This window comes from Cibotium barometz, chromosome 6, assembly GCF_041138505.1.
Source record: "Cibotium barometz isolate CiBa-2024 chromosome 6, ASM4113850v1, whole genome shotgun sequence".
NCBI classification, from domain to species: Eukaryota; Viridiplantae; Streptophyta; class Polypodiopsida; order Cyatheales; family Cibotiaceae; genus Cibotium; species Cibotium barometz.
In genome coordinates, this window is record NC_141051.1 from 30,447,217 (window position 1) to 30,519,305 (window position 72,089).

General features: G+C 39.0%; 2 protein-coding genes and 1 pseudogene across 3 annotated transcripts; 1 reads left to right on the forward strand and 2 right to left on the reverse strand.

Annotated features, from left to right (window-relative positions):
* The first annotated feature begins 11,516 nt into the window (after positions 1 to 11,516).
* On the forward strand, positions 11,517 to 13,265 carry LOC147637629 (uncharacterized). Its single transcript, XM_086798999.1, has 2 exons — positions 11,517 to 11,727; positions 12,118 to 13,265. Exons 1-2 carry the CDS (start codon positions 11,517 to 11,519, stop codon positions 13,263 to 13,265), a joined length of 1,359 nt encoding a protein of 452 aa, XP_086655125.1.
* A 1,752-nt stretch (positions 13,266 to 15,017) lies between these two features.
* Positions 15,018 to 16,912, reverse strand: LOC147637630 (uncharacterized). The gene is made up of 2 exons (XM_086799000.1): positions 16,847 to 16,912; positions 15,018 to 16,301 (listed from the first exon to the last, which is right to left on the reverse strand). The coding sequence occupies exons 1-2, from the start codon at positions 16,910 to 16,912 to the stop codon at positions 15,144 to 15,146; spliced, it is 1,224 nt and encodes a 407-aa protein (XP_086655126.1). The 3' UTR covers positions 15,018 to 15,143.
* Positions 16,913 to 16,971: 59 nt separating this feature from the next.
* On the reverse strand, positions 16,972 to 22,281 carry LOC147637631 (disease resistance protein Roq1-like; annotated as a pseudogene). The gene is made up of 4 exons (XR_015266009.1): positions 22,095 to 22,281; positions 21,709 to 22,001; positions 17,248 to 18,416; positions 16,972 to 17,134 (listed from the first exon to the last, which is right to left on the reverse strand). The product of XR_015266009.1 is annotated as a disease resistance protein Roq1-like (transcript).
* Positions 22,282 to 72,089: the final 49,808 nt, after the last annotated feature.

The following is a 72,089-nucleotide window of genomic DNA, read 5'->3' on the forward strand; positions in this document are numbered from 1 at the left end:
TTTTTCATAATGTATTTTCATTCCGCAAGTCTCATTAATAAAGAATTTTTAATCAAAGAAATTATTATTTTTAGATGAAAGTTCCATACTTATCTGGTGTTCCCGACCTCACCCAGTCAGATATGACTACGTTCGCCTTCGAGCATCTCATCATTCTGCAACTCGAACAAGCCGAGTCCGACTCGCTCGCCATTTCGAGAATTTATATTTTCCTGACGACCCAGCGGAGAGATGACAACATAAGTGGTTTGCAGGGCAGTATGTCGAGGCCTCTTGCGACCAGCGTGCAATGCTGAGTGCAATGCTAAGGCAGAACCTCTCATTGGCGCCTAAGGATCAAGATTTTCTGAAAATTTTGGATTAAGGTTCATATGGACCAATCAGATTAATCCAATTGTTGGGATAAGATAAATCCAAAGAATAAAAGAAAATACCCAAAAATGAGTAAATGCCCACATAAGGTGAAGAGTTGACTGAGTACTAGATTTATTAGTTAAAAATTATGAATTATTAATTAAAAAATGAGATATTCTGGAGTAGTCATTCATTTTTGACACATTGGTAAAGGAGAAGGGGGGCCCTTCAAGGAGACACCTATTTCACATGTGTGGATGATTTTTAAACTAAAAAGAATAGGATATTTTTATCTCTCTTCTCTCTTGGATCAAACCAAATCAAAAAGGGAGCCAGACTGGTCCAAATCTTGTCCAAATTCAACCAAACTGAAGCTAGAAAATTCAGTTGGACTCAGTTAGTGGCCTCCCTCACCTATAAATAGACCTTCATTATTTTGTATTCTCATATGTGAACTAAACTATTCTGGTATTACTCTAAGATAAGCTTATTTTCTATTATCCTCTAAAAATCCTCTACAAATTGAAGAGATTGGAGCTTCTCTCTCTCTTCAATCTTCCTTGGAGTCTTCATCAACATACCAAACCAATTGATTGGTTGGGGGCCTCTACTTTGATTAAAGAATCAAGCAATCTAGGAGGTAAAATGTGGTTTATGGTCTTTTTTTTAAATCTCCAAATGTTTCTCTCTTCTCAACCCCTCTCAAGCTTGAGAAGCATTCAATTGAATGGCTTTTTAATACAATTGAAGTTCTTTAATGAATTGTAGTGATAAAACACATAAATTTTCATTTATACTTATCTGGTGTACTCGACCTCACCCAGTCATCACAAGACATGATTGCGTTCGCCTTCAAGCATCTCATCTCTTCCGCTCCTACAACTCGAACAAGCCGAGTCACGCTCGCTCGCCATTTCAAGGATTTATATTTACCTGACCCAGCGGAGAGACGACAACATAAGTGGTTTGCAGGGTAGTATGTCCACACCTCTTAGGACCAGCATGTAATGCTGAGGCAGGACCTCGCATTGGCCATGATTCTGATGAAGCTGAAAGTGGTACATCGTGTTATTCTATATCATTTAACGCTCGTAATTTAAGACTTTCATGCAAATCTACAGACTCCTTAGTCGCTTTATTCCTAAGGAGAAGATAATAGCTGCCTTGGCAGTAAAAGAGAACGGTTGTATCAGGGCATGGCTATGGCCCAGTACTGCCATCTTATGCATCTCCCGAGGAGATTTTGATTTCTGGAGCCGAGCTGCTCTATGTACATATTGCAACTTTTATATAAATAAAGAAATGTATTCTGGAGAAAAATTCCCTATTGTATAAGTTATTGTTTATGGACGATTTGATAAAGAAAAATCTGTTACCGGACATATGTCATAGATCTCCAATAAGATCATTTATCTTGTTTAAGAAATTATTTTTCGAGTGAGGATCTTGTTGATGATATCAAAATAAAAATTTAATAATATATCATTTTTGGCAGAATTATGAGACGAGGAAACTGTGGCCGTCAGAGCCAGACCTTCTCTCTGAAGATAATGAGCTTGACCCCGACGTTTGCAAGGCTCTTCATAGAACTCAGCCAAGACCCTTCAAAGGAGAAGGGGAGAACCTGGGCGAGGCTCTGGAGAAATGGGTGGAAGCTATGGAAGAATATTTTGACGTCACATGCTACAATGAGCAAAGCAAAATGGCTCTTGCTAGGCTAAAAATATGGAAACAGCCAGGGTAGCATGGAGGAACCATTGTGACACCAACCATCTGGACAGGAATACTCAGTCCTTGAACGACCTTAAAACCTATTTCAGAAAGAGATTTTGTCCCCCTAGGTTTTTGGAAACCAAAATGAACGAATTCTTAGAGCTAAAGCAGGGGAGCAAAAACATCAAGGAATATCACCAGGCCTTCGCTCTTCTACTAAAATATTCACCACCTCTAGATGAAGAGCAACTCATGGCAAGGTTCATTCAAGGAATGAACAAACCCTTGGACACACTGGTCAAGAATGCCAAGCCAGTGTCCATGGCTGAAGTTGTTAGAATGGTGAAGGACTTTGCCAAAGCCTTCATCGTGAAAGTCCTGCCAAAGCTAGCTCCCTCATCCTTTAAAAGATTTCAGACATCAAGAAGTTCTTCCAACTTTTCGCCTCCAAAGAGACACCAAGGTTCTAACCAGAATGTGGAGACGGGAAGCTTCAGAAATGAAGGACGACCTTTCCCTCTCTTAGGAACTCTGGCTCTCTCCAGAATGCAAAGGGAAGAGCTTCAAAGCGAGAACAATTGCTTCGGATGTCAGGGATTTGGGCACCAGCTCAAGGATTGCCCATCTCCTTCGGTGGGCCAAAGGAAGCCAAGGTCCCAGAGTTCAGAGACCAACACCTTCATTTCAGTCCAATCAGGGTCCCCCACGCCAGAATCAGGGTAACCCAAGAAGAGTGCCAGCTCAACCTGTAGCCTCCATGCAAAATTCCTACCCCTGGGAATATATGATGGAATCCTTGGAATGGATTGGCTCCAAAAGAATCAGGATGACATTCATTGTCACAAAGGAGCCATCTCTTTCCTTGACCTTCATGGGAATAAAGTTCAAGGAATTAGAATTTCCGCATCCCCAGTGCTACAATTAGTCAAGGCTTCCAAATTATTAAAAGGGCTCAGAAAGAAGCAAGCTGTGTATGTCGTTAAAATGAATCCAGTAGACATAAAATGCAAGGCTAAAGAACCAGAGTGGTTAAGTGAGTATGTAGATGTGTTTCCTGATGAAGAGCTGACTGAGATGCCTCCATCTCGTGAAGTAGATCATGAGATTGAATTAACCCCCGAAGCTCAGCCCTAGTAGCCCAGCGTGCATACAAAATGCCAGTCCCTGAAGCCATAGAACTTAAGGAACATTTAAGACAACTGTTAGAACTGGGATTTGTCAGACCCAGTGTCTCACCTTGGGGTGCGCCCGTTCTCTTTCAAAAGAAGAAAGATGGAACGTTAAGACTCTGTATATTGACTATAGAGGACTGAATCAATTAACAATTAAGAATAAGTATCCTATTCTTAGGATTGATGAACTTTTGGATTGGTTAAGTGGAACCCAAATGTTCATAAAGATAGATCTCAAATCCGAGTACTACCAGATAAGAATCAAGGAGCAGGACATCCCAAAGACAGCATTCAATACTCGCTATGGGCATTATGGTTTCACAGTCATGCCGTTTGGATTGACTAATGCCCAGGCGACATTCAATTGTCTTATGCAAGATATTCTCAGAGAATACTTGGATGATTTTGTTCTTTTCTTCTTTGATGATATCTTGGTATACTCAAAGAATGCTGCAGACCATGAAGATCATGTTCGCAAGGTCCTGGAAATCCTAAGGAAACACTAACTCTTTGCAAATAAGAGCAAATGTTCTTTCTCTATTGACCAGGTGAAATACTTGGGATTCATAGTGTGTCAAAGGATAATTTTTCTCCTGACCTTGTAAAGATCGAGACAGTTGTAGAATGGCCAGAACCCAAGTCAGTAAGAGAAGTCAGAGGATTCCTAGGGTTAACTGGATGGTATAGGATCTTTATACCTAGGTATGCTCAGATAGCATCCCCCTTACCTAACCTTCTCAAGAAGAGTACACTTTTTCAATGGACTGCAATGTGTCAGAGTGCCTTTGACAAGCTAAAGACAGCCTTAGTAACCAACCCTATCCTTAAATTGCCAAATTTTACCAAACCCTTTGAGGTAGTTACTGATGCTAGTGGGTTTGTTGCCTTAAGCGGTGCTCTAATGCAGGAAGGTCATGCAGTGGCCTATGAATCCAAAAAACTCAGAACACATGAGAGGAATTATGCCGTCCATGACTTGGAGTTACTCTCAGTGTAGTGTATGCTCTGAAGTTGTGGAGATAATATCTTTTGGGACAAAGGTTCACCTTGATGACAGATCATCAAAGTCTGAAGTGGATCTTCACCCAAAGGGATCTCAACATGCGTCAAAGGAGATGGATGCAAACCCTGCATGAATTTGATTTTGAAATAAAGTATCGGCCTAGGAAAGAAAATGTGGTTGTAGATGCGCTCAACAGAAATACCTCGTTGCTTGCAATAACAGTGGTGTCAAATCCATTGATCAATGAAGCAAAGGAGAAAATCTTGCAGGACAAATTCTTTGCCTCGTTGCTTGCAATAACAGTGGTGTCAAATCCATTGATCAATGAAGCAAAGGAGAAAATCTTGCTACCCTTCTGATGCAGGAAAGCAAGACTCCTCAGAAAATGAGTCGAGTTCTTGCCATACAAACTGGATGAAGGATGCATGTATTATAATAATTGGCTATGTATCCCCACCAACCAATGATGAGGGAATAAAGGAAAGAATTCTGAGAGAAGCCCATGATATCCTGATAGCTGGACATCCAGGGTTTATAAAAACCTATATGTCTGTGAAGGAAAGCTTCTTTTGGCCAGGACTCAAAAAGGATGTTCTTAATCATGTGTGGAAATGCTTGATGTGCCAAAGAGTCAAGGGAGAGAGAGTCAAGATGCCAGGGAAACTGCAGACTCTAGACATTCCACAGATGAAGGGGGAATGCATCAGTATGGACTTTGTACTGGGTTACCTTTAGTGCAATCCTTTAGTGCAATCAGGTTGTTACAACTCCATTTTTGTGGTAGTTGACAGGCTAACCAAAGTTGCCCATCTGATTCCAGTGAAAGAACAATACTCTACAGTGGATGTTGCCAGAGTTTTTCTTAAGGAGATCTTAAGATTGCATGGTTTACCCAGGAGGATAGTAAGTGACAGAGATCCCAAATTCACATCGAAATTCTAGACTCCGTTCTTTGAAGCAGTAGGAACTTTCTTGGATCTCAGCACAGCCTATCACCCCGAAACAGATGGCTAGACGGAAAGAGTGAATCAAGTAATAGAAGATATCCTTCAGTCATACTATGGCAGAGAACCCAAGAAGTGGTTAAGTCATCTACATGTGGTCAAATTTACTTACAATGCTTCTTATCATCGGAGCATTGGGATGAGTTCTTTCAAAGCTTTGTATAGACAAGATTGCCTTACACCGTTGACTTGGTCTAACCCATTGATCAGAGTCGAAATGTCTAGACTAATGCTTGATGACATGGACCACCAGTAGATGCAATCAATCCGTAAAGATATAAAGGTAGCCCAAGACAGACAAAAGCATTATGCAAATAAAAAGAGGTCAGAGAGAGAGTTTGAAGAGACAGATATGGTCTTCATTCGAGTACGACCAAAAAGAAGTTCCTTATCCTTAGGGAAGTACAAGAAGCTCTCTCCTAGATACTGTGGGACGTATGCTGTCATAAAGAAAGTGGACGATTTAGCCTACAAACTTCTTCTGCCTCCCCATCTCAAGGTACATGATTTATTCCATGTCAGTTTGCTTAAGAAGTATGTACCTAGCCCGAGTCACATGCTTGATGATGAACAATTGATCTCTCTGACTCAAGGCCAGATGGTACTCCAACCTGAGAAAATCCTTGATGTCCGAGAGAAGATTCTTAGGAGCAGAGTCCTGAGAGAATTCTTAGTAAAGTGGAAGTTCTTCCCTCTAGAAGACGCCACCTGGGAGAAAGAAGAAGAGTTGGCGAAGGATTACCCCCACTTTGCGAGATGAGGACATCTTGCATTTTTCAAGTGGGAGAGGATGTAAGATTCCTCCTGAGCCTGAATAACAAATAAGCCTCTACTTCAATCCCTTGTAATCATTCTATGTTTCTGAATACAAGAAAATATTATTTTTCCTTGTTTGGCCTAGTGAGATAAAAATTTCTAGAGAGTGGTAAATCAATATTGGGATATTTTGGGATAAATAAATTCTACAAATATAAAAAAAATGTTTTCCTAAAATAAAAAATCAAAATAGATTTTCCAAGATGCAATTGAAATTAATTAAAAATGATTTAGAAGACCTTAGCCTAAGGGTCAAGATTTTCTGAAAATTTTGGATTAAGGTTCCTATGGACCAATAAGATTAATCCAAGTGTTGGGATAAGATAAATCCAAAGAATTAAAGAAAATATCCAAAAATGAGTAAATACCGACATAAGATGAAGAGTTGTCTGAGTACTAGATTTATTAGTTAAAAATTATGAAGTATTAATAAAAAAATGAGATATTTTAGAGTAATCATTCATTTTTGATACATTTGTAAGGAGAAGGGGGGCCCTTCAAGGAGGCACCTATTTCACATGTGTGGATGAGTTTTAAACTAAAAAATAATAGGATATCTCTCCTCTCTCCTGGATCAAACCAAATCAAAAAGGGAGCCAAACTGGTCCAAATCTTATCCAAATTCAGCCAAACTGAAGCTGTAAAATTCTAGAACTTAGTTGGACTCAGTTAGTGACCTCCCTCACCTATAAATAGACCCTCATTATTTTGTATTCTCATCTGTGAACTAAACTATGCCGGTATTACTCTAAGATAAGCTTATCAATCTTTCTTGGAGTCTTCATCACCATACCAAACCAATTGATTTGTTGGGGGCCTCTACTTTGATTAAAGAATCAAGCAATCTAGGAGGTAAAGTGTGGTTTATGGTCTTTTTTTCAAATCTCCAAATGTTTCTCTCTTCTCAATCCCTCTCAAGCTTGAGAAGCATTCAATTGAATGGTTTTTTAATACAATTGAAGTTCTTTAATGAATTGTAGTGATAAAACACATAAATTTCTATTTATGCTTAAATTCTAATGCTTTTTAAGCATTTCTCTCTCTCCCCCAGAGAATGGTCATTCTTATGACCTATTCTATATTCAAATGAAGCTTCTCATCATGAAGCAATTCTTTAATCTAAAAGTAATTTCTACGCTTGTCAAATTGAGGCCAAATAAGTGGCTTTTTAATGCTTTTATGCTATTTAATTCATGGAAAGATTAAGAAACAAGTCCATAATTGGATATTGATCCAATTAATGGTTATTCTATCATATGATATTACTAAACTTTATGTTTTCAAAATTATTGAGAATTATCAGTAATACAGCGGAGCTATGGTAAAAATTTTTAAAAATTAACACATAAATCATTTTCATTCATAATATGAAAAGAAGACTTCCTACCATATTCTAGGATTAATAATCCTAGATTAATTGAATGATTCTCATTATAATCATGAAAATTTTGATTTTTATGTTTATACATAAATAGTTAATTAAGAAAAAGAGGAATTTCTAGTAATCCATTTTCATGTTAAAAGAGTAATCCCCACGACAATGGAAATCCATGTATTCCAATGAAATAAGAGAAAAATTGTGATGCTAAAATAATGTATATTTATTTAAATTTTAAGAGAAAATTTAGTTAAATTTATCTTTTTGCATAGATAAATTCAAATGATAAAAGACGAATTTGCACCATATTGGAATTTAAATATTTATATGAGGAAAGTATAATTCCTAGTGTAAAGCATCTAATGGAGATTTTTATTTAAATTTTAAGAGAAATTTAGTTAAATTTATCTTTTTGCATAGATAAGTTTAAATGATGAAAGAGGAATTCCCATCATGTTGGAATTCAAATATTTAAATGAGAAAAGTGTAATTCCTAATGTAAAGGAGTTAATGGAGATTTTTATTTAAATTTTAAGAGAAAATTTAGTTAAATTTATCTTTTTGCATAGATAAGTTTAAATTATGAGAGAGGAATTCCCACCATATTGGAATTTAAATATTTATATGAGGAAAGTATAATTCCTAGTGTAAAGCATCTAATGGAGATTTTTATTTAAATTTTAAGAGAAATTTAGTTAAATTTATCTTTTTGCATAGATAAGTTTAAATGATGAAAGAGGAATTTCCATCATGTTGGAATTCAAATATTTAAATGAGAAAAGTGTAATTCCTAATGTAAAGGAATTAATGGAGATTTTTATTTAAATTTTAAGAGAAAATTTAGTTAAATTTATCTTTTTGCATAGATAAGTTTAAATTATGAGAGAGGAATTCCCACCATATTGGAATTCAAATATTTAAATGAGGAAAGTGTAATTCCTAGTGTAAAGCATCTAATGGAGATTTTTATTTAAATTTTAAGAGAAAATTTAGTTAAATTTATCTTTTTGCATAGATAAGTTTAAATGATAAAAGAGGAATTCCCACCATATTGGAATTCAAATCTCTAGATGAGAAAAGTGGAATTCTTAGCTTAATGGAATTAATGGATATTTTTATGTAATTTTTAAGAAGAATTTTAAATAGATTTAATTTATGGTAAAAGAGGAATTTCCATGATAATTGGATTGCACTCATTAAAATGAGAAAAAGAGAGATTTCAAGTTTATTAAAAAAAAGGTATGATATTTAGTTAAAAAGAAGAATTTTTATGATAATTAAGAAAAGATGGATTTGAATTAAATTTTAGTGTCAAAAGATGAATTTCCACCATAATTCTACCTAATGAATTAAGGTTAAGAAATTATGTAATAGAAGGAATATCTTTGGATATTTTAATTGGTAAAATCACTAAATGGATATTTACCCAAAACTAGATGTTTATCTGAAGAAGGGAATCCTTGTAGATCTAAACTGGATGAATTTGGTTAGACTACGCGAGGGACAGACAGTAAACCTACTTGTTCATCTCTCGATCTGAATCAAGTAAAAGTAAAAAAACTTCGCGATCAATTTTAGTTCTAATCACAAAGAATAGACTACCGGAACTAAACTAGCTTTTTCTAACCGAACTTACCAAGAATCTAGTTGGACAATCAGACTGAATGATGGGTAGATTACTCAATGAGAGATCAAGGATCCTCATCATAAAATTGGGAATTATGGAAAAAGGGTTTTTGGAACCAATCTCAAACTGAAATTTTACTCGCATTGGAACCCTTTTTTTTAATTCAAAGGACTGTTTACGCCAGAATGCGGGAGGGAGCATTTGGCTTATGTTTTTCTAAGAGGAGGTTCGTTGTCGTCAAGGGACGTCGCTCGTGGCAAAGCCTGCCGAGGTCTTGACCAACCTCGATACGGTTAAAATGGTGCGCTTCCGGTACGATGGGCGAGGACTGATGAAATGATCCCTGAGTGAAGTGCTAGGACACCTAGAGGATTCTAACCAAGCGATGCACGGGCTCGCGGTTGCTAGGACACACATGCGTACGTCGAGGAAGATATCAGATGGACTAAAAAGAAAAGATTTTTGGGAATCAAATTTTGATACTGGATCTCGTTAGTTGGCCAGCTGGTCTTCAACGGAGAGTCCAGAGGTTATTATTGTAAGGTAATGGACTCGGAATTTTGGAAAATGATGATTAGAAATATTATGATTTCTATTGAAGGATTGTTTTAAAGTCAGTCGAATCTGTTATAAATGGTAATTTCATATTGGGTGTGTACGTGGTATGTCTACCTTAATTTTTACATGAATCGCCGCGGCTAGGGGGCCTGGGAACTCTTTTCCTCAGTACTCGGGCAAAAACACAACCAAATCTTTATAAAGGAATCCCACCAATACAGTGGTCGGGTGGTTGGTTAGATGGGGTTAGGCTGTATCGAAGGATTCCTGAGAAACAACTAGAAACGATTAGTTACGTTAATTAGTTTAAATCCTGAGAAGACCTTGTTCTGTGGGAGGGGATCAACGGCTGTGCCTTGTAAATGAGGACAAAAGTGGTGATTTCATGGACCAAGTGCAAGTCTCTTCTTGATCTGACTATGTGACTTCAGGTTCGGTCAGATCAGTTTAACTAGTTAAGACTGACTCGTAGAGTAATTCTCCCATTAGAAGATTTTTCCCATGGTGGAATCGCCCGTGCCTTTCGAGCGAGGGGAGTCTTCCATGCCCGATCTCGAAGTGACCGCCCGGGCTAGCCTCTCAACCCGGACATCCGTGGTGGCGAGGCCCCAAGTGTGGATCCCCGGTCCACTTCCGCTGCCGGGGCAGGGCACCACAGAGGGGGCAAGAACTTCACAATATTATTGTCTTATATAGATTTTTTAGATAGATGGCGACAAGAACCATAGGTTTGCAAGGTGAGATAATCCAGTCGCTCGAAGATTGTTTTAATGGTTTGTGCACGTATGTTTGGTTGTCACCACCCTAGGTTGGAATGCTAGATACATATGGATACCAATTTTGGTGCTTATTCAAAGAAAACTTAAGTGTTTTGGGAGCTTTGATATTGTGGGAACTCTTTTCCTCGGTACTCGGGCAAAAACACAATCAAATCTTTATAAAGGAATCCCACCAATACAGTGGTCGGGTGATTGGTTAGATGGGGTTAGGTTGTATCGGGTGGTTGGTTAGATGGGGTTAGGCTGTATCGGGGAGGATTCCTGAGAAACAACTAGATACGATTAGTTACGTTAATTAGTTTAAATCCTGAGAAGACCTTGTTATGTGGGAGGGGATCAACGGCGGCTGTGCCTTGTAAATGAGAAAAAAAACGGTGATTCCATGGACCAAGTGCAAGTCTCTTCTTGATCTGACTATGTGACTTCAGGTTCGGTCATATGAGTAGACTTTGACACATTAGAGTAATTCCCTCGTTAGAAGATGTTTTCCATGGTGGAATCGCCCGTGCCTTCCAAGCGAGGGGAGTCTTCCAGGCCCGGTCTCGGAGTGACCGTCTGGGCTAGCCTCTCATCCCAGACATTCGCGGGCGAGGCCCCGAGTGTGGATCCCCGGCCTACGCGGGAGGCCGACGCCGCTTCCGCTGCCGGGCAGGGCACCGCAGAGGGGGCAGGGACTTCACAATATTATTGTCTTGTATAGATTTTTTAGACAGATGGCGATGAGAACCATAGGTTTCCAAGCTGAGATAATCCAGTCGCTCGAAGATTGTTTTAATAGTTTGTGCACGTATGTTTGGTTGTCACCACTACCCCAGGTTGGAATGCTAGATATATATGTATGCCAATTTTAGTGCTTATTCAAAAAAAACTAAGTGTTTTGGGAGCTTTGATATTGTGGTAAGCATGGAATGGATATATATATATATGTAGGTTGTTAAGTCGGCGACCATGAGGCCCAAAGTAAGATTTAAATAAGAGGCTCTTTCTACAAGGCTAGAATACAAGGCCCAAAGTAAGATTTAAATACAAGGCTCTTTCTACAAGGCTAGAATACTCTTGCCCGTCGGGGACGGGTCATGCCACTAGTAGTATGAACACCTCTATGTCCTAGGATGAGGCTCCTCGATAACCCTCTCAGCAATAGTGCACTGGTGGATGGGTACCACTGGATCCGGAGACGGGTCCCCAAAAAGTTGGCCAGCTGCAGTGGCTTCTTGTCATACGAATCTGTCCTCCGCAGCACGAGAGGACTCAACTCCCTGTGGGGATCCAGGGTGCCGGGATGGAGCTCTGTGCCACTCTACAAACTTTGCCCTGGTGCGGGCAAGCTCCAAGTCAGCAGCGTCCGCTTGGCGTGGTGGCCCATCTCCTAAATACGCATGTTTGGATAGACACGCATGCTGAATCTCTCTCTAGTGTCGGCCTCAGCTGCCTGGAGAGCCTCCTCAAGATGAGGATCATAAAAATTTATATCAAGAGGGATGGGACCATCGTGCTCTGGTGTCTGATGGAATGCTCTCTCGCACCAAGAAAACACGCTGCCCAACGTGTGCTGCAATGTCCAAGTCAATATAACGCTCCTCTACAAGGGCATCGCAAATTATAGCGTGGCGATCTGTATTTTCTGACTGCAAATCATCAATGCCCCATATGTGCAAATTGGTCGAGTGCACATAGTTCTAATAAAGCTATGTAGGAACTTCCTTTGGTCAGGAGACCCTTTCAGGAGAGGAGCTGCCAAAGTCAAATGGGAGTTCTGCTACCTTCCCAGGGACAAAGGGGGATTGGGGGTAGTAGATATTCTCGTTAGGGCTGACTGTCTTGCTGTTAAGACTATTATTAGAGCTGTCTCTCACCCACAGGAATGCTCTTCCCGTTTGCTATTTAGAAACTTTGACCAATTCTCCTTGGAAAACTTCTCAGGCTGGAGGGATCTGCGTTGGATTACTATCTTGATAGGTCATGAAACTGTCAAACCTAAAGGGTCTGAGCTGCTTCGCTCTTTATGGAAAGCTTGGAAAAAATATCGTGACAAGGTAGGGGTTGTGTGGGAAAGCAGACACAGCTACTCTATCAGAGCTTCGGACTCTCTGTGGTTTCCTCTTAGTCCAGTTCCTCCGGTGTCCAGCAGGTCAATACGTACTGCTCTACGTATTCACAAGAAGGGCATCAAAGTTTGGGCTGATGTGTGGCAATTTCCCTCCCATAGGTGGATGACTAATGATGAACTGCTGTTAAAATTCTCACTCCTCCCTTGGGAAGTGTTGCTGGTGCGAGATCGTATCAGCATCTTTCCTGATGATGAGGCATGGCAGATATCAGTTTCCGAGCCCATTTCCCTCGAAGGCTTATGTTGGAGAGGAGGCACAGCGTTCTGTCACCCCCCTCGTGTGCAAGCAATACCGTCTACCCTTGTTCATGTGGCTCTCAACAAGAGATGGTCAGTCCTTTATGATAGGCACCAATGGAACTTCAAATTCCGCTCAATTTGGTCTAAAGAGATTCAGCCTAAGAAATCTGTGTTATTGTGGTTGATTATGCATAAAGCCATTTGGACAGGTGACAAGTGTAGGAAATGTGGACTCTCAGATGGGGTATGTACTAGATGTAAACTTAGCATTGAAGATATTGGGCATCTATTCAGAAATTATCGGAGATCTGTTGACATTTTGTCACCGATTTGGTTTGCTCTGGGCGGCCTGCCCTCTGCTAAACAACTTCTTCTAGGGGATACGGTTAGGGTGCTCTCACGGTGTTGGGCCAGAGTTAGAGCTGAATTCCTTTGGTTGATTTGGAAAGATAGATGTGCGACTGCTTTTGAGGCTGCTTACCAGGTTCCAAATCTGAGAATTTTGTGCTGATTTTCATGTGCAGATGTATGACATTCACTTGGTATAGATGAGATTGCATACCACAAAAGATGCAGCACTTAGAGAACCTCTAATTCAACCAAGCATTCCGGTACAAGCTCAGCAGCTTGCGCTCCAAATGAAGACGGAGGAGGCCTTTCGTTTTGTGTCTCTTCTGCAATCCAGAATTGAAGCTATGCGATAAAGAATTTTGATTTTTGTAATTGTTATGATTGTGGTGCTGTTTCCCGGCCAGACTTTGTAATTTTTGTCTCTCTTAATTAATTCTTACGCTTGTTGGTATAAATAATAAAAAAAGGGCAAGCCAAATAGAAGCGATGCCTGCACTCCATGGACAGACGGATTCCTTCTCATGTCGCTGAGGTAGAACTCCACTCTATAGTATGCTATACGCTGCTCTAGATCTACATCGTGAAGGCGGCTCCTCACTGCTGAAAGTCATCCCCCCAAAACCACACGTTTTTATAGAAAAAAACACTCAAAACCTTAAATTTTAAGACTCCTCTAATTTTACATAAGTACAACATCATAATCAATTCTACAATCCACTCTACTCTTTTTTCACACCATCATAATACCATCATGAAAGCAGTTGAAAAAATTAGTGAGGACACAAATGACTTCAAATATTTGATAAAAAAGTGTCAAGAACATGGCGCATCCTCATAAAAAATATAAACTTTGGTATCTCTTACTAGAGCCTCTTCAAAAAAAATTCAAGTAAACCCCCAAAAACCTAAGAAAAATCTATAAATAGAGACGTAGTGTATATCTCTATTCATAAGACCGATAAGATAAAAATTGCCAACTTCTCAAAAGGCTCTCCAAATAGGCATGGTGAGTGTTGTTTAAGGCACTCTAATGGTTTTTTTAATTTGAATTTTTACATTTTCATGTTTTTTATTGAGAGTGTATACCGAATGTTTCTCTATATAAGGGAGAGTCAATAGATTTTACTAATTTCTAATTACTCATGTAGAAGTTATCTTAAATGTATGTGAATGAGGTGTGAGGTACTTTTGTGACTCAATTACAAGACTAGAGGTAAATTCCTAAGAATATTTTAGGATATACAGTAAAATAAAACTAAAATAAAATCCTTGCAAGAAAACATGCCCAACATGAAATAACACATGGATAAAATACTACATAACTAAAAAGTGCAACAAAAAATACAGTTCTAATTTTTTTGTGATAAGTTTTTGTAAAAAGCTAAAAATACAAAAAACATTCAAATTTGTACTACAAGTGAAATTTTAGACAAATCTTTTTTTGAGCATGTTGCAAATAGAATACAATAACCTTTTGATGTGTATAAGCCATTGTTAAGTACTTTCCAGCGAACCAAAGATATTTTCTTTTTAATACTTCTTTACAAAACTACCATTATAAAATTTTCATATACCACTTGAATGTTTTGAAGCGTAGTAACTTCTATATATGCCTTTATTCCTCGTAAACTTTTAGGATTTGAGAGTTATTTTCATATACCACTTGAATGTTTTGAAGCGTAGTAACTTCTATATATGCCTTTATTCCTCGTAAACTTTTAGGATTTGAGAGTTATTTTTAAAAAAAATACTCAAATGACTCATGGATTTTTTAGCACTATGCATGATTACTAAAAACTTTATATCTTTACATAATGCCAAGCACTATATTAGTAAAAAGTTGAAATGGGGGTTGAAACATTTTATTAATAACTTTACTATATGGTCACACCAAGCTAGGATATAGATGGTTTTGGTGGTACTATCACTAATATTATGGCAACATCATACATGATGAGTACTTAGATGGGTAGTTGTTGCATCAAGCTTTCAATGGTGGGTCATGGTTGTTACATGTGGATATGATATTGAATATAGATTATTTTGACAACCCTATCACTTCCTCTAATGATGAAGGAAGAATAGAGAACAAATTTGACATTGTCTGTAGCTTTTGGCAAGAAGTTATGTCGAGGGTTTTTAAGGACTTCAAGTAATGAATGCTAGTTGGTAACTCTTTCAACTCAACACATGATGAGAGATCAAGGTGTTTGAGGGAGATCAAGCTGCCAATGCTATTGGGTATACTCTCCAAACCTTCACAATGAGATAATTTGAGTGTATGTAGAGATTTCAAATTTCCAAGGTCCTTAGGTAACTTCATTAAACTAGAGCAATGAGACATATCTAAGATTTGCAAAGATGATAGGTTGCAGAATGTGGGTGGTAGTGTGGTCAACTTATCACTGCATGACAAGTCGAGATGTTGAAGGGAGACCAATTTTTCTATAGACTTTGGTAGCTTATCTAGTGAATCACAATTTCTTGCCTTTAGTATCTGCAATCTTTTTAATTCCCCAAGGGTTTCAGGTAGGCCAACCAACTTAATGCAGCTACTCACATCAAGCTCCCTCAGCCTCTCCAACTGACCAAGAGACTTGGGTAACTCTTGCAACTGTTTACATGAAGACACATCTAGAACTTCCAAGCATTTCATGTTGCCTAGATCTGGCAATTTGGTTAGTTCTTCACAAGCGGAGAGGTTGAGAAAGTGGAGAGATGTTAATTTGGAGAAGGTGGTTGATGGAAAATGAGAGAAGCCATGGTTTTGAGACAAGTTAAGAGAATTAAGCTTGCTCAAGCTAGCTATGGATTTGGCAAGGCCGATTGTGTTTACACAATCCTTTAAGGTAAGAAAGGTGAGTTCTTTGTTTAAAAAAGTGGGAGCACAAGCATGAGAAGAAAAGAGATAGAGGAGGAGGAGCAAAGTGAAACCTAGGGGTAGTATGAAGATTAGTGCATATAAAAATTGGGCAAGAGTCATTATGATGGTAGATACTATCAAAAACACTAGTAAGAGTAGCCACCCTCTGTGTGTGGTTTGTGGAAAAAGCTTATCTAAAAAATATGTCTTTTGCATAAAACGCATTTGTATGCGACAATTGTCTAGGACCAGAAATCTTAGATTGCTCATTTTTGCAAGATCTACAACGTCCACCCTCTTGTCTGTGTATGACAACCCTCGCAATTGATTGATCTACATTTAAAAAAGTGGTTTAGTTCCATGAAACATTAGGAAAAAATAATAATAAATGTGACATTTTTCCAACACACAAAGTTTTACATTGCTCATTTTTGCAAGATCTACCTTATCCACATTCATGTTTGTGCTTGATAACCCTTGCTGCATAGAGAAACATGTTTTTCAAGAAAGCTATGGGGGGAGAAAGAAGAAAACTTCTAGACTAACTCTATTTGTTGTAATGAGACACCCCTTGATGGGTATGTTTCACCGCACCATTGGTAATGTGGATGGCTAGTAAGCCCTTCTATCCATTTCCCATGACACATGACGGTGAGAAATTTAAAAGTAGTCCACTCCTCAAGACATTTTTTTGTTTTTCGAGCGGGGGTTAGAGACGAGCATGCTCATCTCTAAGACTCGAGCAGAGAAACGCTTTTGTCATTAGCTTCATCGTCATGTGATAGTGGTTGGGATTAATGGCCTCCATGTGGCCATTCCCTCCACCATGATGGCCTAAAATGATTGTGTGTGAAACTTTTTCCACCAGCAACTCACACCTGGTAACTACTACTGGTCACGAGTTGGTGGTGGAGAAGGCTCTCCAACAACCCTTCTGTGACCATTAAATATGTAAACATTTTTCCGGTTTTCTTAAGGACAAAGCTGTCGAGAAATTCGAATTTCAACCAGTTGAAAACACACACGAGGTCGATTTCTCGTGAGCACTAGCCTGGGGAGGCCATTCCTTCTTTGAAAATGGGTTACCCCTAACGGGGCTTCCCATTTTCAGAGAAAGAATGGCCTCTCTAGGCCCGTTCTCTTTTATCATGAAGGTTATCTTTGAACTGAGCGAATCCATGAATTGAAAAGTATAAATCCCATATTCCAAGAATTGAGAGAGAGAGAGAGAGAGAGAGAACTTGCCTCGCTAGGTGACACAATATCATTCACCACATACATTGACGACTTCTCTAATTTGGCCCGTCTGATTGCAAGGGCCACCATAAGGTCATGCACCTTCACAGTCTTGTCAAGCTCATCTTCAGATGAGTCAAATTGTCTTCTGTGAGGGCGGCTTTGGCATCGGCCCAAGGCTTGCCATTCCAAAACAAGGCCACATCCACAAAGTGTTGTTGAACATCCTGTGTCTGCAAATCCAAGCTCAGCTCCAGACGTTTAAAGATCTTCTCCTCGCCAGTGGAGGGCGAGTCCTCGGCAGTCTTGAGCCTCCTCTTCACAGTCTCCCATTTATCCAGTGTACGATTGTTCTTGTTATTGAAGTAAGAGCCTAAGACTTCAAGTGCAAGTGGCAAGCCTCCACACAGAGGCACAATTTGACGCACAAGCTCATACTCCGCCTCTGTTATAAAGTCTTTGCCATGTGCCCCCGCCCTCCTCCTAAATAGTTGCTCCGCGTGGAATGCATCCAAAGGTGGCGGCTCATAGAGCAAGCAATTCTTGTCTTCTACGCCGGAGAGGTTGCAGAAGGTCTCTGCTTGCTGCTTTGGGCGCGAAGACATGAGCAAAATGCTGGAAGGTGGAAGAGCATCTATGATGTTTCCCGGCAGGAGCTTTCTAAGATGCTCATCTTTCCAAACATTGTCAAGGATTAGACAAAGCCCCTGATCGTGGCTTCCGTCTTTGATCTGTTTGATGCAAGTGAGGAGGCTGTCGCGTCCATGCTCTTCGTCGTGGAACTTGAAGCATTGTTCAGAGGCTTGCAATATGATATCTTGCTGAAGAGCTACGATGGAAGCTGGATTTTCACCCACCTCCACATAGGCCACAATGTGCTTCTTCTTTCTTTCTATTTCCCGCTTCACAGCTCGCAACAGGGTGGTCTTTCCAATGCCTCCGATCCCATAGATGCCCACTACACGAATTCCTGGCTGCTCCAAGAAGTTCATCACTAGTTTAGTGCGGCTCTCAATGCCCACAAAGTCCCCCGTACCTTGTGCCGGCCGGGCATATTTAGGGCTCAAGTGGATTAGCCGAACCTTCAGTAATGTATCGAACTTTGTATGAATGACCTTCAATTGGTTCGCTACATGTACCAGGGTGCCTGCGTTGCATCGTGCAGTCGCAACATCGCCTAAGCACGACCACAATCGAAAGATGCATTCCTCTCTGTTACAAACACACCATTGACGTCTCATTACCACCATAATAGTTGGCTTATGGGTTTCACAAAAAAGGCTTGATTCATGCATGTCATTACAAACAGGTCTTTGTATAAACTCTTTAGAAAAATTATTGAGTCTAAGAAATTCTTTAGGACCATATTTGGATGTAAGTTACGGCATTTTACATGCTCTAGACTCTTTTAGGACTATTGGATGTAAGCAGCAAGTTACTTGGGGCATTGTACATGCTCTAAATTGTTAGTAAAAAATGTTTTAGGCATGGGGTAAGGCTAGTAACACAAGGAGAAGGGGAGAGGGGGGGGTGTGGTTGATACAAATAACTATTACCCCCCTCGTGTGAGCATGCTCTCAGTAATACTAAAACAATTTGCAGATTGAGTTTGCAATGGTGTCCTCCCTTAGAGATATATCTAGACTCTAGTGTAAATAACTACACTATTCAATGAAATATCAAACTATTTGGGATGTGAGATTGTTAAAAGAGGGAAAATTGTAAGACACCTATGAGTCTCACTTGGGGTTCTTGTCACAAATAAACAGCTGGTTGATTGGGCCGTAGACAGATCAAACTATTTGGGATGTGAGATTGTTAAAAGAGAGAAAATTGTAAGACACCTATGAGTCTCACTTGGGGTTCTTGTCACAAATAAACAGCTGGTTGATTGGGCCGTAGACAGATTCTCAGCAAAGATAAAGAAGTGGGAAGGGGTTAAAATTCCTTTCCATGATAGAGTTGTGATTTATAATATAGTGTTGCATGCTTATGTAATGTTTTTATGCCATGTGTTAGAGTTTGGTAAAAGTCATTGGAAGAGGATCTTGGGTCCTATAAGGGATTTTCTGTGGAGAAATAGCAAAGTTACCGGGAAAGCTTTAGCCTAGTTGTCTTGGGATAAATTGTCTATGCCAAGGAGTGAAGGGGGGGTTTGCATCGTGCATTTACCTACTCAAACTCTAGCATGGGTGGCTCAGTTTCCTCCAAAATGTCTGTCTCAAGATGAAACTTGGACTGTTATGATAAGAGAATTGGTAAAGGTCTCTTTGTTCCTATTTCAAGGTAGTTGTCATGGTCTGGGTTGGAAGGAAAAATTGTTTTGTCATGCTCCTTTAAAAGTGAAAGCTTCCCCCCTTTGTAAGAGGCTCAGTAGCAACTAGAAAGATGTTTTGAGTTTAATGGTTTGGGATGGGGGTTATAGGGCCTCATGGAATGCAATGCTTAGCCTGAGCCTATGGTGGTCTCATAAATTTAACCCACCATTGGGCCTTTCGGATATTCATTCTGCAAGGAGGTTGAATAATAGGGGATTAAGAAAGTTAGCTGACTGTTGCGATGTAATTGAGGTGGGTTGGAAAGAACTTGATCAATTACATCAACAGTATGATTTCTCTACAAGGGAAAGGGAATTAATGAGACAGGTGTTGATTCAGATTCAAGGGGGATGATTTTCCATTGCTTTTGATGAGTCTTGTTGGATCAAAGATTGGGCTTGGGTTAACGGGGTTAAACTGATGAAAGGCACAATTAGGGCTCTGTATGCGGAATTAACGAAAGGGGACTTGAAAGGCACAATTAGGGCTCTGTATGCGGAATTAACGAAAGGGGACTTGAATGTGGAGTATTGCAACAGAATTTGGAAGGTGAGCTGGAGTCCTGGCTGTTGGAAAAAGAAGTGGAAAGAATTGTGAGAGGGTCAGATTCCCATCAAATTCTAGGTGTTCTTGTGGAGAGTGTGCATGTGGGCTCTACCTATTGGAGTAAAATTGATACAGAAGAATTTAATTAGTGGCTGTTGCCCCAAATGCATATCTACCTTAGAGGATGGTTAGCATGCCTTCTAGAGTTATCCAGCTAGCATGGGGAGAACTAATGAAATGGGTACATGGGCTGGGATTTCAAACATAGTGGGGGGACTGGATTCTGGGCAAATGGTATGCTAATGCTAAGGGAGCAGAGGTTCTATTCAATATCATCATGGCTTGCTATTTATGGGAAATGTATTGGACTTTTAGGAGCTGTGTTGTGTTTCAGAATGTATTGGATGTGACATGATTGATGCATAAATGTGTAGATATGTGATTTGTGTGAACATGATAGAAATTGATGCTACAGACAATGCAGAATGGCATCAACTGACTGTTGCTTTGGCTGGGAACCCCTCTTGCATACTAGGGAAACCTAATTTGTAGTTGATTGCAGGTTTCTTTGGATAAGTCTAAACAACTGAGGTTGGGACCCAAGACTAAAAGATGGTATTTGAAAGAGAAGTATATAAAATATACTTTTGTGGCCTTCATAGAGAACCAAGTGGGGACAAGACCCACTATCAAGATCTATCTAAGTAAGGGAGAGGTGTTGGAAAAGTAGACTCCTAGAGGGTACACCATAGAAGCATTAATGGATGCTAGTATATTGCTGGACTACAAAGTGTTTTGGGAGGAATCCTCTTTTGTAAATGAAGATGATAGATGGAATGTGTTATGTAATTTGTTAAACAATAGTGAATAGAGATGTGGGATGTAGAGATAAGTAGGTAACACCCACCTGGCTTCATTTTGATGTAATGAACTCTCTGCTGATATATATATATATATATATATATATATTGGTCCCAAAAAAAAAGAATCTGTTATGTAATTTGTTAAACAATAGTGAATAGAGATATGGGATGTAGAGATAAGTAGGTGACACCCACCTAGCTTCATTTTGATGTAACGAACTCTCTGCTAATTTATATATATATATAATTATTGGTCCAAAAAAAAAGAATATCAAACTATTTCATGTGCATTTTGCTTCATAAATACCTTGACTTTTTTGGCCGGTGCCCCACACTAGCATTAATTCCCTAAACAAGAGGAGGTAAGCCTCCACCAATCTAAAACCAACATCAAAAAGATTCCGCTATGACCCACTTCATCTTTCCTATGCGAAAAGACTTCAATAGCTAAAAATAAAAATCAAGAATAACAACTAAAATCTCAAAATTCAACCAATATCAATTTACCTCCACGTCATCCAAAGAAGATCTCTACGAGGATATCCTATGGCAGATAACTCAATCACCGTTCCTAAACCCCTAGCTGAAGATAACCTAAGTGAAGGGTGAGAGTTCGATTCTTGTGAGACCTATCGCGCATGGTATGTATGCTTGAGTCAGAGTGCCTGATAGCACCCGGCCGGCGTCAGAATAGCCCCGACTCCTATAATGTGGAAATGAACGCAAACAGTGATCCCATAGTTGAGTGGAAAAATAAATTTTCTTAAAAAAGGGTACCTTCTCTTGTTCTCGATCTTCAAAATGCAGGCCTGCTGGCAGAGGACGAAGATCTCCGTCTTGAAGACCTCCATTTCCTCTTCTCCGAGCTCGGGAAGGTGCTCTTGGAGAAACTCGGCATGCTGTCTTATCTCCTCCCGCTTCTCCTTGTTGTCCTGTGCTGTGGCGATGATACTGATTATGAGGGCAAGCGATGAAATGCCCACCCCGATCAAAGGCACGCTGCCAGAAACCTTGGCCACCTCTTGCATCATATGATTCACAGTTGCGGGGTCGATGGAATCGAGCGTGGCCTGGAAAAAAAACAGTGTGATCATCATCAATGAAATTACATAAATATATGCGAGATTAATTATATGTGGTGTTGTGTGGAACCATGTTAGTACCTTGCTGAGTGAAAGGATGGCCTTTACGAGTTTAGGAACATTGAAGATTTTGGAGATGAACGATTCAGGATCGCCTGCAGCAACAGTCACCATATCCTCAACACTTCGACGTGCCATATTATTGTGTTGTTAATGGGGACACCCAGAAAGAGAGTAGAGAGAGAGAGAGAGAAAGAGACAGAAACTCGTAGGGCTCTCGCTATCTGGTACCTCCTTTTTATACTGTAAGGCCTTTAGGCAAGCATTTCTTCAATCCCTCGTTCTACTGATGCTTCCTCTCCTCTCAATTTACGCATCTCTCCAGTTTACGTTTTCTACGTTTATGCTGCAAGTACATTTCGTTCTGCTGATGCTTCCTCTGCTCTCGATTTACGCATCTCTCCAGTTTACGTTTTCTACGTTTATGCTGCAAGTACATTAAGCCAGCCACTCCTTGATCAGGCTTCTTTGAGGCTCTCCTTGCTTGAGTAAATTGCACTTCATTAGCGGATAAAGTGTATTGTCCCACCTGTTGCTTGCAGCCGCAGGCAGTATTAAGGGCGAAGTGATCTCTAAGGCCGCCTCTCCTCTTCCGCATCCACACTCTGAGATTAAGGATTGGGAGCCGTACTAGGCTTAGGAAGATAACGTAATGCTTCCTCTCCTCTCGATTTACGCATCTCTCCAGTTTACGTTTTCTACGTTTATGCTGCAAGTACATTAAGCCAGCCACTCCTTGATCGGGCTTCTTTGAGGCTCTCCTTGCTTGAGTAAATTGCACTTCATTAGCGGATAAAGTGTATTGTCCCACCTGTTGCTTGCAGAAGCAGCCGCAAGCAGTATTCATTAGGAATTCAATGGAGTCTTCTTGGGCCCTTTAATTTGGACGTTTAGTGAAATGCTTAAAATGCTAATCCATCTTTGACCAAGCCTAGAGGCCTAGTCCTAAAAACATATATTTGATTTTTTACAAAAACAAAGAAAAATGAAAAAAGGAGATATTCTTAGATCTGGCCACCCAGGTGACTTTAAAGCTTTGTAATGGGCTGTCAGTCAGTTATCATAGCCTTCTCTACCTTTTCGAACTCCAAACATTCTAAAAATTCGTCACTTTCTTTCCCACTTTTTTGTGTGTGCACCAGATCTCTTTCTCTCTCTATATCCTCTCTCTAAAATGCCCTGCACTCCTTCTCCATGGAAAAAAACGTCTTTCTCTACTCCAAAAGCCATAGCTAGCAAATCTGTACTCCTAAATGAGCCTTCTCTCTCCAAATCCACAGTAGTAGCCATGGCTTGCAAGGAAGAAGCTTACCATGAGTATTCTCTCTACAATACTTGGTCCTCTCTCCATAGCTAGCAGATCCGTACTCCTAAATGAGCCTTCTCTCTCCAAACCCACAGTAGTAGCCATGGCTTGCAAGGAAGAAGCTTACCAGGAGCATTCTCTCTACAATACTTGGTCCTCTCTCCAAACCCATAGTAGTAGCCATGACTTGCACAAAAGAACCTTTTCATGATGTATTCTCTCTCTATATTGCTTAGCATCCATAGCTTGTACTAAAGAAGCTTCCCATGATGCATTGTCTTCTTTGCATTTCCTTCTCACCACCATTGCCAACCCTCTCTATGTTTCTTTGGCTCCCTTTGTGGCTTCTTTCTCTATCCACAATGCAGCTCTAGAGAAGCAACCCTCATCTCCATTCTTCCCATTATTTTTTGATACCATATCCTGCTCCTTCCACTCCTATTCAACCCAAGCTTACAAGCCTACTTTCTTGTAGATGGCACTACAAGGCATCACCAATAAGCCTTCTAAGATCCGCCTTCAGGTTGATTTGGAGACAGAATACGCAACCCTACGTAGTAGGCATGTTGCACCCAATATTTCATACGATCAGCTTCCAATGCACATTGATCTTTGGATTGATGGAAATCTTTATCCACCAGATCCAATATCTGGTGCCCCTCCACCATTCAAAAGCATAACAAGTTTTTTTAAGTTTGTTGGTGATGGTTTCAATGGGCTTCTTGGCTATTGTAGGAGATTACACATGTTGTGGCTAGATGAGGCAGCTGGAAAGAGGCAAACACAATTTGCCTTCGACCAGCTTCAAGCGGCATCGACTAAGCAGATCAATAGTTTGATGTAGAGGATTAAAGAGCTCTCAGAGGAGCTTGAGGTGCAGAAGAATAATTTAGCGGATCGTGTGCACACAATAAATCAATTTACCGATAATTATGTTCGTCTTCAACACTCCACTCCTAATCTTCGGCGTCGTGTTCACCATTTCACTCACCTTTCCATTGGATATCACGCAAGGCAAAGAAAACGTAAAGCTGTTGGGTTACTTTCTAAGACAGCAGGCGCATGCAAGAGGCGTAAACAAACAACCAGGTAAAAAATTTTGTAGGAATTATAGCAACTTTGAGAAGCAATTAATGAATAAAGAATCTCTCATGGGTGACTCTTGCGATTGTAGGGCATGTGCAACAGCTATACTAGGATGTAACAATGCTGAGGACAATGTTAATGTCTCCCTTCTTCAGCATGTCCTTCAGGAGAAGGATATCATGGAAATGATAACAGGTTCTGGTAATGATAAGCTGCGGGAGACCCTTCGTCAACATTTCTTGAAGGAAATCAAAGAAATTGTCACACCCAAAGAGATGCTTGATATATGTGACTCAGCAGGTATTAGCCAGAAAGGTTACAGAGCAATGTACAGGTCAATCACTTTAGGGTTGCGAACAAAGGGAATTATGCAATCCTTGCTTCCAACACTTTATAGCTTACAGATGGCAAAGAAGTGTGCCAATGGTGATATTGAATCCATGTTTAATGGGTACAAGTGGGTGGAGGATATTATGCCAATGCCAACAAACAAACCCTTTGAATACAATGCATATAACAATGTCTACATTGACTTGGAAGTGCTACAAAAAGCAATGATTCAGCACTATGGCCTCACACTTAAAGAGACAGGTGGAAATGCCGTGTTTGTCTTGAAGCTGCAAGTGGTTAAAGGTCAAAGACTGGAGCATGTTAGTTTAACCTTGATGAGCCGAGCACTTAGAGAAAAACCTTTAGAGACCCAAGAGTTGGATGCAACTCAAGACAGCAATAATAGGGGTCAAGGGCATAAGCAAGACTACTACGGCATTCAATCAGAGAAGAACATCTGGTGGCAAGCAGTATGGGTCCTCCCCCAAAAGAGAACCATGATACCTTGAGGTGGTATTTTGAACGGTCTTATATTCAACATGTCGTCTCTTGTCAGGTCAATGGTCAAAAGCTTGATGTTCCCGGGATAGGCTGCTTTAATGTTGAATGGCACTTGGGTGGCGATCTAAAAACCTTAAAGTGTATGTTGGGTTGTAAAACAGGTGCGAATACTATATTCTCATGTGTTCACTGTTGTCATTCCAAGACAGTAGTAGACTCAAGAGTAAAAGGGAAACAACCTAGCAAAGGCAAAAGTCAAAAACAGGTGGGTGCAAAAAAAGCAGTCGTTTTTTATACTGAACAGAGGAAAGGATCAAAGGTATGGCATAATGGCATATTAAGTTGTGACCAGAGCAAGCCACCTAGTCGTGACCAGGAGGACAATGCTTGGAACCCAATCTTGGACATTCCACTATGTCAAGTGCATGTGTGCACATTACATGCAAGACTCAAGATTTTGGATAAGCTATTGATGCTCCACATAAACTATGTCTGGAACATGGAGCCCGAAGATCGACGAGAAGAGTCAATACGTGCACTAGAGGGTATACTTTCCTCTATTGGATTACATGCTGAAGCAATGGTCTTGACAAAGGACAGAAAATCAAACCCTACACAAGACAACCCTAATAAAATTTGCATGGGTGGATCAAAGGCAAGACACTTGCTATCAAACCACTTGGGTTCTCATAGCCACACTAACTTTGAAATTTGGAAGAAGATATGTGATGTTACAACATATCGAGGAAATGATGCCAGGCTTGGCCTAAAATGTGCACGTGTATGGGAGGTGTGTGATAAAATGGTCGATCTTCTAGAGCGACCTCACCTGGATGACCATGGTATTGAGGCACTTAAACAAGCCACTTGTAGATTTACAAAAGAAATGGTCGAGGCATGGGGAGAAACACACGTTACTCACTACATGGTAATGTTATATTTCTTGTGTCCTTGTAGTATGTTTTTTATACTGTTTGTTGACTTTTTGTAATTTTCTATGCAGCATATATTGTATGCACATGGGCCATACTTTCTCGATAGATATAGCTCTTTAGCACTTTGGAGCAATCAAGGCATGGAAAAATCACATTACCAAGCAAAGGCTGTGTATTTTAAGGGCACTCGCCATGGTGGTGGCAAAGTCAAGAGTAATGCACTCCATGAAATGTTCAACTAGTTCTATCACATTCTGGTTGGCAAAAAAAGGCAGAAATCTCGCGGTAATTTGTCTCTTAGGCGTCAAATAATGAAAACTGTTAATGCAAGAAGAACTGAAGGATACAACAGATCAAATGCTAGGGAGAGACTACGGCACTGGGTAGCAAGCAAGCGTCGGTGTGGTTCCTCATGGGCTTAAACTCTCTGATTATAATCTTTTTGTGTTTTTATATTTTCTAAAAGTTTTAAAAAAATATATTTATAGACATATTTAAGTCATTTTTCATTTATAACCACCATATTTCAATTTCTTCTTTGTGCTCTACTCTCTCTTGCCCTCCCACTATCTCTCGCACACGTACATACCTAGGCCATGCCAGAAGAACAGGAGCAAGATGAGCGATTTTTCGATCAACTCGGCCCACTACCTGCTACAGCAAAAAGGACAAATCTACCTATAGTAACAGAGCAAGAGGCAAAGGAGATGAGAGAAGAAGAGCGCATGAAGGAGGCCGAAGAAGTGCAACGCAGGAAGGAAGCTGAAGAAGCAGAGCAGAGCCTAGTAGAGAAGCGGAAGCAGAGCCTAGTAGAGAAGCGGAAGAAGAGCGGCGTCGAAAAGAAGCCGAGGAAGGTCAAGGGCAACCACCCGAGATTGTTATTGAGGCCGACACCCTAGAACAGCTAGAGGTTATCTTACAAAACAGGGAGGTCGAGCTCTTGTCCTATGGCATCACAAAAGATACCATTAACAAAGAGTTTGCTCTTGTAAAGGCGGCTTGGGAGAAAGAAATGCAAAAGAGACAGCAGCCCAAAGAGGACGTAAGGAGGGCAAGCCAAGCACAGCCACAAGCAGCCACAACATCCAAACATCCAGTCAAGACGTGTGGCAAAATAATGGAGGGCAAGTTTCGAGACCAGATAGAAGAGGAAGAGCGTGCACAAAAGAAAAAGAAGTTCAGGTCTGAATGACCACCGTGGGAGAATCAAAGACCACCACCGCCTCCACCGGTTCCAAAGAAGAAGAGAAAATGGAGGCCAGGGACAATCGCGCTTCGAGAGATTAGGAAATGTCAGAAAACCACAGATCTTCTCATCCCCAAGGCACCATTCTCTCGACTGGTGAGAGAAACAATGGAAAATTTTACTGAGAGGGTTGACCGCATATAGAGCACAGCTCTTGAAGCTCTTCAAGAAGCTGCTGAAGATATTGTAGTTTCTGTTTTTGAAGGCTCAGTGCTGGCTATGGTACATGCCAAGAGAGTCACTTTGAAGCCTCTAGATATGGCCCTAGCCCTACGCCTACGTTTAGAGCGTAGCCTTCTACCTCAATAGGCTAACCCACTTTGTAATTCTCCCTACAAACTTTTGTAATGTTCCCAAAATCCTTTGTAGCATTTTCAAACATTAATGGAAGCTTTTTGAGTTGTGTTAAATTCTTTGTTGAGTCCAATTTTTTTTGTATGCTCAGTGCCAATGAACATTTCATTAAAAAAAATATAAAAGCACTATACACACAGGAAAAAACACACACAAACACACACCCACACACACACACACACACACACATATATATATATACACACACACACACATATATATACATATATATACACACACACACATATATATATATATATATACACACATACACACACACACACACACACACACACATATATATATATTTATATATACAAAAAATGTAGAGTCTATAAAGTCACCTAGAGACCCTTATTGAGGGCCTTATGAGCCTCACAAGACCAAAAAAATCAAAAAAAAATCAAAAAATGCCATGTGCGCTACGGCACGTTAATAATACAAATTTTCGCGCCATAGCGCACATGGCATTTATTTATTTATTTATTTTTAAATTTTTTTTGGTATTGTGAGGCTCATAAGGCCCTTTAGGTGCCCTAATAGTCCCAAACCTTATATATTTATATAAGATATTATATATATATATCTTATAATAGCCCCAAAATTTTATAATATCTTATGTCTTATATATATATATATATCCTATATATCTTATATATATATATATATATATTCTATATATCTTATATATAGGTAGGGACTTCGTAGCTTTCTTTTCGGGCTCTAGCTCTATATATATAAATATCACAAGAGTTTTCTCTTTTCATTTTTCCATATGGACACAATAATAATTATTTATATATAAGCAAAAAAGGACCAGATTCACTACATGACAAAATACTACTCTTTGTTACTCCTACAGTCTCCTACACTTCACATTTTATTTCATTTAAAGCTTTACACAACAAATTCTATCTCTCCTCCTCTAACAAGAAACTGGAGTGCTCCCAAGAGACCTGGTAACCAAGAATAATGCAGGCTTCCATCATACCTTCTGTAGTGCACCCTCTAGGGGATTGTTTTTCCAACTTTTCCCCTTTCTTTGGCCATATCTTCACTATGGGTCTAGTGCTCTATAAAAGCAACAAAAGTATGGTCCACCTGTTTCTCCTTAAGGTACCACCTTTTAGTTCTTGGTCCAAATTTGGGCAGTCTTCTTTTCAAATCATCATACCTTCTAACCTGCAGCAGTAAACCAGAGGTTAGGAACCTTCTCCCAATATCTTTGAAGCCACAACTAGAGCAGGGCACAAATCAGGTGATGTTCCTCTACAACTTCAATAACAGACAATCCAACTCAGCACATCTCATCTTGTTCACATTACATACAGACGAGCACATGCAAATACATTTATGCATTACATCTGAAGCTTCATTACCAAATGACTGAGACCTTCTGAAAAATAATGGCATTCCTAGTACACCAGATTTCCCACAAAACACAGGCTCTGATAATGTTAAATAATGACCACGCATGTTCATCATTAATAGACTGTTTGCCCAAAATCCAATCACCCCAGTAAGCCTGAATGCCCATTCCCTTCTCCACCCATTTGGTAATCCTAGTCCATTTCCCCCTAATGGCTGCGCATTCCTAGAAAGCATGTCTTCCATCCTCTAAACAGGATTTGCATCTAGGGCAAACTCCACTAGGGATATTTTTACTTTGCAATTTAGAACCAATGGGGAGGGCCTATATACTAACCTTCCACATAAAAACCTCAAATCTCTTAAGAACCTAACTTTCCCAAAGCTTCTTTTCCATGAGGCAGAGCTCCAACTCACTCTCCAAATCTTGTTACAATAATCCACATTGGCATCCCCACATCTCATCATAGAGTAGAGTTCTTTGGTTTTGCCATTGACTATCTTAACACTATTAATCCAAGTCCAATCTTTAATCCAAGTGGATTCATCAGCTCCTTTTGCACCACCTCACATCCCCACCTATGCATGTCAAAGTCATTGTCTTCTATTAGACTCATAATTTTATATTTTTGTATGTTGCACTTAGAGCCAGAAGAATTAGCAAATTTTCTAAATCTAAAGCCACCCTAACATTGTTATTCTCAGCTTTTAGAAAGAGCAAAGAGTCATCAGCAAAACACTGTATAATCAATTGATCACTATATTTCAGTTTTAGACCAGTGATACTCCTAACTCTGCAAGCATTCTCAAGTGACACCTCTAGAGGGTCAGAAGTAATGGCAAATAAAAGAGGGGCCAGAGGACAACCTTGTCTCATAGATCTATTAATCTCAAACCCTCCTACAACTCTTCCATTCAATAGCACATTAGAAACTCCACCCTAGGACGACAGAGTGTAAATACAGGTTGCCATTTTAGTCCCGACTCCCAAACCTAAGCTTTTCCATGATTCTTGCAAAAAAGGACCAATGCACCCTATCATAGGCTTTTCTAATTCAAGTTGTAGCATAATGCATTTTTGCTGAGTGTTAATAGCCACATCTCTTCCTAGCAAGGCAGCAAAGATGTTGCCATAAATTGACCTACCCTTAATAAAGCCATATTGTTTTTTGGATATTACTTCCTGCAAGACAAGGGTAATTCTGAGGGCAATCATGTTGCTTGCAAATGAAGATCAATACCAGGATGCAACAAAAACGATACTTAGGGCTCTTGAAAAGAGTTCCACTTTGTAGATGAATGTGGGAGAGGGTTTGATAATAATCCCACATGGGGACTTATGGGAGTCCTAGAATTTTTGTATAAAAGGTGGCTCATTTGAGAGCTTAGGTACACTTTGGGCTTAGTTCATGCAAGAGCTCCTTTGAGAGACCTACTCTCCCTCTTCTCCATAGAGGTGAAGACTCTTCTCTCACCCCATCTACATCATTGTATGAGGTAAACCTCTTCATCGAATCATTAGCAATGTCATGAGTCTTTCTCATCCTCTTCTCTAATCATTTTACTCTTATGCATGCTTTTAGTATTTCATTTTTGAGTACATGGATTGATTTGAAGCTTTCATGGAAGCTTGATGCTTGAATGTATGCATGCTTGTAGGAAGATAGGAGTGGAGTGAGGTCTTTCTCTTTGCTTGAGTGCATAGTGATTGTATTCCTCTTGCTTGTATTTGTGAATGAATGGGTGTGTAGGAATGAGGACAAGTTGAGCTTGTGTGTATGCTTAGTCTAGTGTCAAGTGATGGTAGCCATGAGCATTCTCTCCACTTGTGGATAAGCTCTTGTGCACCGGTACGGGTCGAATCCCTAGCTCCGAAAGGGATGCAAATCCCATTGGAGTGAGCTTAGTGTGGATCGTACTCCTCTTACTACAAGAGAGAGAGTTTTCCGTCTCTCCATTGGCGCCGCTGCCGGGGAGAAGACTCAAATCCGGTTGAGAGTGTGTGGAAACCACCACTATTTCCTCTTTTGGTTGCAAAACCATTGAGTGATTAGGTTAAGTTCGGGTGTGTGATCCCGGTGAGTGGATAAGGTTAGGATAAGAAAAAAACCATTGAGCGGTTGAGGTTTTTCCCGCATTGTTTTTTATGTTTTATTGCTTTTTCCAAGTACCGTTCATTAAGTTTACCTTCGTTGTTTTTTGTCATTTCATTCTTTCATGCTCTTTGTTAACACGTGATTAGTAAAAAAAGAAAAAGAAAAGAGGTGCGTTGCTAAGCTCTTCCATAGCTTATGCAAGCCCCATAGACTCCCAAGCAAGAAGTCCGCTTAAGGATGAGAGGGGAGAGGGAAAGAGAAGGGAGATAGGAAGTGTTGGAGGCGACCTTTCTTTTGATGTTTTGTCGTGTTGTTATCGTGTGGGGAGGCATCTTCATAATTACAGCAAAGAAAAAATAAATAGATATATATATATATATCTATTTATACACATATATAGACATTGGGGAGGCTTCTGCAGCAAAGAAAATATATATATATATATATATATATATATATTACATTGGAAAGGCCGTGGAGGTTCGAAGGACAGTTAGAAGGCGGCTGAAAAAAGCCTGCAGCAGACGGGTTTTTTAAAAAAAAGAACAAAAACCATTTATATTTATATATATAATCGTTTTTGTTAACGAGTGGTGCCGGCTGTAGTGGGCGGCGTGGAAAAGAAGGTGGCCGTAGCCGCGTTGTATCGGTGAAGGTGGAAAGAGTAGCAGCAAAAGCGAAGGCAAAGGTTGGCCGTCTCGTGGCTGACGTGGCCAAAGGCGGGTAGCAGCAAAAACGAATACGCTGAAGGCCGTCGAACGCTCTGGCCGAGCGTCCTGCTGGCAAGCAAGGACGCTGAGTTGAGTTGACTGTGCAGCAGATGGAGGCGACTGGCTAATGAAGCAAAAGAAGGCCTAGGCCATGTAGGAGTTGAAGCTGACGTGGCCGGCGTTGGTGCAGTGTCAGCAAAGAAAGAAGGCCAGGCAACCTGACCGGGCGCTAGGAGCGGGCGCTAGGAGAAGCCACCAGTGAAGGCTGCGGTGCTGAAGAGCTAGGAGAAGCCACCAGTGAAGGCTGCGGGGCAAGGAGGCGAGGAGGGGCCGGCGAGGAGGCGTTGAAGTTGGCTGACGGGTAGGCGGCCAAGAGGCGGTGAGGCGCAGCAAAAAATTAAAAAAAATAAACAAAAAAAAAAAAGGTAACCGGCTGGCAAGCAGAAGCGTCCGCAGAGCAGGAGCTGCCACCTCGGCCGCACGGACAAGTAGAGGAAGAAGGCGAAGCAAGCAGAGGCCGACGGACGTAGAGGGGCTGGCGTTGCAGCGGGGAGGTAAAGCCGGCGTGGAGACTGGCCGTGTAGGAGGCCATGTAGAAGGCGAGGCAAGACTGGCCGTGTAGGAGCCAACCAGTGGCCAACGCAAGCGAAGATCCAGGAGGAGATAGAGAAGGCGGCCGGCGGGTGCGAAACTATATAGTTTCACTAAAGCTTGGAGAGGCCTGCAGACGGCGGCTGGAAGAAGGAAGCGAAGGTGACGTGAGGAGCTTGAAGCAAGAGCTGGTGCGAAGCGGCGGCCAGCTGTGAGGCGGCGAAAAAGACAAAAAAACACGTGAAGAGGCGTGGGTGTGCGGCGACGAATCCGGAACGGCGTGCGAAAGATAAGGTTAGTGGGATTTTTTGTTTTTTTTGTTTTTTTTTAAATTTTCATGATTTTTGTATTTTTTTTAAAAAAATATATATAATAAAAAAATTAAACAATAAAACAATAAATATATATATATATATATATATATTTATTAAAAAAAATTTAAAAAGAAAAAAAAAGATTTTGAAAAAAAAAATAGTGGAAAATCTTTAAAAAAAGAATAGTGGGAGAAGAAAGAAAGAAAAAATTAAAATAAAAATTAAAATAAAAATTAAAAAAAAATTCTTTTTATTTTTTTTAGGAGTCCATAGTGTGTGCATATTTTTATTTTTTTTCATTTCTGTAATTTTTAGCATATTTAGTGTAATTTGCATTGTTTTAAATTTTTGTAATATATTTTAAAAAAAAACAACAAAACAAAACAAAAGGAAAAGAAAAAAAAAGAAAAAGAAGAAAAAATAATTTTTATTTTTTGAATCCACTGTTCATTATTTAAATTTTTGTACAAAATTTTGCATAATTTAAGGTAGCCTGCATTTTTTATTTTTATTGCATGCATAATTAGTAGATTTATAATTTTTTATTTGGCACGAAATTTATTCATTTTATCAAAAAAAAAAACAAACAAACAAACAAACAACCAATAAAAACCAACAAAAGGAGAAAAAAACAAACAAAAGAAAATTTTGATTTTTTTTAGGAGTCTATTATCTTTTGCAGTTCTTCATTTTTTTAATTTTTTGCATAAATAGTGTAACCTGCATTTTTTCATTTTTGTAACTTTGTGCATAATTAGTATTTTTTTAGTGTGATTCATAATTTTTGTGTTAAAAAGAGTAAAAATCAAAAAAATCATAAAATCATTTTAAAAATAAAAACAATTAAAAAAAATAGGTTAGATAAGTACACCATACATTTTTTTTAATTGCCTTTAGTGGTTAGGTAGGGAGAAATATATATATATATACATATATATATATATTTTTATTAAAAAAACAAAACACAAAAACCAAAACCAAAACAAACGAAACAGAAAAACATAAAAAAACCAAAACAAAATTTGACCTTATGCACTTGCGGTCGGGACGTCGTGTAGATTCTGCCATAGGGCCCAGGGCACCTTCTAGAGTGCCTACTCAGGAAAGTGGGACCCAATCGATAGGAAACTTGGCAGATATTGCTGAAACCCTATCTGAATCCCAATCCGATACTCTTTCCTCCAGAACAAATAGTTCATTGTCCATGGACAATCTAGGGCCGACAAATAGTCATCCCGTAGCCCAAAATAGGACACCCACACGATCCTTTAATCCATTTGAGGCCGACACCATGGGGTTAACATTCAATGTGCGACTCCAATATGTCTACACAAATGCTCAAGGAGCTGAGATCTTTAGGGATCCACAACAACGGTATCTTGTTAAGATAGCCGACATATTCTCAGAACTTGATAGAGCACCTCTAGTCAATGACCAGGGTAACATGTACATGGGTGGAGATGGTGTTCGCTATGAAGTCACCTACCATCCGGAAAAGGTAGACAAATTAGGGGAGCTCTCTAAAACTGAGTTGTTAGACTATTCACAACTTTCCAGAGCAAAAGAGTCTAGAGATGACTGGCTCATCGAGCCGGACATGCCTGGACCATCCAATGCCCAGTCCTCAAAGCCATCCATAGATGATTTACTTCTTGTAGATCTAAATTTGGAAGGGGATAGGAAAGGTAAGAGCAAACTGGATCAGGGGGCTGAAAGTCAATGGGAGTTTGTACGACAAATTCCTGTGACAAAGGTTTTACAGGATGACCAACTTCAAGAGGTCTATAAGGATTCGTTAGAGGGATACTATGCCACAACAAAATCGCCAGAGCTGGATCTTCCTCTAGCTTATGTAGTGGTAGTTGAGAAGTGTGCAGGACACATGAACAGAATAGTTGATAAATGGGCCAATGAATATCGAACGTTAGATTGGAAAGAGATTAGGGAACTCACGTGGAAAGGACAACCATTATTTATGGAAGTGTTCTCAACACATACAGCCAAACCAGGAGAGACAGCCTTTCTTGGAGAAACTGTTGCTCCTCCCCTACGAGAGTTCACTAGAGAGGGACCTTCAACATCTAAGTGGACCACTGCTAGTAGCCCAACTCTAGCACCACGATATCGTCCTACACCAAATGTGCGACCACAGGTCACACCAAAACAACATCTTTCCCACTATGACAATCGGATGAGAGGGGAGCCAACTCGGCCTCCTATAAGTGCACCTCCTGAAATGAGGGTGACAAGATCTTTAGAGGGGTTTGGTGAGGCTGGTAATAGGGTACCCACACCAATTTTGGAAACATGTGGACCATCTCTCCAAAGGGAGGAACAATTCCCACTAAGGGTAAGAGGCCGTAGGCCCTACGATGAGTATTCACGACAAGTAAGGCCATCAACTCTTCAGAAATTGGTAAAGAAATATGAAGGGTCGGGAGATCCATACGACCATGTAGCAGCTTTTAGGCAAGCAGTTCGAGCTGAGCAAGTTGCTGATAAGCATACTCAAATAGAAGGGTTTGGACTCACTCTTGAAGGAAAAGCCCTTGCTTGGTTTCAGGCATTAGAAGCTTCTGACAAAACTTCTTTACGAGTTTTGGAAGAGAGATTCATTGCTGCTTTTTCTTTGATGGGAATTCAACATGACACGGTAGCACACATCTACTCTTTCAAGCAGGGTGAGAATGAGAGTGTTAGAGACTGTGTAAATAGAATGAAGCAGTACATTAACCGATGCCCAGAAGATGAGAAGCCCGCCCAAAGTCGATTAATTTCTCTCTTCTTAAAAGGCCTCAAAAATTCAACACTGCATACACATCTCTATGCGAAGAAACATACAAGTTTCAATGAGTGTTGCCATGATGCTATGGATTTCACCGATAATTTCAAGTTCCAAGATGGTTCTGGCCCTGAGGTGAAACCTAGAAATCAATGGGGTGAAGATCAAAGTTCAGGGTCTAGCGCGCTGGTAAATCCAGATCAGATAGCCAACCTAGTGCTAAGGAGATTAGGACAAACCTATCGTCCACCCATGCAGCCACAACAACAGCAGCAGAGAATGAGGAGTATACTTCCTACAGGCCCTCATCTTTGTGGAGCATGTGGCGGTGACCATAAAACAGAGGACTGTAATACCTTTTCTCCTCTAGTCACAAACCAACCCACAAAAAAGTGGTGCCAAGCCTGTGCGTGGAACTTTACTCATACCACCCAGGATTGTACTCGCATTGCGAGAATGAGACAGGAACGTGAGCAGCCGAGGGGTGGAGTGGCTCCACAAATGTATCAACAATATACAAATTTTGAACGTAAGCCACTGATGACACAAGAACAAGCACGACCTGTTCTTGGTGCTCAACCTCCTGCTCCAGGGACTGCTCCTGTGAGGATTGTCGACTACGACAACTCAAATATGTGTAGAGAATTGGTAAACCCAGGCTATGTGGAGGAAGAATATGTATCATATTCATCCAAAGAAAATATCTTTGAAAGTCCCGCATACCCAAGCCAAACACTGGAGACTCAACCAGGGGAACAAAACTCTTTAATGTTGCTAGGCGGCTACCAACCTAGGACTCCAGGCCCCTCAAGTCAATGGCAGCCAAGGAAAGTAGAGGCCAAACCAATGGGCCCCTGTTATGAGTGCGGAGAACCCCATTGGGCTCGTGATTGTCCACATCGCTCAAGGCAAGCATCTCGGTCAAATACAACAGTACAACAGTTTCCACCAATCAAAAGATATTGTCTAGGGTGTTGTGTAGAACACTTCCCAAAAGACTGTCTGCTGAAACCACATGAGGAAGGCACCTTTCAACCAAAGGTTTCACTCAACCTTGTAGGCACAGTTCCATCCCCACCTTCATCTGAGAATGAGGATGTCGTGCCACTTAGAGTCATGACTCGATCATCACAGACAAGAAACGCTGAAATACAAACTGATGAGACACCTCGAACTCGGGACGCAAAGACAAATCTAGTGGACAAGACCCTACAGTCCAGTAGAAAAAAGACCACTAGGAGAAAGAAGAACCGAAACAAGCAAACTAAAAGTGCATCCACTTCTAGTTCTCAGGAGACCTCTAAACAAAACATAAAGGATAAAACTTTTACATCCCAGGAAGTGCGTGAGGAACATCAACCTCAACCTGAGCCTAGTGTTAAACAAGATAAGGCTAGTACGACTGAGGTTAGTTCTGGGGGTTCTGTTTTTGTGGATAAAGTAAATGAGACTCTAGAGGCCATCATTGATGCTCATAGAAGTCGCATTGCAGCCTTATCGGAGCTACCCAAAAAGCTTCAAGAATACCCAAACCCTCGTGAGGAGAAGATCAATCTAGCTGTACACCAGCAACTCATTAGGGAAGCTCAGTCGATACTTGAGGGACCACCACCACCTATTCCTCGGGGCCCAACCTCTCTTAAGCCAACATTAGAAACTATACCGGAAGTGTCATCAAGTAGGGAAATGAAAAGTGAGCTCATTTCACAAGCTCAGAGCGAAAGGTCTGCACCAATTGACACTCCATTAAAAGATGACATTCTGCCATCACCCAGCCTTGTCTTCCCATGCAATGATGAAATTATTGATGCTAATGAGGACATGGCAAATGAAATGTGGGCCGCAGTAACTGAGAAAATAAATGAAAACATGTCTTCTGTTAGTTCGCCTCCATTCTCTGAGGTGGATTTTACTAGAGACAAGGAAAACAACTTTGGACGCCCAAGCATTCAGGAGGAAGTTCAAACAATTGTTTCTCCTAGAAGTAAGCATACAATGAAAACCTTACCATCCTATCTGGGAGAATATGAGAACTGTTCTCAAACCTTGAGGATACCCTCAATGCATAAAAGGTTGACAAAGGAGAAAGATATGAGTACGGTGCAAGCTATTTTGTCTGCACCAGTGGCTTGTACCTTACCTTTGCTTGAGTTGATAAAGCTTAAACCTGAGTTGTGGAATGATATTGCCACATGTTTGTCAGAGCAGGTATTGCTACAAAAGGGTCACCATGAGTGTACTATACACCCTGAGACAAAGCATGTAATGCCAGTTCCTATCAACAAAGTAGGAAAATTTTGTGAAGACGATCAGGGAAATGCTACCCTCCCATTAGAAGTGCGAAAAGTATCTTCAACTGCAATACTTGATAGTGGCGCAGGAGTGGGCATTGTAACAAGGTCTATTTGGGAAAAATGGGGCAAACCAGCTATTAGGAGTACCAGGATGCGCTTGCAGCTAGCAGATGGAAGCTTAGAACATCCCCTTGGGCTGCTTGAGAACATATTGGTCACCACATGTGGGATTGAATATGAGCACACCTTTGCAGTAGTGGATTTTGGAAAACATCCAAACTACGAAGTGATATTAGGTAGACCATTCATGCGACAATTTAAAATGATACAAGATTGGGGATACAATTACTTGTACCTCCGACATGATTCTGTCATCACAAGGGTCAACCTAAGGAATCACTCATATCGTGATGTAACAAGGTCTCCAATAGATGAGTTTGATTCCGCTTCATCCGAGGGCTCAAACGTTACATTGTCAGATGGGCGAGAAGATCTATGGATGTGTGGAGCCTCATGTAGGGATTTCAACACAGAGAGACTTAAGGGTAATCGAAGTGTATCAGACGAGGCATACATTCCACAACCCTTCCCTGAGCATTTAATTGATCCATTAGAATGGAGTCATGTCCTTGCAACATTATCGACATGTGCTTTACCGAAGCCAATTCAATTTTGTGACTCAGATGGATATGATATTATTCCTATAAGAATGGTACAAACACGTAACCTTCGAGATGATTTGTACTATAGGAATGCATCCACAACAGCACTGTATGTAGAGAAAGTCTCTGCTACTCAACAAGCTTTATCATGTCAAAAGGGCGGTGTTTCTACCTTACCCAACCCACAATCAAAATCTGCTCTTGAAGCTCCAAAACAAATGCTGTGGATAATTGATGAGTACTCAAGTGAGGGCCATGGCTGGCATGTTCCAACTACTCTAGTTGCTGCTCAAAGAAGGCCGGGCAAGAAGGAATTATCAATGTGGCTACCCAAAGATGCGTACAAACTTGTACCATCTAGTCCAGTTGCTAAGCCTCTTAAGAAGCACATCATTTCTAAGCCCAAACCTCGGATTGTTAATCGATGGGTCCCAAAACATGTGCTCAAAGCACAAGGCTATTATGAGGGTGCAACATCAATTTGGCTTCCAAAATGCCATGGATTGCTAAAGGTAAAAGAGTGTTTCAGGAAGATGCCAAGAGCCTCCCTTAATTTTCCATATCAGTGGGTGCAAAAGAAATCAACACAAACTCTTCAAGAAAGGAAAGGTGGCTGTGATAGCACCTACAAAACAACTTGTGTTGATCTTCCTAAAACATGTATTGAAACACCGGTTGTCCCGATTTCTCCTTGTTACATAATTCAACCATCAACTGGTGTACCTAAGACAACTTCACATGGGTCTCATTTGAGCATAGATTCTAGCATTTCAATGCCTAAATCCTCTTATCTTGCTCAAATTCCAAAACAATTGATAAAATTCGCACCCAAGAAGGACATACCTAAAACCAAAGATAAGGCATTAGCACTACAAATGAAGCTCTTTGGTAGATCAATGTTTGAATAGTGTGGTTCCTTATGCCTTTAGAGAATTATGTTCTTTTTAACATAATCTCCACCACCAGCGCAAGAGTAACTCAGTGACTCCACAATAAGATCGACAAGCCAGGGCACTTTTCTCCCATTGGGTTTTTTCCCCTCGGCTATATTTGGTGATTAGCACCACTAATAAATTTTATTCTTTTGTTTTTTTCTTTGTTTGTTAATAAAACTTTGTGCAGAGATCTCAGCTTAAGAAGAGCATCAAATACGCCCCTACAGTCCACCTATCGTGCACACAAATTAGGAAGGGGGGAGATATGCTATGCCTACAGGGATCAAGGAGAAGCAATCTGCACAAAATCAGCAATTATTCAAGGCAAACGAACAACATCAACAGGGCACTACAACAGGTGTATGCAAATCTTAATCTTTATTTCTTTAAGTGCTCTTATCTTTCGAATATATGGTTTGCATGTACACAATATTGGCTGGCTTGAGTTTTTTGATTTGTAGTTAAAATATGGTGAGTGAATTCTAGAGTCTTAGAAGACTTAGTAAAAGATATGTCTATCCAAGGACAGTGTAGGATATATACCAAGGGAGTATGCCAAGTACTTATGTCTTCAAGGTATATTAGTTATCCCTAGTGGTAGTTATCTCTTAGATATGAGCTAGGTGCTAGGAGTCATAAAAATTTACGAAAATGTGCCTTAATAAATATATATCCAAAATAAATTGAGACAGGAAGTGTCTACCGCCATGTGAAATGCTTGGTAGGACCTGAGGTTGTCATAGCACCTTGGGGCCGATGCCTTGGTTTCCATGGGGTGAACACTGGTGTCTAAAAACTTCAGAAGAAGAACTTTGAGGAATCTATCGCCTTGATAGATGTTGGTAGGACTCGGGGGTACACTATGGGCCCTCAAGACCGATGCTTTCATCTTCAAGGGGTACTCCTTAGATCATAACAGAAAGAAAAAGGGTCTGTCGCCCTTGAGATACTTAGCGGTCTTTAGATTCTCTTGGCGGAGGTCTCTTGGCCATTGCTCGGGTCTCATGGGGATAGAACCTTAATCTTTATCACCTTCTACACATATATCAAAAAAAAAAAAAAACAGCAAGAGAGAGCTCCAATCACCTTTGCTCATACTTAGGAGTAGGTTTGCCACTTAGGAATAACTTAAGTACTGGTAGGACATTGAGACTGCGGTCATAACCGGCGGTGTACTAAGCACATTTGCCTTTGCATAGCATTATCTACCACTCCAGTCTCACTTTGACTCATCTCTACTCACCTCTTTTAGTACTCATTAAAACTTTAATCAGCCTTGCACTTGTATGCTCACGTGTGTAATTATTATTGCTGATTTTGCTTTTCTTTTCTTTTTATCAATAAAGGACTTTACTCGTATCAATTGTTTTTTGTTGCAGCTCTTGCTACTACCGCGCTCGAGGACGTGCGCAAAATAGGAAGGGGGGAGTGTTGCTTGCAAATGAAGATCAATACCAGGATGCAACAAAAACGATACTTAGGGCTCTTGAAAAGAGTTCCACTTTGTAGATGAATGTGGGAGAGGGTTTGATAATAATCCCACATGGGGACTTATGGGAGTCCTAGAATTTTTGTATAAAAGGTGGCTCATTTGAGAGCTTAGGTACACTTTGGGCTTAGTTCATGCAAGAGCTCCTTTGAGAGACCTACTCTCCCTCTTCTCCATAGAGGTGAAGACTCTTCTCTCACCCCATCTACATCATTGTATGAGGTAAACCTCTTCATTGAATCATTAGCAATGTCATGAGTCTTTCTCATCCTCTTCTCTAATCATTTTACTCTTATGCATGCTTTTAGTATTTCATTTTTGAGTACATGGATTGATTTGAAGCTTTCATGGAAGCTTGATGCTTGAATGTATGCATGCTTGTAGGAAGATAGGAGTGGAGTGAGGTCTTTCTCTTTGCTTGAGTGCATAGTGATTGTATTCCTCTTGCTTGTATTTGTAAATGAATGGGTGTGTAGGAATGAGGACAAGTTGAGCTTGTGTGTATGCTTAGTCTAGTGTCAAGTGATGGTAGCCATGAGCATTCTCTCCACTTGTGGATAAGCTCTTGTGCACCGGTACGGGTCGAATCCCTAGCTCCGAAAGGGATGCAAATCCCATTGGAGTGAGCTTAGTGTGGATCGTACTCCTCTTACTACAAGAGAGAGAGTTTTCCGTCTCTCCAAATCACTTTACCAAGATTTTGCAGATCATAGTAAGCAAGGTGATAGGCCTCCAGTGACCAAACCTATTGCACGCAGTTTGCATTGGAATCAAATTCACCAACCCTTCTTTAAAATCCTTGTGCATGGCTTTCCTACAGATTTCCCCCACAATGTCTTTTAAGGAAGGCCAAAAAGCAATGAAGAATTCAGTAGATAACCCATCCCATCTTGGAGCTTTGTCTCTCCCAACTTTAGCAACAAGGCAACCCAACACTCCTCAACATCCACATCTCTTTCTAACCAATTAGCTTTGTCAGGGTCCACCTTCTAATTGATTAATCCCGGTAATCTTTTTTTAGCTTGAAACCTCCTCAAAGAACAACCCTCCTTCAAGTTAAGTTAGACCCCAAGAACTTTACCCATTTCTTGGCCAAAGTTTTCATATCCCTCAAAGGAAGTCCATCTTCATCTATGATATTCCATCACCTCTTTATTGTCCCTCCCTTTGTAGAGTTTAAACAGACTGCTCTAAGGTTTTCTTTTGTTGTTAAAAATTTCCATTTGGACCACTTTTCCTCCTCTCTAGGACATCTGTCATCTTCATCTTCAATGCCAGCTTGGCATTTAAAGTATAAGCGAGTTTCCTCAGCATTTAACCCACTTGTTTGTCTTTTAATCTGAAGTTTCTCTAACTATAATGCCCAATTCCTTTTTTTGCAACTCTTTTCCTTTGCCCTCAATTTACCCATAGCCCTAATAATTACTTGCATCTCATTGGCAAATTGCCTCCATGCACCATCTTCACACCCTTTCCTTCTCAACTTACTAATTTCTTCTTCAATGTACTCCACAAAAAGAGCATCCTTAAGAAGGAGATTATTGACTCTTAGTTTCCTTGTGGGGTAGTGAGAGAAGTCAAGCTCATCCCAATCCCTTACATCCCAACACCAGTTCAAAGGCATATGATTAGAAAGAGTAGAGCTACAGTCAATGGAGACTCTCAGTGTGTGTGGAACCCAAGTAGCTTGTTGACAAGAAGAGAATATAAATTGTAGACTAAAATAAGTATGTCCCGATTTGTTCCTTCAGTCCCCTAGCTTGCCAACTATCTATGAGACCCACATCTCTTCTTAGCTTACCCCATTTTCCTTATTAAAATAGTGCTTCCACCACATCTATCCACAACTTTCTTTACCATGATAAAATCCCCCAAAATAATACATGGGACTTGAATATTTAGGCTGACAATCCAATTCCACATATCACTCTTGATTTTGTGGTTGTGGGCCCCATAGATATTAATGATCCAAATTCTTTCCCCTCTCACTAAGATTTCTACTACCAAAATCCTACCATTAGGATGGTTGGCAATAATTCTAGGGGGCAGTGAGAGGTAATATAATTTTGGATACAAAGTTTTTCCTTTATCTTAAGATGAATTCCCCTGAAATAGAAGTTCAAAAAGAGTTTTCCAATGTGTATTCAAAATTAATTGAATATATGTATTGGACACCTTAGCCTAGGGGTGCCAAATTTTTAAAAAAATTGATTAAGGTCCAAAGAGTGATCAAAAGGGCCAAGAGGATTAATCCAAGTGTTTGAATAACAAAAATGCAAAAAATAAAATAAAATCTCCCAAAAATGAGTAAATTCTCACATAAGATGAAGAGTTGACTAGTACTGAGATTTATTAGTAAAAAATATATTGTTTTAGTAAAAATTTAAAATTTTGACACCCCAGGAAGGGGGGAGGGGTCTCATGAAGGAGGCACCTAAAATACATCATTACTTCACATTTTTAATTCAAAAAAATAAGATATTTCATCTCTCCTCCTCTAAACCAGATTAGAAAAGTGAGCCTAACTGGTCCAAACTGGATCAACTGAAGTTGGAAGCCTCTAGATCCCAATTGGACTTGGTTGGTGGCCTCCCTCACCTATAAATAGAACCCCATTCCTTTGTATTTTGATCTTAGTGTATTTACATGCTAGTATAATCTTTAATTTAGTGTAATTTTATTATCCCTCTGCTTTGCCTCTCCATTGTGAAGCAATCCTCTTCTTCTCTTGGAGATTATCCTCTTTTACTTAGTGGCCACGATTCTTCTTATGGGCTTCACATCTTCTTAAAAAATCAAGCCAAAAACCAAGGGCAAGCCTAAAAAAACAATGGTGTTTCTCTCTCTTTTTTTAAATGGTAATCTTCTTCCCAACCTCTCTAATGCTTCGGAAGCATTTTAATCCATGGTTTCTTCTTAGAACCATGCTTTTATTGATTTATGTTGTTTAAATGTATTAATATTAATCTCTTATGCTTAAATGTAATGTTTTTGAATTGTAAATCTCTCTTTTTGTAAGAATACTCACCTTTATATTGAATCCTTCTTGGAAGGATAGATCTTATTTTTAATCTCATTTTTCTTAACCAAAACTCTAGGCTTAACAAGCTAGAGATAGAGATTAAGCATTTTTATGATTTTTAATCTAATTAAAATGAGGATTAATTATTTAAGTTTATTTTATGTTAAGAAAATTCATATTTATTCATTTTAAGTTGAAAGAGAGTTTATGTTAACATTTTTGTAATTATTTTCATATGGAAAATGATAGTTGGATATTTTTAAAAATAAACAAGAAGCTTAAATGTATTTATGCTTAGGTATACATAATGAATTTTTAGATTAAAAGACGAAGTCCCACGATATTTTAGGTAATTAGGAGTAAATATTAAAAATAGAATTTTTGAGTATTCTCAAAAAATGCAGCGAAGCTATGGCAAAATTTTTACTATTAAAAATTGAATTGAATTCTATGCATAAATTTGATAATGTAAAAAGAGGAATTTTCATCATATTCTATGCATAATCATTTTAATGCAAAAAGAAGGATTTTTGTTATAATGTTTTTAGTATGTGCATGCATAAAAATCCAAATGCAAAAAGAAAAATTTTCACGATATTCTATGCACAAACATTTTAAATATTAAAAGAGGAATTTTTGTCATATTTCAAAATAGGTATATTCATGGTATGTATATACATGGGTATTTTTATTTATCAAAAAGAGGAATTTTCATCGTACCTTTAATTAGGAAAATGCATAAACTAATTTTGGTATCAAAAGAGAAAGTTTCATCATAATTCTATGTAGATAATTATGGCAAGCTGATGACTAGGTCCAAATGGGGAAATGGAGAAAGGAATATCAGATCAATAGGGAATAATCTTTAAGAATAAATTCGAGTAACTATGTGCTAGACCATGACCACGTGAGAAAGATGGGTCAGTAAGATGCCTCCCCATTTCTTGAATCAAAAATTAAACCAAGTTTTTTAACCATTCCCATTTCTTCAGTACGAAGAATGGATAACCGGCTGATTAAGAGAAGTTTTCCCGAAGACCAAAATCGTCAAGAAATAAGTTAGAAATTCGTTGTAATTGATGGGTGGATCACCGAGATACGAGATTCGTGATTTTCAATGAGAGTCTAGGTGTTGAGAAAAGGGGTCTTGTGAAATCAAACTCAATGGGAAATTGTTACTTGCATAGAAACTCTATTTTTGAAAAAAAGATATGTCTTATGCCAGAATGTTGGAGGAAGCATTTGGCTTATGGTTTAATCTAAGGAGAGTTATGTTGCAACAGCTAGCGGGGAGTCATTGAAGGACATCTCTTGCGCGGCAAAGCCTGCCAAGGTCTTGACCAGCCTCGGTATGGTTAAAAATGGTGCGCTTCCGGTATGATGGGCGAGGGCGGATGAAGCGGTCCTTGAGTGAAGTGTTAGGACACATAAGGAGGATCCTATAGGGTTCTAACCAGGCGATGCATGGGCTCGCGGCTGCTAGAAAACCATGCGTATGTCAAGGAAGATCTTCATGGATTGGTGAAAAATTATCTAAGTAAACTGGAAACTTGAAATTGGATCTTGTTAATTGGCTAGCTAGTCCTCAACGGAGAGTCCGGATGACATTTTGATTATAAAACAATGGAACTAGAATATTGAGGACTATGATGAAAACACTATGCTTTTATTACAGTTTTGTCTTGAGAATAGTTGAATCTGATAAAAGGCAATTTCATATTGGTGGGTGTGTAAGTGGTGTCTCTATTTGTATTTTGCATGAGTGCCGGCTAGGGGGCCTGCGAACTCTTTTCCCTGGTACCCAGGACAAAACACAACCCGTGACAAAACACAACCAAATCTTTTTATAAAGAGGGATCCCACCAATACAGTGGTTGGGCGGTTGGGGTTAGGCTCGATCGGTGGATTTCTACAATAAAATTCATTTATTGCAATAAAATTCATAAAATTCATTTATGTTCAAGTTATGATAGTTAAAGTAAGTCCTAGGGAGATTCTTGTTCTATGGGAAAGAATTAGCGGATGTGCCTCGCTTCACGGGAAAGAAGCAATGATCTCTATGAACCAAGTGCAAGTCCCTTCGTTGATCTGGCCATGTAACCTACGGGTTCAGTCTTGAAGTAGAAAGGATAGTTAAGGCCTTGACCTATTAGATAAATTTTTCGTTTTAGAAGATTTTCCTGGTGAAATCGCCCATGCTTGCTGAGCAAGAAAAGTTTTTTTCGGTTCTCGATTTCGAAAGAACCGCCGGACTAGTCCCTTGCCCAGACATTCATGGGCGAGGCCTCGAGTGGGAAGCTGTGCCCTGCACTGGATGCCAACACTATACATAGTATTGAGGTCCAAAACAGAAGAGGTGATAAGAAAACATGGATTAAGGACACATATAACAAGTTTGAAAAGGTATTAATATACCACAATAGGCAGGTTTTTTTCAAAGTCAACGGATAAAGTACAGTGATCCTATGGATGCCAACACTATACATAGTATCGAGGTCCAAAACAGAAGAGGTGATAATAAGAAAACATGGATTAAGGACACATACAATAAGTTTGAAAAGGTATTAATATACCACCGTATAGGCGTGTTTTTTTTTAAGTCATTGGATAAAGTACAAAGAGGATTCGACAAAACATTAGAAAGATAGAATAATAGACTTTAGAAGTAGAAATATTGGTGGGAGCACAACAATGGAGGTATTAATCCAGAGCATGTGTATATGCACAAAGAAATCTGCCTACATCCAAACAATCAAATTGCAAACCACAAGACTAATGGTAAGAATATGAGTTTTTGATTAATTAGCACATTGTTTTTATATCTATATTTATGAGGTATGCCTGGTATGTCTTTTAGTATTATATCCATCAATGGTTGAAGAATGGCAATCCCTAATGTACTTGAGTAGAAAGATAAATGTTTTTCATATTGAAATTAGAACTTGTTGTATAAGGGAGAGAATGCTAACTTCTTTGGCTCACAATGTATCTTTTTCTATGATTCCTTGTATGTTGTGCCATTAAGGAATATTAAGTATGGTTCCTTACAGCCCATGTCACTAGTCCCGAATGGCCACAACCTACTATGGACATGATTGCATCTTGTGAGGTAGAACTTGCAAATGATATGTAAGATTTACTGAAACCAGAGAGGCTCAAAAGACATTAACCTAAGTTGATTTATTTCCTTTAGCTGTTGTTATTTATTTACAATTTATAAAGATTAAGATTTACATATAGTTGCAAGAGTCCAACTAAAGACTGGATGGTTGCAAGATTCCAACTAAAGACTGGATAAAACATCTCTTGGGTGAGTAATATGATACAAAGAGAACCTATTAGAAGGACATAGTTAATTGTCTAGTTTCAAGATATTATGTTTCATTCTGATCATAAAGTCTTGGTTAGTGTGATTGTAATGTCTATTTTGAGTAAGTATAATTTTTATTATATGATGCATAGTAACTTTATTACTCAACAAAAATTATGTATGAGATTTGTCTCAGTGAGGTGGAGATTTGTGAAAGGGGAACATGGACTAAGATACATATCTAGTGATTCTATAATGGTGGAACTAAAATTTCTTTGGGGAAAGCATGAAATATTTACAGTAACCTTAAGTTAGATGGTAAGAGGTTGAGGAGTATATTTCAGAACTCCTTCACATCTGCACATAGTGTATTATCTCCACATCTTAGAGATTATGGATTGATGTAATTCATAATTTACTGGTGCTACTTATTTTGGTCTTTCTCAAATTTATGATTTCCTTTACTTTGCAGTAAAAAAAGTCATCAGACCATGTGATCTATAGTAAAATTTCAAAGGCAATGAAGATTTGTAAAATAAAATCGTGATATCTAATCTACCATGACTTTCAAATGCACTAAGAATTGGTAATTTAAATATAATCTGAAGTCATCATGGTAGGCAACATTACTGATGATGATATTAGTAGATATCTCTTGGGTTTAGAAGTCCTTGAATTGACTATTGAAGAGGTGGAGAGATCCACACCCAGACGGTAAGAGTCAAGAGAAAGATTTGAGAAACAATACAAGAGGATGGATTTTATTAGTTTTGACATGCAAACCCTTACCTTGGTCAGTAGTACTGTAACTAATTAATATAATACCATGCTGATTGATTAAAAAAATATGAAAAGCTCACAATTCTTATATAATTTCTAGGAACCAATAGAGTAAATTTTAGACACTACTCATCATGAGACATGAACTATCCAACAAAACTAGCTAATCTAGAGGATACGAGAAGAGAAAATGCTTTATAGAAAACATCACAACTTGGAATAAATGGATGATTGAATACGTACATGGAGTGATCTCTAGTAACATCACTAGAAATAAAAGTATCTCTCTAAAACAACATTAATAGAATAATATATGGTCTTGATTAGGTGTTATTCAAAATCGTTTTATGATAATATTTTTTACATAATGAAAAACTATTGCTTAGAGTTTTATTCAAATATTTATTTTGGTGTGACTTTTTTTGGGGAGGTTTTCAAAGAGATTAACTCGTGCCTTTTTTGAAGACGGAGAACCAAAGGGCATTCCTTTTGATCGATGATGTTTGAGTAGCCACACAAAGTCATTGGAATAAAGATCCAAAGAGAAACTAAATAAATAAAAGAAAATAATATTAAAAATAGCAAGAAGAAAGATTAACCATCATGTGGAGATTGCTAACCTTGACGTCATTTTTTTCATTAAAACAATGATGCTCTATAGATTTAATTGCATTGGGGCAATTTCTCTCCACCCACATGTGTGAGCATCGATCTAGATAGGGACTGAGTAAGTTGAAAGATTTAATATCATAATAATATCAATAAGTTAGTTAAAAAATATTAAAATAAAGGCTTACAAGTTATTAAAGTATTTCATTAATTCTCTATACAAATCTCTTCCATACACTCTATCATTTTGAGTATATGCTTTATAGATTTCTACATTATTATAAATTAAAAGTGAGAAAACATTAAATTCATACATAGAGAAACATTATGCAACATTCCGTAGAGTTTTTCCATGGTGTAATGGGAGGGAGTGCACTTAATTTGGTGTAGGTACCTTGAAACAAATACTTATAGTTTTGCATCTCCATGAAGACTTCATAAAATATGATGCTTTTGTTGGGGACACCATTGAACCAATGTCTTAAGTCATCTTCTATTCTATTTGCATCTCTGTTGTTGGTAAGATCAGAATGTAGGATCCACTATCCAAACTTGTCTTTGGATGTCATCCAGTTTCATTACCATTAAAACAGACTTCAAGAAGCTAGTTTCATAAAGTATACCTTTTGAATACTATTCTGGACTATCAGGAAAGCCCTAGTGTATACCTTAAAGAGAGAAGAATGATTGAATCATTTATCTCCCTTCTTGTGTCTCTTAGAATGCCATATCTTTAGGTCTGGCTAGTCAATGAGACACATTAAAGCCTTGAGACATGCTCAAGAATATTTATTCATTGTTTATATCTAATGTGATCACACTCTATTGTGTTTCTTCTTGAGTCCTTTGTTCTACTATTTTCTGAGACTCTTCCAATTTAAATCAACTTCCCTCGCCATATTAATATTATGGTTTACTTCTTCAATCTTTATCTTGACATCATGAATCATCCTGCTTGGAGGGATATTTAGTATTTAAAAGGTTTTTCAATCTATCCATGGGCCAAGCTCAATTGATTTATTGAGTCTATAATGCACTCTCTTCTTAGAGAGTGCATATATTTATCCATAAGTGTAACTCCATGAGAATGTGCAACCAATATATAACTAACTTGCAGAAAATCGATTAAAAACTCTTCTAAAGCCACTTTTGCAAACAATGAAGAGATTCTCTCTATCCCCAGAATGCTTGTAAGATTTGATGTTTGTCACATATGATCTTGTATAATCTCTGAAAAGATAGATTTGGGATAACTTTTGTAAGTGCCTTTTGTTCTTTTCAAATGTTTCTAAGTACTATTACTTTTTATAAAAGACATCTTATGCTTCCATTCTTCCTTAGAAGACTAATAGCGTTTCCCTTCATAGGTATATGTTCTATCTTTACAACAATTCTTATTGCCTTGTTCTAGGAAGACCTATTCTTGCCCCCACTTTTCTTTATGTCTTCTTTTTTCTTGCGATCTAAGGAAAAAAAAAGAATACAATTAAACTGCGAAGTGGGTACCCGACCATGCGACTACAATTCAGGCCCCTAGCCCCTAATATCACACGATAAGGTACCTAGAGTAGTTTCTGAAAAATAATGCAAGATTTATATCATAGATGTGAAAAAAGGTTTAAAAATTTTACTTTATGGAGCGTTCATATTCAAACATAATGTTATTGCTCTTAGATATTGCTGATGATGCTAGAGATGTTTTTTGTTATTGATGGTATTGCTATGGTTGATCGTGCCATTGTTGGGAATCTAGAGAATGTAACAAAAATATAAAGCCAAACTTTAAGGATTTAAATAAGTTCACTTATTCAAAAATAAGAGATAAGTGTTTCTCCTTGAAAAAGTAGCCTCATTTTCCAAAAAAATAGTTGTTTCTAATTGGAAATTGGGAAAAGTTAATGCTAATGAATGTCCTTGGGAAAAGAGCCTCATTCTTTTAAAAAACATTAAGACATATTTTAGAAAGAGCGCCCTCAAAAAGAGCTTCATTATTTTAAAAAACATCAACTTAAAAAGCACCCTCGCGTTTTCAAAAAGAGCTTCGTTAATATTTAAAGAAAATCTATCTCGAGTGCCTCATTACTATTTATAAATCAAATGCCTTTTTTGCAAAAAATGAGAAAAGAAGCCATTTTATAGCCATGTTATGTTTTTATTTTTTATTTTAATGAGCCAAGGTTTACTAGGCACAAAATGTGTCACATTTTATACTCATGTGAGTTTTTGAAACCTTGTGCCAATGTGTATATTTATACCACAACTGTGAGAATATGGATTTTTTTTATTATACACACTCTTGCCTTTCGGGAGTCTTGGCTCAATTTTACTAAAAAAATGTTCACGAAAGCTCAGACTACAAACATCTAGACTCTATACGAGAGATCAAATCATAGATATTAATTCCACTCGTTATTATATAAGACCTTTTCTTTTTGAATTTTGAAGTCTTTTTTAATCTTTGGGAAACTTTAATCCTTGCGAGAACCTTGGAGGTATTGTGACACAAAGTTGGGGTTTTGACTTCGGTCACTTCTTAGAATCAAAACACACTTGTATGAAACCTCACAGCCTCCTCACCTCGCTTTCTCTCCCTAGGTTAAGATAAAGATAAATACATCAAAGGTGAGATCATAATTCATGGAAGGAAAGATGAAAGGCTCAGGAGAAGCAAGAATTTCTGCCAGTCTTGCAGCTCCAAACAAGAGGGCAATTCTTTGTTGGAATAAAATCTTCCGACTCAGGATTATGTGAACGGAAACATACGGGGAATGTTGGTAAGGTTCATCCATTCGAATTGGGCGACTTGGACGGAACATCTTAAAGTAAAAGAATATAGCAATCACTTACAAGAGGATAAGATATATGGGATTTGCTTTTTGATAAGAGATTAAGAGGAATTAATCATTTTAGGAAGAAATAATGGCCAAAAGTCTATAAAAACAAAGATACACAGAGAATTATAGTTTTAAATCCATATAGACTGTACAAAAGAGGATTACATAGCTACGTAGAGCTTAAGAGAGCTTCGCGCCTATATAAATGTTACGACCCATGTTATTTGAATAATAATCATGGTCATTTAAATTTGTATATATTTTTTTAATGATGCCTATTTCTCATCATGAACACGTTAGGATTGATTGATGTGATGTCAATTAATTGTTACTACTGATGTGGTTTATGTTTATGAGTTTAGGTGATGCAGTGTGCAAGGGTACCGATTTAGGTGTTGCACAGTGCGAGGGTACCGATTTAGGTGTCGCACGGATGGTGGATTGAGTCATGGCGTGTGGACCGATCTCACAATATTTTGTGGCTATATTATGGCATTTGATATTATTTTGACATCAGTGTGATGTGTGTGTGTGTGCATGTGTCAATTTATTGTAAAGTGTGCATACGAGCATTAGTTGATTTATTTTGTAATGTGCATATGTGCACAAATTAGATTATTGAATTAGAAAAATAGTGCAAACCTTAGAAGGTTTGAGGATAAAGGTTAATTGAGGACAAAGGCTAATTAAATGGCAAAGTCCAAATATGGATGTATACTTTATTTTTGGCTGAAAGCCTACTTTTTGGAATATATAAAAATACCCACGCGAGAGAAGAAGCCACTCACATTGGGGGGGAAGATTGCACCCAGTCTTGTGTTGCCTTGTGTTGATGGTGATGTATTTCTTTCTCTTATCTTATGTTTTGTTTTATGCTTTAATTTTTAATTTAATTCAAGTAGTTGTTTTGATGTTTGATTTAATTTATGAGTCTTTTGATTATTCTCTTCAAAAAAATTAAAGGTCTGGTTGCAGTGGTATTAGAGCTTTGGTGTAATTTAATTTTCTCTAAGGTGGTTAAAAGAGGTGAAAGAGACAAAAACACAGGTGATTTTGGTAATTTTCTTGAATTTTAATTGAAAAAGAACACCTTTAGAGATTTTTGTTTATGTATGGATCAAATAAAGCTTGTTTTTGACCATTGGGTAATCAATCTCCATCAATCTATTGTCCAAAGGGTAAAACTAGGTGGAAAACCATTAGTGGGTTTCCCAAAACCATGAAACCACCTTCCTCTTCACTCATCCTCTTCCTAATCTGTCTGTACGGATTGAAAGAGCAAGCAGAGGAGCTTGGAGAGCCATAAGCAGAATTGCTAAATATTCCCTTTGCTCAGTTTCTATAATAGAGGGATGAGATTTGTTCAAAGTTGTTTTCAAAAAAATAAAAAAGATAATTTGCTTTTAATTTTAATTTCCTCCTCTGCGTTGGGCGTAAGTTCGGAGTAATATATATAAAATTTTCCAATTTGCCTCTCTATCTCTCCTTCGTAACCGGGCGGCACAGCAGCAGCGGCTTCTCCCTCCTCCATACCCGGCGGCTTCTCCCTCCTCCATACCCGGCGGCAGTGCGACCTCTTTCCATCCAACTTCTCTCCATCCCGTCGGTGAGACGGCTAGCGCTGCGATTTCGAATTCAGGGGGAGAGAGGAATTTTCAGCTGGTTTACTAATTTAATGCTTAAAAGCTTTGTTATTACAAAGCTTATTTCATCTAAAAGCTTTATAAGTTATAATGTTTTTTTTTTATTTTTATATTAGATGTTGAATTTTCTTTAGTGGGCTGCTTTCTAACGATTAGTGTTGGGCATTGGCAAGCTTTAATAGTAAAGCTTTCATAATCTTTTTAATAAGCTTAATAAATCAAATATTAAAAGCTTTATGAGATAAAGCTTTGATATAAGCTTAGTTTTAAAAAAAAGAGACCATATCTATAAATATATCATCTCTTCTCTAAATTTAGATTAGCTGAGGTGACAGTTTCAGGCTCAGAAATGCTTGAAAAAAGCTTTTATTATAAAGCTTTGTTAAGTTTTACAAATAAGCTTTCAAATAAGCTTAAAGTTTTACAAATGAGATTAGTAAAATATTTTACAAAAGAAAAATGTTTTTTGACTATTCCCATCATATTTTATGGAAAAGAATCTCATGTGCATATAGTTAGTTTGGGATTTCTTCTACAGATTTTTAGAATTTACCTCAAGAGAAATTTTGAGACTTTAGTCAAATTCTTGTGAATAATGTGGTTTTCTAAATCCTCATGAAGTACGAATAATATAAACAGCTTGTTAGTAAAGATATCATTAAATTTTTGCTTTAACCTACGGCTAGTTTTCTAATTTTAAAGAGTACATGGATTTTTTTTTAAAAAAAAATTATGCATTTATGTATTGAGCTAACTTGGCAGGATTCACATTTAGTTCGACGTTCCATATGAGATAAGAAATCCTATATTTTCTCTTTATTTTTTAAAAAAAAAAATTTTATTCCTTTTAATTGTCAAGAAATGGGTGAATATCCGCACCATCGTACTATTCATCGTACTATTTAGGAACAGCTTGACACCGAAGAGGTTAACGCACTCGACACACTAACCAAAGGTGGAGGTATGTGTTAAAAATTATTTATTGTATACAATTTCTTGTTTGCTTTTGTATTTGTCTTCTAAATATTCTTTTCTTCTAGACCTAGTTAGAAAACTTTAGCTCTTGAAGAGAATTTTAGATACATTGACCTAATTAGAAAGATCAAGACAATATTAGCAAAAGTTATCTTCAAGATCTAGTTGCCCAAATTCAAGTAAAAATGATTATTAGACATTTCATAGAAGATTAAGACCAATTTGAAGATTCAAGAACCAAGCAAGTTTCTCCAGTCTTTGATTCAAGTTATCAATTGCTTCACCATTGAATTTAGTGATGATGAGAAAAGAAAAGAAATAGCTCACAAGTGACTAGAGACCAAGCTTAAGTTGTATACTAATCACAATTACGAAGTTTATACCAATTCAAGTAAAGTTTTGTCTAAATTTTCAAGTGTTCTAGTTTAAGATCTATCCAAGTACAAGATTCTTTCTAGACCAAGAATTGCTCTAAGTCAATATTCAACCACAAGATTTAAACCCCTTAAGAACAAGATTTATTCAAGAATTACAATTATGATTAATTAAAGACTAATCTCTCAATTTTTGACCATTCAAGTATTTTTAATCTAAGCCAATATTCATTACTAGGAATTCATCAAGTTATTCACAGTAAGGTAAGTGATTATTTTTCAATCTTAAGTTGATAAGAATTTCCATTTTGGCCTAATTCATTTTTGGAATAAGACTTGTAGTCTAATTTTGAGGATAGAGAAAAGTTATGTCGGAATGAAAGTTTCAGAGGGAATTAGCTACTCTGTCTCAAACTTCTGTTCTTAAGGTAGTGTCGTGTGGAATTAATCTATGGTATGGGACATTCGATTGGTTTTACATGCCTACCCCAGACGTATCTATGTCTTCTATCTTTCACCAATGAGTGTTTGTATGTGGAAGGTACCTATGTGGTATGGAACACTTAGATCCTTTTCACATGCGTTCATTTGTTTGGTTTTATTTTCAGAAATTGTTTGATGTGATGATCTTGTCCTCCACTTGAGCCATGAAGCCATCCACTCATTGATTACGTAACTGAGGACAGTTGATTCCCAACAGGGAGGACTGTTATGACCCATGTTGGACCCACAAAATCTAAGCCCCACCTTTCAAATGGACCATATACTGGGATAGGGTTTAAGGGTCCAAGAACCAATTGCTTATGCCCATGTGCCTGGCATACTTCACAGCTTCTGCACCACTCATAGACATCTTTTGCTGAGTCAAGGCCAATAATAACCTGTGTTAAGCATCCTCCGAGTTCTGCTAACTACTAAGGCAAAGTGACCTAAACAGTCATGACATAATTCCATAATCCTTTTAGATTCTTCCAGGCTCACTACCATCCTAAGAATCTTATCCTTACCTTGCTTGTAAAGAACATCCCCTAGAATTGTGTAAGGATGAGCTTTCCTTGTAAGCCTTTGCTTCTCTTGAGGATTCAATCTAGGAGGGAAGTATCCTGTATCTAAATAGTGTTGAACATCTTGGAGCTCAAGCCAACCTGTATCCATTAATGCAAGAATAGCTACTTTGAAAGAAGCCAAAGTTTTAGTAGCCAATTCATCAGCCTTTTGATTATCCTTCCTATTAACATGCACAAATTTACAAAACTCAAAAGCTTCTTTTAATTCCATTGCCCTTTTATACAATTCATGGAGATTAGGACTCCTTATATTCTCCTTTCATTTGTCGGATGACCAATTGTGAATCCCCTTTAACCTCTACCTCTTTAATTCCATATTTTATACAATCTTCTAATCCCAAAATTAATACATTGTACTATGCCACATTATTTGATATAGCCCTTGGAAATTCCCTACCCTTGGTCCATACCTCTTTTCCTTCTGGATCAAATAAAACTATCCCCCCAGCCCTACATTGCCTGGAAGGGCTAAAGGCTCCATCAAAATGCATAGTGAAAGCAGTTGGTGGTGTCTCCAAATCTTCATACACTTCTTCCTTTGTTCATGTTCCTTCTTCCTCTTCCTTCCTTGTAAGCAAATCTGCAAGAGAGGCCCTAGTGGTGTTTTCTGTAATAAAAGTGAAAGAGAATTCTTGAAGCTCACAAATCCACTTTGCAAACTTCCCTCCTGTAGGATTGGGTTTGCGAACCAAGAATTGTAGAGAAGGTTGAGATGTGAGGAAGAAAAAAGGGCGAGATAACAAGTATGACCTGAACTGCTTTATTGCAAAAACAAGAGATAAACCACCTTTCTCCATTTCACCATACCTCTCCTCAGCATCAGTGAGTTGTTGGCTTGCATAATATGCTGGTTACATACGCCCTTTCTCTCCCTTTTGCAAGAGCATAGCACCCACCGAATGTGATGAGACACTTGGGTTCACATAAAAGTCCTCCCCCTACCTACTAAGAGGCTGCACAATTGGACTTTGACTCATGCATTTCTTTAGCAAACAAAAATATTTAATTTGATCGGGCCCCCATTGGAAAGAAACATTCTTCTTTGTCAAGAAATTTATAGGACACATCTTCTCAGAGAACATGTCAACAAAGCATTGGTAATACTTTGTTTTACTTAAAATCCTCCTTACCTCCCTTACATTGGTAGGCAATGGAAGGGCCACAATTGCCTGCACCTTTTGAGGATCCATCTCTATGCCTTCTTCTGAGATAACATGTCCCAAGAGAACCACCTTCCTTCGTGTCAAGAGGCATTTTCCAGGATTAAGACACCCTTTTGCATCATCAATACTTTGCAAGGCCAACCTCAACTTTTCCAAGTCACTCCATGCGGCCTCAATGGAAGGCTTCTTGGGCCCTTTTATTTGGCAGTTTAAGGGAGTCAAACCTTTTCTCTTAAGAAGAAACGTTTTCTAATTAGAAGCTTCAAAACGGCTACTTAATTCGAATTTGAATTTTGAAAAAAAAATGGAATTTAAAATCTAGCAGATAAAACCATATCATGTAACATATCTATGGAAAGCTCTTGATGCGTAGATCACGGATCTATAATCTCCGCTCAAATCGGAGCTTGTATGTAGAAGTTATGGAGGTCCGAAATTTGTAAAATTACTCCCCCTCCTTTTTTGGGAAAAAAGTGCACCCTTTGACCACTCTTACACCTCTCTTAAAAACCCAACATTTCAGTCCACATGGCAACCCCCCATTTGGCTATTCCTTAATCACCTTGATTAGGCTTGGGCAAATTAAAGGGCCCAAGAAGACCCCATTCACTTCCTAATGGATCCATGCGGCTTGAATAAATGCAAAAATCATCCAAAAAGACCCTTATAAACTTTCCCAAGTAAGGTGCAAATACCTGACTCATGAAGCATTGAAAAGTTGCTGGTGCAATGGTCAAGCCAAATGGCATCACCCAATAGGCATACACTCTCCAAGGGGTGATAAATGAGGTTCTTCTTTGATCTTCCTCACAAATCCGGATTTGAAAGTATCCAGAGTATCCATCACACTGAATACAACTCATGACCTGCAACTTGATCCAAAATCTCATCCTGAAAAGGGTAAGGGAAAATAATCCCTCTTTGTGCATGCATTCAGAGGGGCAAAAGTCCACACACACGCCATTTTTCACCCTTTTTGGGAGTGACTACAACTAGGAAAATCCACTCTGAATTCTCTACTGGAAAAATAAATCCAGCTTAAAGCAAATTAGTTACCTCATTCTTAAGCACCTCCGCTTGCACTACTCCCAAATGCCTTAGCCGTTGTACCACTCGCCTACTTTGGGTCTTGAGATCAATCTTGTGCTCTACTAGGGTAACTTGGCATACTTGTGAGTATCTATTTGCAAAAAGGTTAGGAAATCCATCCAACATTTTTAAGTAATTCTCCCTTTCAGTACCTGCTATGGACTCATCAAGAAGAAGTTCATTTTGTTGGTGAAGACTAGTGAGGTCCACATCTCCTTTCTTGAACATGGTTGAAGAAGCTTCCCCTTCCAAGGCTCCATTGTCTTCAGCATCCCCTTGATCCCTTCCTAGGGAAAGACCAAATGCAACTCCCTTCACCTCCCCATCTGAGATGGAATCCTCGGAGCTACCACTTGTCTCCTCTTCATCGGATGACTCTGACTCTAAACTTTTGGTGGAAGTTTAAGGTTCACCTCTTACCACTTTCTTGCGACGACTCTTGATGTTGTAGTGGACCTTCTTATTCTCACCTTGTAGAATAAGATCACCTGTCTTCCACTTTTGAATTGCCTTCACTTGGCGAAGCCATGGCCTAGCCAATATCAATGGGTAAGCCCTAGCATCAGGCTTTGTAGAAATGACCTAGAAAGTTGTAGGACTAGAAATACCACATACATCCACTCCCAAATTCCTGACAATTCCTAAGGTTTTCACCAGCAAGTTTGATGCGATAGGGAGAGTTAGTAGAAGACAACTTTAAATCGGCATCTTTTATTATTATTTTACTCATGACATTGATTGACGCACCTCCATCAATGTATGCATTAGAAATTGTTTGCCCCTCAATGATGACATCAATCATAGGCACATCATCTCTTACATCAATATTCACCTTTTGAGCCATAGGAGTCCCATTATCCCTCTTCTTCTTTTTCTTAGATTCCCTTGTGCTATTTAGCCAGCTTACCCCATTCCTTTCTGAGCTTTGGAGAGAGTGACAAAAGCTGCCCAAATGTGATTTCTGCCATTTTCTCCCTAAGATCTGTTAAGAGGTCGTAACTAAGAGAACCTTGTCCAAGAGGAAAGTCTAATTGTCCAATGTATATATTTATACCACAACTGTGAGAATATGGATTTTTTTTATTATACACACTCTAGCCTTTCGGGAGTCTTGGCTCAATCTTACTAAAAAAATGTTCACGAAAGCTCAGACTACAAACATCTAGGCTCTATACGAGAGATCAAATCACAAATATTAATTCCACTCATTATAGTATAAGGCCTTTTCTTTTTGAATTTTGAAGTCTTTTTTATCTTTGGAAAACTTTAATCCTTGCGTTTGATGCACTCAACTCTATGGGTATCCTATCATGTGAAAAGAATGACATAGAGAACCTTGGAGGTATTGTGACACAAAGTTGGGGTTTTGACTTCGGTCACTTCTTAGAATCAAAACACACTTGTATGAAACCTCACAGCCTCCTCACCTCGCTTTCTCTCCCTAGGTTAAGATAAAGATAAACACATCAAAGGTGAGATCATAATTCATGGAAGGAAAGATGAAAGACTCAAGAGAAGCAAGAATTTCTGCCAGTCTTGTAGCTCCAAACAAGAGGGCAATTCTTTGTTGGAAGAAAATCTTTTGACTCAAGATTATGGGAACGGAAACATATGGGGAATATTGGTAAGGTTCATCTGTTCGAATTGGGGGATTTGGACGGAACATCTTAATGTAAAAGAATATAGCAATCACTTCCAAGAGGATAAGATACATGGGATTTGCTTTTTGATAAGAGATTAAGAGGAATTAATCATCATTATTAAGAAGAAATAATGGCCAAAAGTCTATGAAAACAAAGATACACAGAGAATTGCAGTTTTAAATCCATATGACTGTACAAAAGAGGATTATATAAGTACGTAGAGTTTGAAGAGAGCTTCGCACCTATATAAAAACTTTTGAGAACGGGCAACCGAGTGAAAAGTTATGAGCATTTTACTACAAGACTATAAAACTGCCAAAATTTGCCTAAAAGTTAGCAACTTTGGGAGAAATTCTGATCATCAATGAAGTAAAGGATTAAGAAATTAGTTACATGAGTGGAAAGATCATATAAAGAGATTCCTAGCCATATGATCAATTTTAGAAACCAATACCCGAGTGATGAGTAATTACCGGTTGAAACTTGGGTATTAGACCACAAAATATGCACTTCCCTCTCTTTGCATGAAACCTCAATTTTCACATAGCCTCTTGCCTTTCATCTCCTTCATGATTCAAGCTAGAGGGTAAGGGTTAATATTACTTAGCGGACAATCGTAAACATTTACCTATGGTCCCCAAAGTCTTTCCACATGCTCATTATCACTAAAACCATTGGTACCTCCAAAGGAGGGCGGCAATAAGGCAAGGGCTACCTTGAGAAGTCACAGGCCCACCAAGATAATAACTCCTTATCCCACTTATCATATGAATCATCAAATAGGTCTAAAATTGGGTTAAGCATGAGGAGCTAATGCTAAATGAGACATCCACATGTAAAGAGAGTGTTTAAATAAGGATTTGAAGATAAGAGAATGGCAATGACACAAAATGCTCAATTGAGGAGGCTTCATTCATTGATTTGAAAGGGAGAGGAGGCCTCCTTTTATAGATGGAGAATCACCCTCTCTTCCATTGTTACAAATTACAACATAAAAATCTTCAACCCTTCACTGACATAAGGGTAGATGTCACCATCAATTGTCCTCTTAGGCTAAGTCTTCTTTTGATTATTAAATTGAAGACTTTTTTACTTTCAAAGTGTGATGAGATAATAGCCAAGTCTCAGTGGCATGTAAGTGGAGATCCCACTTACACATGGCGGAATTATCCTCTTCCATGTAGGCATTCAAGAAGAATCTTTCCCAATTTTGCACCTACACACACACCTCCATATGCCTTCCACACTCCCCAACTTGTAGCCTTATTGGTGAATACTATATTAATATTACAATTAAAATCCATGTGAGCATGAAAGCCCACTTTTATTTTCCACATCACTAGCCTATCTACCATACCAAAGTATTAATCAAGCATACTTGTGGCATTTACAATGTGTGTACCCTAAATCAAGTAAAACCAGTATATTTGAAGATAGAATGCGGTTATCAGGGTAGCCGCCAAGCCGTCGCATCACCACGCCATTATTCCATTATGGGTGCCGCAATCTTCTTGGACAAGCTTCCACCTTATTACCATTGAGAAACCATTACAAAATTGAAAATGAAAGATATCAACTTTTCATGTCACATCTTTCCCCCCCAGCAGAAACTTCATGCTTGTCTTGGGGGTCTGCTGGCCATGGTGCTCGAGGGTAAAATATCTTTAGCCGGTAGTCATTGGCACTTCTGGGAACCTCTTAGCCACTTGCATCCTCTAGAAGATATGTGTTATTATTAAACTTTTGCTTTATCCTAAAAGGGTCTTCCTAGTGTCGAAAGAAGCTTCTTATCTAGCCGTTTCTCCACACGGCCATCATACCTCATGACTAAGCTTCTTTACTTGAGTTCTGGCTTCTTCCTCTTCTTTGTGAGAGTGTCATGCCTTGCCTTGCGCCATTGTTGTGCAGCCTCCAAATTTTGAAGTGCCTAAAGTTGCCTCTCATCCAAGGTCTCCAGTTCTACTAGGCATTTGGCATGTGTTTCTTCTTCAGTATTCAAGCGTGCAAAAGATGTGCAAAGGCTTGTGATTTCCAATTCTATTGGCAAAATAGCCTCCATTCCATAAACTAACTGAAAAGGTGTGAAACCAACAAGAGAGAGTTTGTGAGTTGTCCTATAGGCCTATAGGACATTTGGCAAATGCACATCCCACTTTCTCTTCATAGTATCCACTAGCTTAGACAAAGGTCCACAAAGCAGTCCATTAGTTTTTTCTACTAAACCATTACATTATAGGGAGTTGACATAGCATGCTTTATTTTTAATTTTTGCACCAAAGCTTCCATCAAGTCATTCCTGAAAGACCTCCCCCCATCCATAAGGATTTCTAATGGACACCCAAATCGGGCACATATGTATTTCCTGAGAAAGGATGCCACAGCCACTTCTTTATTATTGACCATGGCCTTTGCTTCTGCCCACCTTGTTGCATATATTCCCTGAGAAAGGATGCCACAACCACTTCTTTATTATTGACCATGGCCTTTGCTTCTGCCCACCTTGTTGCATAATCTGTGGTTCCTGAGAAAGGATGCCACAACCACTTCTTTATTATTGACCATGGCCTTTTGCTTCTACCCACCTTGTTACATAATCTGTGGTCACCAATATGTAATACTTCCCATGTAAGGAACGAGGAAGTGGGCACACAAAATCTAAGCCCCACCCTTCAAATGGACCATATGCTCGGATAGGGTTTAAGGGTCCGAACCAAATGCTTATGCCGATATGCCTGGCATACTTCACAGCTTCTGCACCACTCATAGACATCTTTGCTGAGTCGAGGCCAATAATAACCTATGTTAAGGATCCTCCGAGTTGTGTTGGCTGAGGCAAAATGACCTGAACATTCATGGCATAATTCCATAATCCTTTTAGATTCTTCGAGGCTCACTACCCTCCTAAGAATCTTATCCTTACCTTGCTTGTAAAGAACATCCCCTAGAATTGTGTAAGGATGAGCTTTCCTTGTGTAAGCCTTTGCTTCTCTTGAGGATTCAATCTAGGAGGGAAGTATCATGTATCTAAATAGTGTTGAACATCTTGGAGCTAAGGCCAACCTATATCCATTAATGCAAGAATAGATACTTTGAAAGAAGCCAAAGTTTTGGTAGCCAATTCATCAGCCTTTTGATTATCCTTCCTATTAACATGCACAAATTTACAAAACTCAAAAGCTTCTTTTAATTCCATTGCCTTTTTATACAATTCATGGAGATTAGGACTCCTTGTCTTATATTCTCCTTTCATTTGTCGGATGACCAATTGCAAGTCCCCTTTAACCTCTACCTCTTTAATTTTATTCTAATCCCCAAATTAATACATTGTACTCCGCCACATTATTTGATATAGCCCTTGGAAATTCCCTACCCTTGGTCCATACCTCTTTTCCTTTTGGATCAAATAAAACTATCCCCCCAGCCCCACATTACCTGGAAGGACTAAAGGCTTCATCAAAATGCATAGTGAAAGCAGTTGGTGGTGTCTCCAAATCTTGATACACTTCTTCCTTTGTTCATGTTCCTTCTTTCTCTTCCTTCCTTGTAAGCAAATGTGCAAGAGAGGCCCTAGTGGTGTTTTCTGTAATAAAAGTGAAAGAGAATTCTTGAAGCTCACAAATCCACTTTGCAAACTTCCCTCCTACAGGATTGGGTTTGCGGACCAATAATTATAAAGAAGGTTGAGATGTGAGGAAGAAAAAAGGGCGAGGTAACAAGTATGACCTGAACTTCTTTACTGCAAAAACAAGAGACAAACCACCTTTCTCCATTTCACCACCATACCTCTCCTCGGCATCAGTGAGTTGTCGGCTTGCATAATACACTGGTTGCATATGCCCTTGCTCTCCCTTTTGCAAGAGTATAGCACCCACCGAATGTGATGAGACACTTGGGTTCACATAAAAGTCCTCACCCCACCTAGGAGGCTGCACAATTGGACTTTGACTCAAGCATTCCTTGAGCAAACAAAAAGATTGAATTTGATCGGTCCCCATTGAAAAGAAACATTCTTCTTTGTCAATAGATTTATAGGATACATCTTCTTAGAGAGAACATGTCAACAAAGCATTGCTAATACTTTGTTTTACCCAAAATCCTCCTTACCTCCCTTACATTGGTAAGTGGTGGGAGGGCCACAATGGCCTGCACCTTCTCAGGATCCATCTCTATGCCTTCTTCTGAGATAACATGTTCCAAGAGAACCACCTTCCTTTGTGCCAAGTGGCATTTTCTAGGATTAAGACACCCTTTTGTATCATCAATACTTTGCAAGGCCAGCCTCAACTTTTCTAAGTGATCCATGCGGCTTGAATAAATGCAAAAATCATCCAAAAAGACCCTTATAAACTTTCCCAAGTAAGGTGCAAATACCTAACTCATGAAGCATTGAAAAGTTGATGGTGCATTGGTCAAGCCAAATGGCATCACCCTATAGGAATACACTCCCCAAGGGGTGATAAATGAGGTTTTCCTTTGATCTTCTTCTCAAAAATCCAGATTTAAAAGTATCCAGAGTATCCATCACACACTGAATACAACTCATGACCTGCAACTTGATCCAAAATCTCATCCTGAAAAGGTAGAGGATAATAATCCCTCTTTGTGCATGCATTCAGAGGGGGCGAAAGTCCACACACATGCCATTTTTCACCCTTTTTGGGAGTGACTACAACTGAGAAAATCCACTCTGAATTCTCTACTGGAAAAATAAATCCACCTTAAAGCAAATTAGTTACCTCATTCTTAAGCACCTCCGCTTGCACTACTCCTAAACGCCTTAGCTATTGTACCACTGGTCTACTTTGGGTCTTGAGATCAATCTTGTGCTCTAGTAGGGTAACGTGGCGTACTTGTGAGTAGCTATTTGCAAAAAGGTTAGGAAATCCATCCAACATTTTTAAGTAACTCTCCCTTTCAGTACCTGCTATGGACTCATCAAGAAGAAGTTCATTTTGTTGGTGAAGACTAGTGAGGTCCACATCTCCTTTCTTGAACATGGTTAAAGAAGCTTCCCCTTCCAAGGCTCCATTGTCTTCAGCATCCCCTCGATCCCTTCCTAGGGAAAGACCAAATGCAGCTCCCTCCACATCCCCTTCTGAGATGGAATCCTCAGAGCTACCACTTATCTCCTCTTCATCGGATGACTCAGACTCTGAATTTTTGGAAGTTGAATTTTCACCTCTTACCACTTTCTTGCGAACGACTCTTGATGTTGTAGTGGACCTCCTTATTCTCACCTTGTAGAATAAGATCACCGGTCTCCCACTTTTGAATCGCCTTCACTTGGCGAAGCCATGGCCTACCCAATATTAATGGGTACGCCCTAACATCAGGCTTTATAGGAATGACCTGGAAAGTTGTAAGCACAGAAATACCACATACATCCACTCCCAAATTCCTGATAATTCCTAAGGTTTTCACTCTAGTATTATCAGCAAGTTTGATGCGATAGGGAGAGTTAGTAGAAGACAACTTTAAATCGGCATCTTTCATTGTTTTTTCACTCGACATTGATTGACGCACCTCCATCAATGTATGCATTAGAAATTATTTGCCTCTCAATGATGACATCAATCATAGGCACATCATGTCCTACATCAATATCCACCTTTTGAGCCATAGGAGTCCCATTATCCCTCCCCTTTTTTTTTAAAGATTCCCTAGCCAGCTTACCCCATTCCTTTCTGAGCTTTGGAGAGAGTGCCAAAAGCTGCCCAAATGTGATTTATGCCATGTTCTCCCTAAGATCTGTTAAGAGGTCATAACTAAGAGATCCTTTTCCAAGAGAAAAGTTAGATTGTCCAATTTTTCTCCTAGACGACTTCTTCTTCTTCTTATTTTTCTCCTCTTCTTCAGATTTATCTTCTTCTTCTTCCTCTTAGATCCTTGTTTTACGATCCCTTTTTGCCATTAATGGCATCAATGTTATATCTTCTTCTTCTGAGCATGTTTTCTCTAAAAGTGCTAAACTTTTATCCTCTCTTTTCCTCAATTTTAGACACTCAGTGCGATAGTGCCCCTTCTCTTGACATTCATAGCATGTGACACTACTTCTATCCCTAGGTTTATCGTCAACTCGTGGAACTGTAGGTGGCCTTGCGTTGACTAAGTGTAACTTCAAATCAGCAAATTCTGCCATAAGTTGTGCAATGTTATGATCCAAGGACGGAGCTTGCACCTGAGATGTTAAGGCTATCTCTACTCGTGGTGGGTTCGACACACTCAGAGAAGATTGGAATGTGGACTCAATATGAAGAGTGGCCTCCTTCTTCAAAGCAATACGAAGAGCCTCTTTAAAATTAGTGGGATCTTTGCTAAGAACTTTTCCATGCAAGCGGGGATCCAAAGCCATGATAAACTTGCTCATCTTACGGTGCTCCATTGCTAAAGAACTCTTTGAATCTCCCATAGAAGGTGAAAAAGAAGAAGCAAGAACATGTAAAGCAGCTTATTGATATTTGATGAACAAGGCTTCATACCTCACTGAGAATGAAAAGGCAGAAACTGACTCTCCTTCCTTTTGGAAAATCTGATCCAATTGCAATAGTAAAGCATTTGGTGACTCCACTATCCCAAATCTCTCCTTCATTGCTTTGGTCAACCTTTCCCAATCATTCTTGGACTCCTCTCGCAAAGCCTCATGCCAAGCTAAGGCCACACCCTCCAAGAAATCTGGAAGTATTTATGTCCTTTCCTTCATAAGACCAACCCGTCAAAGTGGCATGCTCGGTTAAACTCTTGGAGATAACTCCCCGAGTCTTCTCTTTCCGATCCTTGGAACAACGAAATGTTGAACATCTTGCACCAAAGATGAGTATCAACAACAAGGAAAATTTACTTATTTCAAAATAACTTTTCTTTATTCATGCGGGACCTTGAGGTTAAAATAGAATAATTCTAAGTAAAACCTACCCAACGCATCCACCAAAAGATGTGACACAAAGTTGGGGTTTTGACTTCAGTCACTTCTTAGAATCAAAACACACTTCTATGAAACCTCACAGCCTCCTCACCTCCCTTTCTCTCCCTAGGTTAAGATAAAGATAAACACATCAAAGGTGAGATCATAATTCATGGAAGGAAAGATGAAAGGCTCAGGAGAAGCAAGAATTTTTGCCAGTCTTACAGCTCCAAACAAGAGGGCAATTCTTTGTTGGAAGAAAATCTTTCGACTTAGGATTATGTAAACGAAAACATACAGGAAATGTTGGTAAGGTTCATCCATTTGAATTGGGCAATTTGGACGGAACATCTTAAAGTAAAAGAATATAGCAATCACTTACAAGAGGATAAGATACATGGGATTTTCTTTTTGATAAGAGATTAAGAGGAAATAATCATTATTAAGAAGAAATAATGTCCAAAACTCTATAAAAATAGAGATACACATAGATAATTACAATTTAAAATCCATATAGACTGTACAAAAGAGGATTACATAGGTACATAGAGCTTGAAGAGAGCTTCGCGCCTATATAAAAACTTTTAAAAACGGGCAATCGAGCGAAAAGTTATGAGCATTTTACTACAAGACTATAAAACTACCAAAATTCGCCTAAAAGTCAACAACTTTGGGAGAAAATCTGATCATCAAATGAAGTAAAGGATTAAGAAATTAGTTACATGAGTGGAAAGAGCATATAAAGCGCTTTCTAGCCATATGATAAATTTTAGAAATCAATACTCGAGTGATGAGTAATTACCAGTTGAAACCTGGGTATTAGATCACAAAAACTGCACTTCCCTCTCTTTACATGAAACCTCAATTCTCACATAGCCTCTTGCCTTTCATCTCCTTCATGATTCAAACTAGAGGGTAAGAGTTAACATTGCTCATAGCGGACAATTGTAAAGATTTATCTATGGTCCCCAAAGTCTTTCCACATGCTCATTACCGCTAAAACCATTGGTACCTACAAAGGAGGGCGGCAATAAGGCAAGGGCTACCTTAAGAAGTCACAGGCCCACCAAGATAATAACTCCTTATCCCACTTATCATGAATCATCAAAGAGGTCCAAAATTGGGTAAAGCATGAGGAGCTAATGCTAAATGAGACATCCACATGTAAAGAGAGTATTTGAATAAGGGTTTGAAGATAAGATAATGGCAATGACACAAAATGCTCAATGAGGAGGCTTCAGTCATTGATTTGAAAGGGAGAGGAGGGCTCTTTTTATAGGTGGAGAATCACCCTCTCTTCCATTGTTACAAATTACAACATAAAAATCTTTAACCCTTCAGTGACATAAGGATAGATGTCACCATCAATTGTCCTCTTAGGCTAAGTCTTCTTTTGATTATTAAATTGAAGACTTTTTTACTTTCAAAGTGTGATGAGAGAATAGCCAAGTCTAAGTGGCATGTAGGTGGAGATCCCACTTACACATGGCAGAATTTTCCTCTTCCATGTAGGCATTCAAAAAGAATATTTTCCAATTATGCACCTACACACATTTCTCCACATGCCTTCCACACTCCCCAACTTGTAGCCTTATTGGTGAATACTATATTAATATTACAATTAAAATCCATGTGAGCATAAAGGCCCACTTTTATTTTCCACATCACTAGCCTATCTACCATACCAAAGTATTTATCAAGCATACTTGTGGCATTTACAATGTGTGCACCCTAAATCAAGTAAAACCATTATATTTGAAGATATAATGAAGTTATCAGGGTAGCCACCAAGCCATCACATCACTACGTCGTTATTCCATTGTGGGCGCCGTAATCTTCTTGGAGGACAAGCTTCCACCTTATTACCATTGAGAAACCATCAAAATATGTACAAAATTGAAAATGAAAGATATCAACTTTTCATGTCACAGTATCCTCTTTGCATGGTGTGTCATCTAGTCCTAAAGATAATATAGGTAATCTACCATACAAAGAGAAGTGCCATAGGTTCCTTGAAATTTTTCTTTTCCGGTGATAGGACACCTCCTTTGGATACTAACAATATGTACTGTTTGTTTAAACACATGTTTACTATGTTGCTTCACATGATGATGTAGTCTAAGGTAGTCATCAGAGGATTTTAAAGAGTTAATTGAAGAAGAGATGTATGGGGAGAAGCTATTCAGTTTTCTTTACAAAATTAGAGTAGAGAAAAGATTTATAGCTTTCATAGAAATATTTAATCCCACGATTAATCTTATCGAGCTAAAAATAAAAAACTCTTCTAACTATGAAGACCTCTTTTTACAATTTCACATGACTACATATGGTGTGATCAAGCCAAGAAGTGGCCTAAAGAGGAATTCTTAGAGTACCATAAATGCCCTTACCACCCCTAGTACTCCCACCTCAACCCCCAATGCCACGAGTTACACTTGTTCTCATCAGCTAACCTTGAAACAAAATTTCAAAGAGAGGGACGAGGGGGGAGGTTTTGAAGGTCCCACCTACAAGGCTTTGAAGAAGCGAAACAGTCCACCCTCCCAAATTCTAAGCCACTACGTGATGGAGAGTGACCAAATGTTCCCTGTATACTTAGCCGCCCCAATTCCATAGGGCCAGGACATGAATACTATGGCTAAACAACTACCGATGTAATGCTACCATTGTGTAGGACCTCACCAAGTGACTAAGTGTCCAATAAAAAAAGGGATGGCAAGTACCTTTGTGGATGCTTCCACGTTAACCCCTTTATGCGTTGGGTGTGGGATAGACCACATGTATAAGGACTGTCCTCGTCTCGCTGAGACCAGGACAACAAGAAAAGATCATGAAGCCAATCCTAGCACCAACATTAACTTGTTGAGTTGTAAGAGACGGCTTCATCCATACGGTCCCTCTCAATGCACTGACTAGATTGTAGAACAAACAAAGGGTAGCAACTCACGCTAAAATAGAGGCATGGACCTCACAAAACCAAGGACAAGAAAAGGTTTTAACTTCAAAGAATGTCTTGGAACAAGCGCAAGAAACTAGTAGATGCTCAAGAAATAAAACCACAAAAAGTGATAAAGGGAATAGCCGGGTAGTTATTAAAAGTGGTTCGGAAGATCACACGACCACCCATACATCAGGCTTTTTGTTAGAAGAGGAACATTTGCTACCTTTAGCCACCCGAGCTAGGGAACCGATTGACACTAACTAGCTCCCTAAAAAGCTTATCAAATATCCTAATCCCATAGAGGAAAAGTAATTGGCAGCCCAAGATTTTGTCTGGGACTACCATGCTCAGATAGAAGATGAGCCTCCAACTACTTACCTAGAGCCATGTCCTTCGGTCTCCAATATTCTGCCTACCAAAGAGGCTTAGGTATATAATAGAGAGATCCTAGACGAGTCACCCCCTCATAGGCCAACACAAGTAGCAACACCCGCTGTAGCTACCCCCACCAGGGAAATAGGGTAGCTGAATATCTCAAAAACCTAGGGGATGACCATCTTGAAAGAATCGACAAGAGGTCCCGATCCAAATACCCTATATAAATAAGAGCTTGAGAACAAGCCAAAGCGACCTTCCTTAAGGAACAACCTCTGCTCCTAGAGACATTATAGGCTTCTCTTCCTTCCTCTCTTCTCAGATCCAGATCCCCATTGGCACCTTGCTTCAAGGTAGCCCAAGCTTATGGAAGGATCTGAAAGATTGGATGGAGGGACGCCTCGGGGTAGGCATGCAGGAATATATGGAGCTAAATAGTTGTAATGAGACTGAGGAAGATGAACTCATTGAACCCCATGAGATCACTAGCACCCCCACAATTTGAGTCAATAAACTCGAACAATATTTTGAAGGCAATGAACTCAATGAACTCGAACAATATTTTGAAGGCAATGAACTCAATGCTGCATTGCCAATAACCTTCGACGCCTCCAAGTTACTGCAATCTTAGATGGAGGGATGGGAGTGAGAATTGTTACCAAACAATGCTGGGAAAAATGGGGGGCACCCACCATGGATGACATGACATCACAGGTAAAACTCGTTGATGGAGCCACCACTAGACCCATTGGTCTATTTAATGATTAAAGAAAAAGATCCTTGGAACTACCTTTTGCCACACCTTTGTGGTGATGAACTTTGATTGATAGCTAGTTTCATATGACTCTATCCTTGGACGATGCTTCATGAGGGGAACTAAAATGATCCATGACTAGGATACCGACTACATCTACATTCGAAGGAAAGATCAGATAGTTAAGATCAACCTATGCACGTGGAAGGTATATCCCATGAGCGGCCAACTCTTTGCAGAGGACTCAATAACAACTAGCAGATCCAGTCTAGTCCACCTATAACTCAAATTTAGGAATTTTGGAAAATATGCACAATTTTGGGACAATTCTTTGTTAGATCCAATACAATATGCAAGATTTATTATATGATGTTCTCAACAAGCATTTGAATAATGTGATATGAATTATATACTATTGTACATTTGTATAACAAGTATATATGATGTTGGTGGGATGTAAATTTGCCTGCACACACACACACACACACATGCACACCAAAAATTAAGTTTGTTTATATCACATAGCCTCCAGTTGACCATCAAACACAGAAACTTTAACAAAGAAAGGATATTCAATGTAACTTTAAGTTGTAAGAAAGACTAGGTGATAGAATTAAAAAGATCACCATCTGTAATTGAATAAAAATTCTTGAACAATGGGTGAACCATAAATTTAAAAGCTTAAGAAAGCCTTACAATCTAAATAATGATTAAACTATGAGTTTGGTAGATTCATACAACATTGCTAAAAGATTACGAAGCTAGTTGTCCATGTGCTAACAAATCATTCTTGCTCAACTGCACTGACGTGTGATGGTGCCTCACTTTCATGTTGATTCAATTGATTCTGTTTGACCTTGAGTATATAGCCTTTGGAATCTTGATTTTCTCTGGAAGTCGTCCACCCTTGGGCTTCCATGCCCAAATGATGCAGCTAGTGTCTTCCCAGTGCTGAGGATCATTTCTGTTCTCTCGCCACCAATACTTGTTCCAGCAATCCTTATAAACCTCCACATCACTTGCATTCTTCTTCTTAGAAATTGGTGCCCCAATATTGTATCTGAACTAGGTAGTTGATCGAGTTGTTGTTTTGATCAACATCACTTGTTGTCACTCCCAACCATATTGGGTAATTTGCATCACAAGGTTGTACAAGCATAAAATCTCCTTTAGACACATCAAGAGTTGGGTTGAACTCTTCAGCAGGTCTGCTATGCATTGGACCACAATAATGGTCCTCATTTACATCAAACCCTTCATCTACATTATCCTCCACTTGAAGGTTAAGAGGCTCAACTTTTTCGCATACACTCCTTGGCCAAAAGTCATGAAATCCAATGTCTTCCCTTGCACTAGGGGTTTGCATGTTTAGCATAAGATTCTCCCAATAGGCAAGGACCGGATTGATCCACTTAGCATAATCACTTTGGTCTCCTTTCTCTTACAAGTGCTCTTTCCACCAATTCACATGTTTTTTAAGCCCTCCACAACCTTCTCATTTTCCTTAACATACTCAAAGGGTGGCAATACTTTTGGA

Coding starts and splice junctions, on each gene's coding strand:
- LOC147637630 (XM_086799000.1), bottom strand. CDS start 16,912: ATGGTCACAGAAGGGTTGTTGGAGAGCCTTCTCCACCACCAACTCGTG. Junction 16,302..16,846: donor TGACCAGTAGTAGTTACCAG/GTGTGAGTTGCT, acceptor TTTTAAATGTAG/ATCAATCAATTGCGAGGGTT.
- LOC147637629 (XM_086798999.1), top strand. CDS start 11,517: ATGAGGCTCCTCGATAACCCTCTCAGCAATAGTGCACTGGTGGATGGG. Junction 11,728..12,117: donor CAAACTTTGCCCTGGTGCGG/GCAAGCTCCAAG, acceptor TCCTTTGGTCAG/GAGACCCTTTCAGGAGAGGA.